Raw genomic sequence first — 72089 nt, 5'->3', positions numbered from 1 at the left:
AGACATGAACGATATGGAGGCAGGCAATGAATAGGAGGATCCCGAGGAGATTGAGCCAACTTCCAGTCTGGAGACGGCCTACTCCGGAGTACCCCCTACACCTGGGGCTAGTGTTGCCTCTGCCACTCAGGGTTAGATGGGTTAGAATTAAACATGTTAGGACAAATTGGAAAGACCATGTAAGCTTAGCTTTTGGCACCAACTTTTGAACTAGGTAGTAGGGTGGGTCTCCTAATATGTTGTAACCCGAAAAAACCTGTATGAACAATGCCATGAATGAATGATTATCTTCATTTGGTTCAATACAAATTTTTGTGTCACTATTCTCCTCATGATATGAAGTCACTACTTGAAATCTTGGGTCGAAGTAACAACAAAAGAATTTATGTTTTCATATGGCAGCTAGACCTCGTCGAGGAAAACGAGCAAGTTCCCCCACCACCTCCCCCAGCTCCAACAATGCAGGAACTAATGGCTCAGCAGAATGATATCCTGGAACAGCTGGTGCAACGCCAGCCCTACCCTCAGCAGTTTGGTGGAGGGCAGCAACAACGCCCACATGTTGCAGCTACTTATCAGGAATTCTTGAGCACTCAACCGCCGCTGTTCACCAAGGCGGAAGACCCACTGGACGCCGATGTGTGGCTCAGGGTCATGGAGTCTAAGTTTCCACTTCTAACAGGAGCTTGCCCTGATGCCGCAAAGACTCGCTTCGCTGCACAGCAGCTCCGTGGACCTGCAAGGACATGGTGGGACCATTTTCTCGCCATGCTGCCCGCTGACCACGTAGTGACGTGGGAGGAATTCAAGACTGCTTTCAGGGGACATCACATTCCCGAAGGAATATTGGATCGCAAGTTTAATGAATTCTTGGCACTAACTCAGGGGACGCGCATGGTACTACAATATGCCCAGGCTTTCAATGACATGTGCCAATATGTGGTTTATCATGCAGACTCTGACGAGAAGAAGAGGGAATGCTTCCGGAGAGGGCTCAACACCAAGCTCCGTGAGCGCCTTAATATTGTTCAGGTCGACAGCTACAATGAACTGGTCAACCTGGCGATTTCACAAGAAGATTGCATCTTAGCCCATAGGCCAGAGAAGAAGAGGAAGGCACCAATGACAAGGTCCTTGGCCCCACCTCAAAGATTCTGGATTGTTTCCAACAATCAAAGTAGGGGATCCCAACAACAAGCAGGGAGATGGGTCATCAGGCCGCCTTAGCAGCAGCAAGCACCCAACCATTTTCCCGCTCCCGCTCCCATCAATAATCAACCCCCACGATAGCAACAACAGCAGTAGTTTTGACAAGGAAACGGGAACAAATGCTTCACATGTGCCAACACAGGCCACTACGCCAAGGATTTCCCACAGAATCAACCAAGATAGATGCCAGTAGCTAACCAAGAAAAAGGGAAGAAGCAAAAGGTGCAAGTCAGGCAAGGGAGGCTCAATTTCACTACTCTGGAGGAGCTACCAGAAGGAGCACCTGTTGGGGGCCTTCTTCTCCACCAAAGGTCCTCTAAGCAAAAAAACACCTTCGGCAGGACGATATGCAAGCAGGCACATGAAGATAAATGCCGAAGCCACTATTGAAGGAGCTTCGGCATAGTGGCATGCCTAAGACAAAGGATGGCACCGACTTAAAGAGAAAAAGACTACATAGTCCCTGATAATTTGTATTATGATTGTAATTAGTTATTAGGGACATGAATGTAATTTTGTCTGGGCTCTGTCCCGTGCCTATAAATAGATGAACAGTATCCCCGTACTGTTCACGCTGAATTGCAATCACTCTTGCGTCACTTTCATTCTCTCGCCTTCTGTTGAGCCGAAGGTACAAATGTAATATAAATGTTATTGATATTTATTCATGTTTATAAAAATAAGAACATAAATAATCTAATGACTTGGTATGATTGTTTATGTTCTTTTCATGTTTTCATATATCTCTGTTTATATCCTTATTCACTGAAAATGATGAAGGTATGCCCTTCTCGACCTTCGTCTGAAGAACATTATATCCTAGGGGAAATAATGCTTTGAAGGATGAAGGCCTTTAATCATTAATAATTGTGTTGCTTTGTTCTTGGTGTATATCATCCGAGAACAAGGACCAACATTGGCGCCCACCTCCGGTGAACTCACTTCCACTGTTGTGACGATGGCTTCGTACAACAACCAAGTTGTAGCACCTTCGGTCACGAAGCTGGTGCTCCCAATCACAGGTGGTTCAAGCTCAGAGCCAGCCAACAAGAAGCAGAAGAAGGAAGCACAAAGAAGAGTGCAGCATGTTGGGGTGCATGGACCCTTCATCAGATCCAAGTGGTCTCACATCCCAATTACCTTCTCCTAGGCAGATCTTCAGCTTAAAGATTATCCTCATAATGATGCCATGGTTATATCTTGTGTCATCAAGAGATTTCTGGTCCATATTGTTCTGGTTGACACAAGCAGCGCATCGGACATCATCTTTGCAAAGGCTTTCAGACAGATGCAAGAGCCAAAAGTCAAGATACATGATGCAACACACCCTCTTTGCGGCTTTGGAGGAAGACAGATTGTGGCACTTGGCAAAATATCAATGTCAGTTACCTTCGGTTACGTCCACAACACAAGAACTAAAGAGGTTGTCTTTGACATTGTTGATATGGAGTATCCATACAATGCAATCATTGGTCGAGGGACGCTCAATGCCTTCGAAGCCATTCTTCATCCAGCATATTTATGCAAGAAGATACCTTCGGAATAAGGACCCATTGCTGTTCGCGGGAGTCAAGAAGCTGCCAGGAAGGTCGAAGGGAGCTGGACAGATTCAAAGGCTATCCAAAACATAGATGAAGCCGAAGCTTATCAGTAGTATAAGCACAAAAGAGAGAAGGCTGCTTCAACGAATCAGCCGAAGCCTATGCTCCTGTGTGAAGACATAGCAGACCAAAAGGTACTGCTGGGATCTCAGTTATCTGGTGAACAAGAAAAGACTCTGCTAAGGTTTCTGTTCAACAACAAAGATGTTTTCGCTTGGACAACCAACAATCTCTGTGGTGTTAATAGATATGTCATTGAGCATTCACTCAATGTGGATCCATCCTTCAGGCCAAGAAAGCAGAGACTTCGGAAAATGTCTGAGGATAAAGCCAAATGTGCACGAAATGAAGTAAAGAGACTTCTCAGTGCCAGTGTTATCAGAGAAGTAACATATCCAGAGTGTCTAGCTAACACTGTTATGGTGAAGAAGGCTAATGGAAAATGGAGAATGTGTATTGATTTCACAAACCTCAATAAGGCATGTCCGAAGGATGAGTTCCCCTTACCAAGAATAGACTCCCTTGTAGATGCAGCAGCTTCTTCGGAACTCATGAGCTTATTGGACTACTACTCGGGCTATCACCAAATTTGGATGAAGAAAGAGGATGAGCCAAAGACAAGCTTCATAACTCATAGTGGTACTTATTTCTACCTTCGGATGTCCGAGGGGCTCAAAAATGCTGGAGGAAGCTTCAGCAGAATGACTGCAAGGTTCTTCACTCTCAAATAGGCAGAAATGTGCTAACTTATGTTGATGACATTATAGTAAAAAGCACAAAACAAGAGAATCATGTTGCCGATTTGCAAGAGATGTTTGCCAATTTTAGGCAAGCTGGTCTCAAGTTGAATCCAGAAAAGTGTGTTTTCAGAGTGAAGAAGGGCAAGTTTCTTGGCTGTCTGGTATCAACAAAGGGTATCGAAGCTAATCCAAGCAAGATCGAAGTTATCCTTCGGATGGAATCGCCAAATTCAAAGAAGGGGGCTCAACGGTTGGCAGGAAGGCTGGCATCGTTGAATAGATTTATATCAAGATCAGTAGAGAGAAACTTACCATTCTTGGAAATATTAAAGTCAGCCAAAGACTTTCAGTGGGGTCCGGCTCAATAGAAAGCCTTCGAAGAGTTAAAACAATATCTGATAGATTTGACAACTCTAACTCCACCTTCATCAGGAACTCCGCTACTTCTGTATGTGGTGGCCTCCCATTCTGCAGTCAGTGTGGCACTTGTACAGGAGATGCAAGATGGCCAAGTAAAAAGACAAGCATCGGTATACTTCGTCTCCAAAGTACTCAGTTTATCAAAGAAAAATTACACAGAACTGGAGAAGGTATTGTATGCTGTGTTGATGGCCTCCAGGAAGCTTCGGCATTACTTTCAAGCATATCATATAATAGTGCCTTCATCACAACCTCTAAAGGACATAATGAGGAACAAAGAAGCTACAGGAAGGATTAGAAAATGGGTTGCAGAGCTTAATGAATTCACCATTGATTATGTACACAGATCCTCAATTCAATCTCAGGCGTTGGCAGATTTCATTGTTGATTGGACGCCAGGGGCTCAGGGAGAAGAAGCAACAAAAGATGTCGAAGCTTGGACAATATTCTGTGATGATTCTTGGGGAATCTTCGGCGTAGGATCAGCTGCTGTTCTAGTAGCGCCCTCTAAAGTCAGGACATATTATGCAGTAAAGTTAGACTTTAGCTGTACAAATAACATTGCCGAGTACGAAGCTCTCCTTTTAGGGCTTCGGAAGCTAAAGGCAATGGGAATAAGAAGGGCAATCCTCAAAACTGATTCCCAAGTTATTTCTGGCCACATGGACAAAAGTAGCAAGGCAAGGGATCCGAAGCTTGAAAAATATTTGGATGCAGTTCGAAGGTTGGAAGCTTCTTTTGAGGGATTTTCTGTAAAAACATATCCCAAGGGAGGAAATGAGCATGCGGATTTGCTAGCTAAGTCAGCGGCACAGGGGCTCCCTGTGCCTTCAGAAGTATTCTTTGAAACAATAAAAGCACCTTCAGACGAACTCATGGAGAGAGTAGTGCTTACAATATCACCTGTACATAGTGAAGATTGGAGGACTGAGATTATATCTTTCCTCCAAGGCAACTGTCTTTCAGATGACGAAGTTTACAATAAAAGAATGGAAGCGAGAACAAGACCATATGTAATCATAGAGGGGGAGTTATATAAATATGGAGTCTGCTCCCCATTACTCAAGTGCTTGTCCAGAGCCGAAGGTCAAGAATGGATGAAGGAAATACATGTAGGATTATGTGGGTCTCATATTGGGTCTAGGCCTTTGCTGGGGAAGGTTTTCCGACAAGGATTTTACTGGCCGATGGCAGCTTCGGATGCAGCAGACTTGGTTCAAAAATGTGAAAATTGCCAAAGATGCGCAAGAGACCGGAAACAACCTTCATCTTTAACCCAGTTAATACAGCCAACTTGGCCACTGCTAAGGTTTGGTCTAGATCTGTTAGGTCCACTTCCACCAGCACAAGGAAATTTGAAATATGTCGTCGTAGCAATAACTTCGGCCACAGTAACTTCGGCCACAAGGAATATATCTCTAAGTGGATCGAAGCAAAGCCCATAGCCACAATAACTTCGACCACAGTACAGAAATTCTTTTGTCAAAATATTGTTTGTCGCTTCGGCGTGTCGAAGGCAATAACCATTGACAATGGAACTCAATTTGATGCTGAAACGTTCAAAGATTTTTGTGACCGAATTGGTACAAAAATTAATTTTGTATCAGTAAGGCATCCAGAATCGAATGGGTTAGTAGAGAGAGCAAATGGAATTATAATGACAGGAATAATGAAGTTAATCTTCAATCAGCCTAGAGGAAAGTGGCCAGATGAGTTGATCAAAGTGGTGTGGATCCATAACACAACTATTTCAAGGTCAATAGGTTTTACACCTTTCAAGCTCATATTCAGTGACGAAGCAATAACACTAGAAGAAGCAAAGGCATGATCAATAAGAACAACAACTTTAGCGAAGGACGAAGCTGATTTTCAAATAACAAAAGACACTATAGAAGGGACCAAACTTCAGGCCATAGAACACATCAATAAGTATCAGGCCAAAACAATAAAATGGCGTGATAGAAAAGTTCGATTGAAAAATATCAAGCCATGTCATTTGGTGCTTCGGAGAGTAGCCAACCCAGATACAGTGGGCAAGCTACAACTGAAATTGGAAGGTCCTTTTCTGGTAGTATCTTCGTCAAGACCCGGTTCTTACAGATTGAAGGATATGGACGACAATAACATACCCAGATCTTGGAATTCAGATGAGCTTTGGCAGTATTATGTGTAATTGATGTAATCTTTTCCATTTTTACTATGGCAACCTTTTCCTTTCAGGAGGGGAGAAAGGTTTTTAACAGGGCCATAGTTTATAATTTTTTATTCTTATTTAGCCCTATGCAATACAAGGGCCAAAATTCCCCAAAAATGTAACATGTAATATCAGAGCCTACACCATCGAGTGCAAAAAGAGAACAGGGAAAAGCTCAAAAGTCGTCCCCAAGGGATGCAGAGCTGAAATCACTCCAAGAATGACAAAGCTACAAAAAGTCGTTCCTAAGGGAGCGCAGAGTAAGTTCCGAAGCTACAAAAAGTCGTTCCTAAGGGAGCGCAGAGTAAGTCCCGAAGCTCCAAAGTCGTTTCTAAGGGAATGCAGAGCCAAATACCACCGAAATAGAAGGTGAAGAAGCTCCAAAGTCATTCCTAAGGGGATGCAGAGCTTAAATGCCACCGAAATAGAAAGCGAAGAAGCTCCAAAGTCATTCCTAAGGGGATGTAGAGCTTAAATGTCACCAAAATATAAGGTGAAGAAGCTCCAAAGTCGTTCCTAAGGGAATGCAGAGCTTAAAGACTCCAAAGTCATTCCTAAGGGGATCCAGAGTCTGGGTGTGGCTTCGTGTGCGTTTGGGTCATACATTTGCATGTTACAATTACATCATTCATTGCATTCATACAGACATTCATTAGACATTCGTAGGATCATCAACATCATGACATAAAGCATGAACAGAAATAGTCCGGCTTCAGCGACAAAGTGCTTCGTTGAACATAAAGAAGCTTCGTTTCAAACATAAATACAGGCATTCTATGCAAGGAAATGCTTCGATGTGTACGAAAAGAAGGGAAGGTGTTTTTCGCCTTCGGCTCAAAAGATACACGAATTTCGTCCACAGCAAAGCAATACATACATGGATGGAAAAGGTAAAAATTATATTACAAGGTATGGACAGATATACACTGTATTGAGTTCAACTCCCGACTACAATTTTTTGCAAAAATAATACAAATATTCCCTAAGCTCTATACAGGAAGGCATAAAGGGAAGCTTCGAGCCAGCAACCTTCGGAATGAGCTGTGGGCTATTAACCTTCGGCACCACCATCCTACAGACAAACGATGGTATAAGGTAAAACTGATGATAAAAATCAAGGTAGACAATAGGTAAACATTTCTTACTAATTTAAGTAGATTCTGAGCTTCGTCTCCAGCCAACTCTCATCCGCCTTTAGCCCAAATTTGAGTGATGAATCTATTTCCGATACTTCGGGCTTCACTAGGAATATCAATCAAATCTGACGGTGATAGGTTGAAGGTTGGACTGTTTACTGTCTTCGCATGCGTGCACCCGACCTTCAAGAATGCAGCAGCTGTGTCGCAAGAAGCTAGCAGAGCATAGAAGTCACCATGCCTAGCTATCACTTCATCGAGTGCATCAACTTGATTTTCAATATGCTTGAAGGTATTTGATATATCTTCAGTCGAAGGGGCAATATCTTCAGAACTGGCCCCAACCGAGCTGAAGACCCCTTTTAACCGTTGCACGCAGCGACTGCCAAATTCCAAGCATGTATTCTGAAGGTCCTTCAGAGATTTCTGTAGCTTTGTATTTTTATCAGCTTCGGCTTCATATTTTGCTTGCAGATCCTTCTTCTCTTGTTTGAAGCTCTCTGATTTTCCTTTTAACGTTGTTTGAGTTTGGAGAAGCTCCTCGCTTAACCTATTATTTTCAGCTTGAATCTCTGAAAGCGAACCTTCTGTTGCTTGAAGCAGGAAGTCCTTCTTTTCAAGAAAAGCTTCGTAATCTTTAATCTTACTTTCCAAGCCCTCGATTATGATCTCATTTTTCTTGTCCTCGAGGTCTTGTTGCATCCTCAATGCTTTACTTAGCAGCATACTCTATGGAAATAGGCTGATTTCAGAAAATTCTAATATCACAAAGATAACAAAAGTTTAGGCAAAAAACATTAACCTTGAAATTGGATTAAAAGAGACTGCCAACGATATGTTGCCACCGGTAGCCGCTTATATCAGACTCAAGCTTCGGAAAACCGACACTCTTTAATAGAGTGCCGATTATTTTCGCACCGGCATGATCGCGAATACATCCTAAGGCTTCTTCGTCAATTCCACCAAAAAGCATAGCTCCTGTCTGGTAGCCACAGGATATCCCATATTCTTGTAGCTCCTTCTTCTCAGCCTCGGACAATTCTTGACCACCAGGTTCCGAAGGTCAAAATCTTTTTCTTCTGAAGTAGCATCAGCAATCTTTTTTCCTTTGTCAGGCACTGCGGCCATGACCTTCTCTGCAGTTGTAGCTGTCTCTTCTGCAGCCATATCCGAAAGAAGTTTGTCAATTCCTGACAGTGTACTTGCAAGATTGGTAGCTTCAGCATCAGCTGCAGCTTCGGAAGAGGTTTCAGCTTCGGCATTGGCCTCGACATTTGCAACAGATACTATTTTGGACGCCGAGGCCAGCGGTGGTGTTCGCTCAATAGCTTGCATAACATTAACGATTCTTCGTTTTTTCTGACCTTTAGCCTTCTCCTTTGTAGCCAAAGGTTCATCCTTCTTCTGTAAAAGTTTTGTCAGTTCTGGTCTCAGAGGACTTAGCAGCTGGATGGGCAAAGTTTCAGTCATTACCTTTAGAATTTCTGCTATTTGAGCAGCAGAGGGCGTTGGAGTTTCTTCTGTTACCTCAGCTACATTCGGCTCCGGTACCTCAGGCTTCCTCTTTTTTGACACTACCGCCTTCAGGTTAGGAGCAGTTTTTGTCTTCTTTGAAGCCTTCTCATCCTTCTTAACCATTCTGACAGCTTGTCTATTTAGAATACTAACGATTCTTTTTCTTTTCACCCCTTCGGCACCTTTGTCAAGCTTCTCATAATCGAGGTATTCAAAATTCAAGGCGTCCATAACCCGATTCAATCTTCGTTTCGGCCGGGTACCGAAGGCTATGGTCATCAGCTGAACTTCCTTTTTGGTATATTTCCCAAGTATTTCATTGCACATGGTCTCAATCATGTCTAGTCATTCTTTGCAAGGCTTCTTGAATTGTTTTTCAAACTTAAAACGGTAAGAAAGTCGAACAAGTTCATGCTTCTTCCCCACTTCTTTCCTCTTCAGCATTCCCCAGCCACTTGACATCGGATATGTCCTGTTTGCCAAGTATTCTTGCACCAAGTCCCTAGTACTGATCTGCTCAGCTACCACTCTAAATTCTACTTCAACCAGCTGACAGGGTGACCCCAGTTGCATATTGCACAAGGGCCTGGTCATTTCGAAGCTCAAAGCCAGCGGACTCATAACCATGGTCATCAACTTCTCCCTCTTTTTCTCATCAGCCTTCATATAGAACCGCTCACTCTTCCAACCAGTTGGCCACTTTGTGCGGTAGTTGAGAACTGGTGCCTATGTATCCTTTCGATACACAAAATTGTAACAGCCAAAATTTTCGTGAAGGCCATCTACCCTGGCTTTTGTCTGATAATGTAGCTCGTGCACTCGGCAGAAAGCTTCGGCATCTGGACTCATCCCTTGGCTTCGGAGGGCCCAGATATAGACGCTAAGTCTAACAATAGCGTTGGGAGTCAACTGATGAAGATATATATCAAAGTTCTTTAAAACTACGCCTATCATTTCATTCAGGGGGAATCGAGCCCTTCTCTGAAGAAGCTCTTGAAAACGACAACTTCATCCTTCTTCGGCTCTGGGATTACCTCTTCTCTAGCAAATCGAATAAGTTTGCTCTCAGCCTCTCCAAAATAGCCCAATTTCATCATCATAGGCATGTCATCTTCTGTCACAGTAGATTTTTCAAAATCAAGATGACTAGGCTTTGTTGAGATCAGAATGCTATAGTCTTCTTCACTCTCATCAACATTTTCACCTTCAACCACAGTTTGTTTAGCTTCGGCATTTGAAGCACCTTCGTCAGCCTCAATCAAATCTGATTGTTTCATTACTTCTGAAATCGGCATTGTTTCAGTGGCTTCGGTCTCATCCCCCTCACGAGACACTCTAGCAGTTGATCGCACTCGGGCCATTTCAATGATTTCACCGTTTGACAAAGCTAACCTTAAACGAAGAAGCGTTTGCTCGAGAGTGCAATGCAGAAAGCTTCGACTATGGTCAAATTTTTTAACAGCACAACAGTGCAATGGCAATGAATCTTGTGGTAACTCCTCATCACCCTGTTTGTTTATATAGTGTTGCAGGGGGGAAGGTGAACCCTAGGCTGCTCGCACTCGCTGAATGATGGACCGTCCGACGCCTGGAATATTATAATCGTTTCTCGGCAACGAGCTCAGGGAAGGTGTTTTTCGGACCTTCGGCATTCCGAAGCCTTCGAGTTTTTCGCGGATCAAGCTCGTTACGAAAAACGATCTAGCACCGTGAAGGGGCTACTGTTGGGGGCCTTCTTCTCCGCCGAAGGTCCTCTAAGCAAAAAAAACACCTTCGGTAGCACGATATGCATGCAGGCACATGAAGATATAGGGCGAAGCCACTATTGAAGAAGCTTCAACATAGTGGCATGCCTAAGACGAAGGATGGCACTGACTTAAAGAGGAAAAGACTACATAGTCCCTAATAATTTGTATTATGATTGTAATTAGTTATTAGGGACACGAATGTAATTTTGTCTGGGTTGTGTCCCATGCCTATAAATAGATGAACAGTATCCCCGTACTGTTCACGCTGAATTGCAATCACTCTTGCGTCACTTTCATTCTCTCGCCTTCTGTTGAGCCGAAGGTACGAATGTAATATAAATGTTATTGATATTTATTCATGTTTATAATAATAAGAACATAAATAATCTAATGACTTGGTATGACTGTTTATGTTCTTTTCATGTTTTCATATATCTCTGTTTATATCCTTATTCACTGAAAATGATGAAGGTATGCCCTTCTCGACCTTCGTCTGAAGAACATTATATCCAAGGGGAAATAATGCTTTGAAGGATGAAGGCCTTTAATCATTAACAATTGTGTTGCTTTGTTCTTGGTGTATAGCATCCGAGAACAAGGACCAACAACACCCATCATGACTGGTACCTTTTCAGTTTTTAATCAACCTGCGTTAATTCTTTTTGAGTTTGGTGCATCACATAGTTTCATTAGTCAAAAATTCAGTGTCAAATGCCAACTGTCCTTCTACCATACCCAAGGGGCTTTTATGATAGCAACGTCGGGAAGCAAAATTGCAACCAATCAATAAAATCAAAATGTGCATATCCAATTGGGGAGCAAAACTGTCAAAACCACCCTGCTCATTTTGGGGATGGATAATGTGGATACATTTTTGGAACTGATTTGATGACCCAACACCAAGTAATAGTACACGTCGCAAACCGCATTGTTGAAGTCCATTCCCCGACTTGCGGGAAATTTACCTTATATCTGCCCAGCCAAGAAACCACTCGGTCATGTGCCTTTTCCATGATAGAGCTACTCTTGGAGAAGATGCCAGTAGTCTGTGAGTATGCAAATGTCTTCCCAGACGAGTTGCCGGGTATGCCACCAGATCGGGATATTGAGTTCGCCATAGAATTGCAATCGGGAACTGCACCTATCTCCAAGAGGCCCTACAGAATGCCACCAGTCGAGCTTGCAGAATTGAAGAAACAATTACAAGAATTGTTAGACAGGATTTATCCGCCCAAGTACTTCACCTTAGGGATGTCCAGCCTTGTTCATAAAGAAGGACGAGAGCTTAAGGTTGTGCATAGATTACCACCCACTCAACGCGGTGACTATCAAAAACAAGTTTCCTTTGCCTCGTATTGATGTACTTTTTGACCAATTGGTTGGAGCTAAGGTGTTTTTCCAAAATAGATCTCAGCTCCGACTGTCACCAAATTAAGATACGTGCAAGTGATATTCCGAAGACGGCCTTCTCAACCAGATATGGGTTGTATGAGTATCTGGTGATGTCATTCGGGTTAACAAATGTGCCTCCATACTTCATGTATCTCATGAATTCAATCTTTATGCCCGAGCTGGTGTAATACTCAAATTGTATAAAAGGAGTATATAGATGTCCCCTCATTTTATGTGCCTTAATTGCATCATAAAAAGAGCACACATATAATAATTAGTGCATAATTAAAAACAAATTATATAAAAATAAAAGAAAGAGCATTTTGTTGGAGTTTTTATATGTTTGTGCATTAAATAAAATAATAAGGATAATGATAATAAAATAATAATTCTAAAAGTTGGATTAAACCCTAAAATGAAAGTAGGGTTTTAAAAATAAGAAAGAGAGAGAGAGGTGGTATAAATAATATATATTATTATATTCCTCAAATTGGTGCTTTTCATTTCGCAATGTGACTTGAGAATAAATTGCACAAATTCATATTTAAATTCAAACTCAAACAAAACTTAGAAAAGAAAAAATAGAAAGAAAAGATAAAAAAAGGATAAAAGCTTCATGGGCCTCGAGACTTCAATTCGGCCCAGCTTCACTTGCCCTCACCGCGCGCGCGTGGCCCAAGTTACCAGCTAAGGTGCCGACGGGCGGACCGCTTCGGTCAGCCGCGCCACTCGCTCTCCCGCACCTCGGCACTGGCGGGCAGGGCCCACTGCTCAACCTCACACCTCCGCGCCGCGCGTTCTCTGGTGTCGCTGTTGCTCCGGCCCGCACTGTCAGCTTCACCATAGCCGTCTTCCTCATCGCGTAATAGCCGCCGCGATTTTGCCGCCTGCAGGAGCTCAACCGATGCCACGTGCGCCGCGATATAAGACTCGTCTGGTCGTCCCTCCCCAGCCCGGTACCTTGGGGGTTAGTTGCGCGCTAGGACTGTTTCACCCAAAGCCGTGAGAAGAGAGAAAAGAAGAGCGCCGCCACCGTCGGGAAGTCCTCCGCGAGCCCTACGGTCAATGTCCCTCCCTAGTCACCGACCGACCAATTGCCAGCGTGGGTGAGTGCATCTGGGTGTTGCGGACGTGTTCGCGGGAGCGGAAGGAAGAAGGGACCCGTAGAGGACTCAGAATTGCTCGCCGGAACTAATCCTCCGTCGCGGTTCCGCTCTGTCACGTGGGCAGGACAGTCGCCGTCTCGATTTGAGGTAAATCGCCCCCCATAAGTTTCGCCTTGCTGTCACCAGCGTGTAGCACTATTTTCTTTCAGGTTTAGACCGCTTGCGCTAGGATTGGGCTAGGCTCCAGTGATGCTTCGCCGCGGCCAGGCGGGCGGCGCTGCCGTCCTGGGATGCCTGGGGCGGGTGAGCTCTTGGACCGTCGATTCGAACTGGGCGGTCCAGATCAATTCACAGAGTGGGCAGTCGCGTGAACAAATTAGGACCGTAGGATTGAGATCATAAAGCCCAGGTTAGATCGTATCTATTTAAATCCGTGCCGTTGATTTCTAATCCAGCGCTCGATATCGCGTATCGTTTCATCACGGCGCGGATGTAATCTGGACTGTAGGGTGTGGATCGAATGTCTCTGATTAAAAGATACCCCTTCGGCCTCAGCTTTTTATTAAAGAGCCCCGGGAGTTTTAAGAAATTAACCCGCAGTCCACCGCGGCAGTGTTATGAGTCTTAGGTCTAGTTAGGCAGAGGCCCCTGGACTTTCTGAAAATGGACGCCCAGTCCAGAGGATAATAAAAAAACCAAGAATTGATTATAGAATTTAGTTTTTAATACAAAAACAATTCTAGGAACTTGTAAAATGCATAGAAAATTCATTTTTGCTCCAAATTGAACCATTCCAATTCCTATAATTTTGTAATATTAATGTATATCATTTAGTGTCTCTGTTTTGTCATAAAATCAGTTAGAAAATTAATTTCTCATTTAATCCTATTTTAAGCACATTAAACCTAAGGAAATTCATATCTTAAAATCTATAACTCCAAATTTAATGACTCCTGTTCCTAGGTTCTTATTTTAATGTGTAGATTTTTATTGTGTATTTTATTCACATGTTTGGTGCAATGTTAATTTTTGCTATACTATGTATGTATTGTGTTGATGCGATTAGACGAGCAAGCCACTGTGGATTCTGAGGTTCAGCAAGTAGAAGTAGCTGAGCAGGAGCTCATTGAAGGCAAGTTGTGCCCTTGATCACTTACTTTTTCCCAGCCATGTTCTTGTTAATTATAATGATCTGCATAGGTTAATTTTGATGGGATCTAATAGGTTACCCCAGTTTTGGTGATCTTTATACCTTGTTTACCACTGAAATGTTTTTGGGTAGTACCTGCTATTGCTTTATGTGGATTTGGGTATGGAGATACACTATTCATAATTACACTTTTATTATCTTTTTATTATTACTGCTCATGTTTAGATCATTATGTTAATGGGAACATGGAGTGACCACCCGGGAAAACAGTGCTACCACAAGGGTATAATGGGACGCCCTTGGCTGATTAACTAGGAAAGCTAGTGGATGACTTCCTTACCTGAAAGGGGCAAGGACAGTAGGTGAGTGGTCAGTGTAGGGAGGTCCTTGGGTTGATTTTGCTGCGATGGCGGTCAGGCGAGGGATTCCTGCACTGGAGCTTCCTATAAACTGTAGCGGGATTTCTGAAGCTAGTGGAACTTTGTAAAGGCCTCGTAGTATTACCCTGCCTCGCCTCCTTGGTAGAGGTGTATGGGATTGGCCATCTCTTGGCAGATGGGTAACATGACTTGTGGGTAAAGATGTGCAACCTCTGCAGAGTGTAAAACTGGTATACTAGCCGTGCTCACGGTCATGAGCAGCTCGGACCCTCACATGATTAATTTATGGAACTTAAATTTAATTGGACATTTGCATCACATTTGGGATTATTTTACTATTACTTTTCTTTATTATTATTAAGGTGTGGTATTTACTTACACTTAGTAACTGCTAATAAAATTTTGACCAACTTATAAAAGCAATGCTCAGCCTCAGCCCTTACTTTGTTGATCACCCTTACACTTCACATGAACTCCCACCTTTGGTGAGTTCATGCACATTATTCCCCACGACTTGTTGAGCTATGAACGTATGTGAGCTCACTCTTGCTGTCTCACACCCCCCCACAGGAGAAGAACAGGTGGTTCAAGTGGAGCCATGTAACGAGGAGTTCGATTCGATCTAGGTGGCGTCTCCCAGTCAGCTTTCTGGCGCCAAGGATAGATTTTAGATCCTGCGATATTTATCTCTTATTTTGTAAGACTTCCGCTATGTAATAAAGTGCTCTGATTATATTGTGACATTTATCTCTATACACTCTGTTATTATATATGTTGTCTCCTTTGGCGCATGTATGAGATGCACACGGCTTTGTTCCTTAAACCGGGTGTGACAGAAGTGGTATCAGAGGAAATGTTGACTGTAGGACGAAACCTAGATAGAAATGGACAAACCCTTACCTACTTACCTTATTCTGAATCCTTCTATACTTACCTTCTTCTGATTCATTCTATACTTACACTTCACATGAACTCCCACCTTTGGTGAGTTCATGCACATTATTCCCCACGACTTGTTGAGCTATGAACGTATGTGAGCTCACTCTTGCTGTCTCACACCCCCCCACAGGAGAAGAACAGGTGGTTCAAGTGGAGCCAAGTAACGAGGAGTTCGATTCGATCTAGGTGGCGTCTCCCAGTCAGCTTTCTGGCGCCAAGGATAGATTTTAGATCCTGCGATATTTATCTCTTATTTTGTAAGACTTCCGCTATGTAATAAAGTGCTCTGATTATATTGTGACATTTATCTCTATACACTCTGTTATTATATATGTTGTCTCCTTTGGCGCATGTATGAGATGCACACGGCTTTGTTCCTTAAAACCGGGTGTGACAGAAGTGGTATCAGAGGAAATGTTGACTGTAGGACGAAACCTAGATAGAAATGGACAAACCCTTACCTACTTACCTTATTCTGAATCCTTCTATACTTACCTTCTTCTGATTCATTTTATACTTACCTTACTCTGATTCTCTCTATACTTATCTTGATCTTGTCTCACCTTCTACTCTTCTACTCTGATGATTCTTACCTTTTCTACTCTGAGACAAGATGGATTTCACACCTTGGAATCCTACATTTATGACCTTTTTAAAAGATAGGAGACCTAAGACAAAAATTAAAACTATTTTCTCTATTAAAAAAATGTTGGTTGATTGTTCCGATGATAAATGCTTGATTTGCTTCTTTGATTGATTGAAACATTATAGTCGGGCATCTTAGCATGTACCACCATAATGTAATGTATTAGCGTTAGTAGGTGACACACTAATCTACTTAGCTAATAAATCTCCCAAAGTAACATGCCTCGTAATTACATGCCTTGTCTACAATCCTTTCTTTCGTACCCTGTGTTTCTAACCTAGATGGGCTACCCCTATAGTGTTAGAAGAGAGCACTATAGACGTGATCCTTGGTATGTCATGGTTAAGAAAGGCAAAGGTAGTTTATACACTGTGCTAAAGAAACCATCGAACTCACCAGTTCCAAAGGAGAAAGATTTGAAGTTGGAATTGCAGCAACTACCACCATCAGACTACCGACATTCTTAGTAGATGGGAAGTTTGTTGGTGACAACATCCGTGTGGTTAGATATTTTCCGGATGTCTTTCCAGAGGAGTTACCAGGGATGCCACCAAATAGGGAAGTGGAGTTTGTTATAGATCTCATTACCTGGAACTGCTCCTATTTCTAAACGGCCATATAGGATGTCTGTAGAAGAGTTAAAAGAACTCAAGAAGCACTTAACGGAGTTGCAAGAGGCTAGGTACATTCGTCCGAGTCTTTACCTTGGAGAGCACCAGTTTTGTTTGTAAAGAAGAAAGATGGATTGCAAGGGATGTGCGTGGATTAAAGGTCACTTAATGGTGTCACTATGAAGAACAAGTATCCATTAATCCGCATTGAAGATTTATTTGATCAGATGAGAGGTGCAAGGGTATTCTCGAAGACTGATCTCCGATCGGGTTATCACCAAATGAAGATTAGGCCATCGGATATTCCCAAGACAACTTTCTCAACCCGATATGGATTATATGAGTTCACTGTTATGTCGTTTGGATTAACTAATGCACTAGCTTATTTTATGAATTTGATGAATAAAGGTGTTCATGGAGTATTTGGACAGATTTGTCGTAGTATTTATCGACGATATTCTTATCTATTCTAAGAGTGAAAGTGATCATGAACAACATCTAAGGTTGGTGCTACAGAAGCTACGAGATAATCAACTCTATGCCAAGTTTGACAAGTGTGAGTTTTGGATTGACAAGGTGCCATTCCTTGGTCACATTATTTCTAATGGAGGAATAGCAGTGGATCCTACTAAAGTGAAGGAGATAATGGAGTGGAGAGTGCCCACTACAGTTACTGAGATTCGGAGTTTCTTGGGACTCGCAGGATATTATCGGAGATTTATTGAAGGGTTCTCTAAGATTGCCTAGCCTATGACCTCGCTTTTGGAGAAAGGAAGAGAATTCAAGTGGGATGAGAAATGCCAAGACAGCTTTGATCAATTAAAGAAGAGATTGATGTCACCACCGGTGTTGGTTATGCCAGATCTATAGAAGGGATTTGATATTTATTGTGATGCATGTGGCCAAGGCTTGGGATGTGTGCTCATGCAAGAAGGACATGTGATCGCCTATGCTTCTCGACAATTGCGGAAACATGAATTGAACTACCCCACTCATGACTTAGAACTGGCAGCAGTTGTGCATGCACTTAAGATTTGGAGACACTACATTATGGGAACTAAGTGCCAAGTATACACAGATCATAAGAGTTTGAAGTACATATTCACTCAGAAGGATCTCAACCTTAGGCAACGCCGTTGGTTGGAGCTTATTAAGGATTATGATTTGGAGATTCACTATTACCCAGGCAAGGCAAATTTGGTTGCAGATGCCTTGAGTCGAAAGGAGCATGTTCATTCAGCTGTTGTTGTCCAGCTACCCGATGAGATTGTTGAGGATTTTAGGAGACTTAACCTGGGGATAGTTGCTCACACAGAAGGAGTTACTATTGATGTGGAACCTACCTTGGAGCAAGAAATCCGCAGAAGGACAGATTGGTGAGGCTAAAATACAAGAGATTAAGGATCTGATTACTGAAGGAAGAGGTCCAGAATTCACGGAGGATGAGCAAGGCACGGTATGGATCAAGGATCAGATATGTGTTCCTGAGATTGTTAACCTTCGTGAGACTATACTAAAGGAAGCCCATGACTCAGATTATTCTATTCATCCTGGGAGTACCAAGGTGTGTCAGGATTTGAAGCAGAAATACTGGTGGTATGGATTGAAGAGAGATGTGGCTGCACATGTGGCTATGTGCGATGTCTATCAAAGAGTTAAGGATGAACACTAGAGGCCAGCTGGACTATTATACCCATTAAAGATACCCGAATGGAAGTGGGAAAATATTGGTATGGACTTCATGACTGGATTGCCTCGCACCCCGAAAGGATATGAGTCTATATGGGTGATTGTAGAGAGATAGACTAAAGTTCACTTCATTCTGGTCAAGACTACTTATAAAGGTTCTCAGCTAGCAGAATTGTATATGGCTCGGATTGTGTCTCTACACGGTGTACCGAAGAAGATCGTTTTGGATAGAGGATCACAGTTTACCTCTAGATTTTGGAAAAGTTTTCATGAGAATATGGATACGAAGTCGAATTTTAGTTCGCCCTACCATCCTCAGACTGATGGACAGACTGAAAGGACTAATCAAGTATTGGAGGACGTGTTGAGATCTTGTGCCCATCAGCATGCTACTAGTTGGACAAGAGTCTATCTTATGCTGAATTCACATATAATAATAGCTATCAGGCCAGTCTGAAGATGTCACCTTTTGAAGCTTTATATGGGAGGAAGTGCAGGACTCCTCTATATTGGGATCAGACTGAAGAAAGACAGTTCTTTGGGCCTGAACTGATTCAACAAGCAGAAGAACAAGTCCGTATAATTCGAGAAAAATTGAGGGTAGCTCAAACCAGGCAAAAGAGTTACGCTGATAATAGAAGAAGACTGCTTGAGTTCAAGGACGGTGATCATGTCTATTTGAAGGTGTCGCCACTAAGGGGTATGAGAAGATTTAAAGTCAAGGGAAAGTTGCCCCCTCGCTTTATTGGACCCTTCTTAATCTTAAAGCGAGTTGGAGAGGTGGCATATCAATTGGAGTTACCGGATCATCTTGCGGATGTTCATGATGTCTTTCATGTATCTCAGCTGAAGAAATGTCTCAGGGTACCTGAAGAGCAGTTACCAATGGAGGACCTTAGTGTTGAAGATGATCTAACTTATGCTGAGTACCCCATAAAGATTCTTGATACACTAACCCGTGTCACGAGGAATAAGGTTATAAAGATGTGCAAAGTGCAATGGAGTCACCACAGAGAGGATGAAGCTACTTGGAAAAGAGAAGAAGAGCTTTGCATAGATTTTCCCCACCTTTTCTCTAGGTCTTCCTAAATCTCGAGGACAGGATTATTTTTAAGGGGGGTAGGATTTGTAATACTCAAATTGTATAAAAGGAGTATATAGAGGTCCCCTCATTTTATGTGCCTTAATTGCATCATAAAAAGAGCACACATATAATAATTAGTGCATAATTAAAAACAAATTATATAAAAATAAAAGAAAGAGCATTTTGTTGGAGTTTTTATATGTTTGTGCATTAAATAAAATAATAAGGATAATGATAATAAATTAATAATTCTAAAAGTTGGATTAAACCCTAAAACGAAAGTAGGGTTTTAAAAATAAGAAAGAGAGAGAGGTGGTATAAATAATATATATCATTATATTCCTCAAATTGGTGCTTTTCATTTCGCAATGTGATTTGAGAATAAATTGTACAAATTCATATTTAAATTCAAACTCAAACAAAACTTAGAAAAGAAAAAATAGAAAGAAAAGATAAAAAGAAAAAGGATAAAAGCTTCATGGGCCTCGAGACTTCAATTCGGCCCAGCTTCACTTGCCGTCACCGCGCGCGCGGCTTAAGTTACCAGCTGAGGTGCCGACGAGTGGACCGCTTCGGTCAGCCGCGCCACTCGCTCTCCCGCACCTCGGCACTGGCGGGCGGGGCCCACTGCTCAACCTCACACCTCTGCGCCGCGCGTTCTCTGGTGTCACTGTCGTTCCGGCCCGCACTGTCAGCTTCACCATATCCGTCTTCCTCATCACGTAACAGCCGCCGCGATTTTGCCGCCTGCGGGAGCTCAACCGAAGCCATGTGCGCCGCGATATAAGACTCGTCTGGTCGTCCCTCCCTAGCCCGGTACCTTGGGGGTTAGTTGCGCGCTAGGACTATTTCACCCGAAGCCGCGAGAAGAGAGAAAAGAAGAGCGCCGCCGCCGTCGGGAAGTCCTCCGCGAGCCCTACGGTCAATCTCCCTCCCTAGTCACCGACCGACCAATTGCCAGCGTGGGTGAGTGCATCTGGGTGTTGCGGACGTGTTCGCGGGAGCGGAAGGAAGAAGGGACCCGTAGAGGACTCAGAATTGCTCGCCAGAACTAATATTCCGCCGCGGTTGCGCACTGTCGCGTGGGCAGGACAGTCGCCGTCTCGATTTGAGGTAAATCGCCCCCCATAAGTTTCGCCTTGCTGTCACCAGCGTGTAGCACTATTTCCTTTCGGGTTTAGACCGCTTGCGCTAGGATTGGGCTCGGCTCCGGTGATGCTCCGCCGCGGCCAGGCGGGCGGCGCCGCCGTCCTGGGATGCCTGGGGCGGGTGAGCTCTTGGACCGTCGATTCGAACTAGGCGGTCCAGATCAATTCACAGAGTGGGCAGTCGCGTGAACAAATTAGGACCGTAGGATTGAGATCATAAAGCCCAGGTTAGATCGTATCTATTTAAATCCGTGCCGTTGATTTCTAATCCAGTGCTCGATATCGCGTACTGGTTCATCACGGCGCGGATGTAATCTTGACTGTAGGGTGTGGATCGGACGTCTCTGATTAAAAGATACCCCTTCGGCCTCGGCTTTGTATTAAAGAGCCCCTGGAGTTTTAAGCAATTAACCCGCAGTCCACCGCGGCAGTGTTCTGAGTCTTAGGTCTAGTTAGGCAGAGGCCCCTGGACTTTCTGAAAATGGACGCCCAGTCCAGAGGATAATAAAAAAATCGAGAAATGATTATAGAATTTAGTTTTTAATACAAAAACAATTCTAGGAACTTGTAAAATGCATAGAAAATTCATTTTTGCTCCAAATTGAACCATTCCAATTCCTATAATTTTGTAATATTAATGTCTATCATTTAGTATCTCTGTTTTATCATGAAATCAGTTAGATAATTAATTTCTCATTTAATCCTATTTTAAGCACAATAAACCTTAGGAAATTCATATCTTAAAATCTATAACTCCAAATTTAATGACTCCTGTTCCTAGGTTCTTATTTTAATGTGTAGATTTTTATTGTGTATTTTATTCACATGTTTGGTGCAATGTTAATTTTTGCTATATATGTATGTATTGTGTTGATGCGATTAGACGAGCAAGCCACTGTGGATTCTGAGGTTCAACAAGTAGAAGTAGCTGAGCAGGAGCTCATTGAAGGCAAGTTGTGCCCTTGATCACTTACTTTTTCCCAGCCATGTTCTTGTTAATTATAATGATCTGCATAGGTTAATTTTGATGGGATCCAATAGGTTACCCCAGTTTTGGTGATCTTTATACCTTGTTTACCACTGAAATGTTTTTGGGTAGTACCTGCTATTGCTTTATGTGGATTTGGGTATGGAGATACGCTATTCATAATTACACTTTTATTATCTTTTTATTATTATTGCTCATGTTAAGATCATTATGTTAATGGGAACATGGAGTGACCACCCGAGAAAACAGTGCTACCACAAGGGTATAATGGGACACCCTTGGCTGATTAACTAGGAAAGCTAGTGGATGACTTCCTTACCTGAAAGGGGCAAGGGCAGTAGGGGAGTGGTCAGTGTAGGGAGGTCCTTGGGTTGATTTTGCTGCGATGGCGGTCAGGCGAGGGATTCCTGCACTTGAGCTTCCTATAAACTGTAGCGGGATTTCTGAAGCTAGTGGAACTTTGTAAAGGCCTCGTAGTATTACCCTGCCTCGCCTCCTTGGTAGAGGTGTATGGGATTGGCCATCTCTTGGCAGATGGGTAACATGACTTGTGGGTAAAGATGTGCAACCTCTACAGAGTGTAAAATTGGTATACTAGCCGTGCTCACGGTCATGAGCAGCTCGGACCCTCACATGATTAATTTATGGAACTTAAATTTAATTGGACATTAGCATCGCATTTGGGATTATTTTACTATTACTTTTCTTTATTATTATTAAGGTGTGGTATTTACTTACAATTAGTAACTGCTAATAAAATTTTGACCAACTTATAAAAGCAATGCTCAGCCTTAGCCCTTACTTTGTTGATCAGCCTTACACTTCACATGAACTCCCACCTTTGGTGAGTTCATGCACATTATTCCCCACGACTTGTTGAGCTATGAACGTATGTGAGCTCACTCTTGCTGTCTCACACCCCCCCCCACAGGAGAAGAACAGGTGGTTCAAGTGGAGCCAAGTAACGTGGAGTTCGATTTGATCTAGGTGGCATCTCCCAGTCAGCTTTCTGGCGCCAAGGATAGATTTTAGATCCTGCGATATTTATCTCTTATTTTGTAAGACTTCCGCTATGTAATAAAGTACTCTGATTATATTGTGACATTTATCTCTATACATTCTGTTATTATATATGTTGTCTCCTTTAGCGCATGTATGAGATGCACCCAGCTTTGTTCCTTAAAACCGGGTGTGATAGCTGGACAAGTTCGTAGTGGTCTTCATTGACGATATTTTGGTGTACTCGAAGAATGAAGTAGAGCACGCCAAACATTTGCACACAGTACTCCAACATCTGAGAGAGCACCGCCTTTATGCCAAATTGTCTAAGTGTGATTTTTGGCTGAAGGAAATTAAATTCTTGGGTCACACAATCTCTCATGAAGGAATAGTCGTCGATCCGGATAAAGTGCAAGAGGTGATGAATTGGAAGCCTCCCACCACTGTCCGTCAGATTCGGAGTTTTTTTATGATTAGCAGGATATTATCAACGATTCATTCCGGATTTCTCCCGAATTGCTAAACCCATAACAAAACTATTGAAGAAAGGAGCAAAGTTTGAGTGGGTCAGAAATGTGAAGATGCTTTTCACACCTTGAGGCAGCATCTGACCACAGCACCTGTGTTGGCGCAACCTGACAACAGCAAGCCATTTGATGTGAATTGTGATGCCTTTGGCACTAGGCTAGGTTGTGTTTTAATGCAAGACAACCGAGTAATTGCCTATACATCAAGAGAACTCAGACCTCATGTGCAGAATTATCCTACTCATGATTTATAATTGGAAGCCATCATCCACGCCTTGAAAATTTGGAGACATTACTTGATAGGAGCTCGCTGCAATTTCTATACAGATCACAAAAGCCTCAAGTACATCTTCACTCAGGCCGACCTCAACATGAGACAGAGAAGATGGCTGGAACTAATCAAAGACTATGACTTGGAAGTGCATTGCCACCCTAGGAAAGCCAATGTGGTAGCAGATGCCCTAAGTCGGAAGTCAAAATGCAATTGTATGAAAATGGATCCTCGTATCAATACCCTATGTGACGAGTTGAGTAAGATGAGGATTGAAGTAGTTCCTTCTGGTGCCTTGAACTACAACTCCATCGAACCAACCTTGTTAGATCAGATTATTATAGCCCTACTCAGTGACAAGGGAGTGCAAATCATCAAGGAAAATCTTATCCAGAAAGTTGATAAGTATAAGTGCTTCCGCCAAGATAGTAAGGGAATATTACACTATAAGACATATAGCCTTCTATGACGAATACCTTGTGACAATAGATCAAAATGTCATAACTCTCTCCTATTTATGACGTTTTGTAGGGGTTGATTGGCTTTAGTGACGAAAAGGAAATGTTCGTCATTATGACCAACACAAAATCATCATAAACATGGAAGATGTCATATTTATGACGAACGTTCTTTCAATCTCGTGACAAATAGCTAGTGTCACAGTTTCATGACAATGTTGGTCGTCATAAATTCTCACATTAATTTCCAAAAAAGCAAAATTATAGGCCCCACTACAGAATAATGAAATGAATTGAAATGGTAATAAAACAAGTTTATATATGAAATCACATTTAAATAAAAATTTGTTAAAGTTAAATTTCCCACATATAATTTCCTATAAATATATTAGTAAAGATTTAAATCTAATATATTCATGAGAAATTGCTTAAATAATAATCAAACTGCAAAAAAATATAAACATTTTAAAACAAAAAATTGGACTTGGCTACAAAAAATTGACATCCCAATATAATTAAGTAATCGAGAGTTGAACCCAGTACCTCACTAAACCATTTTCAGGGCCACAACATTAGGCCAAGTGAAGGATTGTGCCTAAGATACCAAACAATTCTATTTTAACATTCCCTAGCCATTCTAAATAAAAACAATTATGAAATTTAATCAAAATAATTCAAAACATGGCATAGAGTCATATTTATGATTGTAAAATATTGGGATAAAAACTCATAAGGGGTGTCTCTTTTGGGATTACTTACTATTTTCTATGGTTTAAATGCCTTTTAAAACGAAATAAATAAATAAATAAATACTAAACTGTGTCAAAAATATTGAAACTTGGTATGTAGTCATATTTTGGTCCTAGGAGCCTATGATAAAAATATCAAGGCTTTACACAAAATTTTATGTATACGTTGTTTACAAATGACCATATCTTTTATAAAGTTTCTTAGCATTGAGTTAGTACTTCGTAGTTTGAGCAATATTTCTTACTTTTTTATTGTTTTTGGTTCAAAATTGTATCATTTATTTATCTAACCGTTACAAACTTAATTCATGTAAAGATGTCCCATTTTGGTATTACTTACTATTTTATATGGTTTTCAAATGCCTTTTGAAGCAAAAAAAATAAATAAATATAAAATGGAGTGAGAAAATATTGAAACTTGGTATGTAGTCATATTTTGGTCATAGATGCTTGATATAAAAAAATTCAGAGGATTATAAAAAAGTATTCTTGCATGGCAGTGATAGGAATCAAACCTAGCACACCATTGCACTACATAAAGGTTAGAATCTCTATCTTCTTTTATCTGTTATCAAAAGATACACAGGTTTGCTCGCATCCTAGCATTCTAGGTAGGGATTAAAGTGGTGATGTGAACTGTTAGAACAAATTATATATATTGATTATGATTTTTTCTTATGTTATTAAGCACGTTATTACAAATAAAAATAAAGTTTTACATAAATTATGTTATGCTTTATTTGCTCCCTACAACAAAAATTGAAAAATTACCGAATTTGTTTATGAATCCATACCGAATTATATATATTATTTGAGAAAATATAGGATAAATTTGAGGTTTATCTTTTATGAATTTTTACAAACTCAATGCTCAAAACAAGAATACAAATTTGTATAGCAGATTCTATATACTATTTATTCGTAATAAAAGACAACCAAAACACTGATTACTGAATGACCGTTTTCATCCCTAATTCTGGGCGACGTGCTCGTCAGACTCGCGACAACGTCGCCCCTATACCAAGAACGACGACGCATTTGGCCTTCCCGCTTTCATTTCCCGCTGCAAGGAGGAGCATCCCTCGACCTCGTCCCCAACCTCGCTCCCCATCTCTACCCTGCCCCTGCCCCAGCCCTTGCATCTACCCCTAGCTACGATCTCCCTCCCTCCTTCCCCTGAGTCGCTAAAGTTTTCATCGCTTCTCCTCCACCCCACCTCGGATCCAGTCCAAGCTGCCAGGTCAATCTGGTGACCCAGCCCCGAAATCCCCAATCGATATCGACCAGAGCCCGTCGGTTCCGCCGGATTCGACCTCCCGTCGGCTAGGCAATTTGCCTGAATCGACTTATTGGACTCGAACTCGGGTGTTCTAGATGCGCAGAGTGGAGGCTTCCAGATCATGGGTTTCGACGGGCATAGGGTTGCTACCAGTGACCTGGTGATGGTGGCGCAATGCGGTGCTAGAGCTTGGCGTGGAGGCACGACATCTGGCCGACGTCAGATATGGCGCGACCAAGATCAAGCCGGAGATGACCCGATGCCTCTTCCCACCATCAAATTCGTAGCCTCTCAGTTGCTAGGTTACTAGGATGTGCTCGTGAACACTTTCCATTACATTGAATCAGAGGTGAGATCACACAGACCATGCTTTGCGCTTGTTTGTTGTTTCGCTCAAGTGAATCTTCAGTGCAACTTTTTCTATATTTTGCTTTGGTGTACATGCGATTATATGAACGTTGGGGTTAAATTATCTTAACAATTCCCCTTCATAATTTTCTACTAAAAAATCTATGGTTATTCATAGTATAGTGATTCTTAGGATCCTCTATCCTGATCACACGTTTCAGAATACTAATGTATCTTCGATACAACTCATACATTTTTACTAATTTTTATTTCATGGGTGCTTTAGTTTTTTAGTTTTTATGTATACTTCTAGATTGATAGAAGCTATACTTCTAAGAGTTATGAAAGCTCATCACAAAGAATCAAGGTGCAAGCTAACTGAACATGCTAGTTCTGTAGGCTGCAGCTCTGCAAATATTAAAGGTGTGGAGTGACCAAGGTAAAATGGTCGAAATAGAGGGTCAGGTCGAAACAGAGGGTAAGATCTTTGCCTTGTGTGACTCCATGCTTGACAGAAGAGATAGAGATGGGGGTATCTTAATCTTGCTTAATTCCCTATATATAGATGGCCAGATACTGTAATAGTTGCCGACATACATATTAAAATTTACAAAGGCCCTGGAAGCACCCAATTTTTAAGAAACCGGTTTATAGAAATTGAGCTGGTTCCAAACATAACAGTTTATGAATCAGTTTATAGAAATTAGGTTTTCAGTTTCTTAAAAACCAAGAAGCTGGCCTCTCCTAGATAAAAGATAAAAACTGGTTTCTTAAAAACTAGGTTGCTTCCAAACAAGTTCAAGCAAAATAGTTCACATCACTTCCATGCCAATAACTAAATTCTTATCACCCTTTTGCTTCTAATGCCATCTTTAATTTATTAGATCCGCTTTTTCCCAGAATTATGAATTGCATAGTCCTTTTTTCTTGCTTTTGGATAGAAAATGCATGTCTCGCTAGGCACTCTACTTATGTCTTTTCTTTTTAAAAAAAGATAAAACAACGTTACTGCATTAGAAAACAATAGGTGACATTGGACATCACCATATGTCAATGGTGTGAAGTTCCAAGCGAACACCGGACATTTCCTTTTTAAAAAAGATAAAACAACGTTACTGCATTTGAAGCTGTCCCTTTTCATGTTGTAGGTGTTTGTTCAGCCTCCAGGAGTACCTCTAGAGGTGCAATTTCGTCACAGGTACAATTGTTTTACATACCAATTATGTTCCTTGCTTTCTCTGGATAAGTTGTACTTGCAACCTGTACCTTTTCTAAAGGACTTGAAATAGAGAAAGTATCCAGAAAAAACTAAAAAAACTATGGAAACAACGTGTGGTATATTTTGATGCAATTGAAAAAATAATAATACAATTAGAGGTTGTAGCTGGAGCAGGTTGTTGACTGTAGAGCACCTCTATTGCAGTACCTAGACTTCTCTACGTAACTATATGTCTATATTGATAGCCCATTTTTGTTGAGCTCATGGTAAGTGTATAAACCTAACTAAAAACTCCATAGAGAAAGGATTGTTGTTAATATTCAATATTTAGCTGAGAACACAATACATTGCTCACTATAGTTGAATGCATAATATATAAATGGATGCAATCCATAGATTAATATGCTGATAGCCACATAAACAGATTGTCCATGCACAAACATAGAAATTACATATTTAAATTCCACAACCAGATCATATTGCATTCTAGACAAAACTAGCAGCTCAAAAGATATGTAAATAAAAGATTACTTGGTTTATCTCTAATTTTCTGAGTTTATGTTCGCACTAATGAAGTAAAAGCACATGTACTATAGCAAAATGCAACATTTTCTATAAAATTACAACTCATTTGTTCCCAAATTAACCATATATGTAGACCATTTAATGATTTAATGTCTTATTATGTATTTATATACTTAATCCTTAACTTTGTTTTTATTCTTGATTGACTATGTGTGCATGGCTACATATGAAGTAAATAAGTTATGTTTATTTATAGGTCAAAGATCTTCAGGTTGAGCTTGAGAATGACAAGCAAGAAAAAGCAGAACTTCGACAAGAGTAGGATAACTTGAAGATGGAATAAGAAACTTCAAGTATAAAACATTCTGAGAAAATAGGAGGTTTAAAGAAGACATAACAAGAAACACACAGCCTCCTGCACCAACTCCTAAGCTCCAACCAGGGGCAGCGCAATCCCGGACCATAAAGTTCCTAATCCACCAACAATGAATTATTGTAGGATGTTTCTGCTTTGAAAATTGGTTGTTGGTTGAACGTTGGTTTATCGATAATTGGTTGCTAGTTATTTACAAGTAGGACTTAGTGGGTCTAAGTTTGTTGATTTTTGTTACTAGTAGCTCCAAGTTTTGTTGAACAATGTTGTTTCTTGTAAGACATATTGTGACACATGAATTGGAACTTGTCTGCTATAATTTTTGTCATTGGATATGTATTTTTGGTGAAATATGTCATGTGAACATCTATATGGTTGAATGAGATTGCTCAAGAAATAGGCTATAATTTTTTGATAATATGAAAGGTACGGTATTAATAGAAAATTACAAATTAGATTTGATGAGGCCACAAATTTGTCCTAGCACTAGCATAGGACATTTTATAAATTATGACAACAAAATTCGTCACTGAAAAGTGCCATGTCATATCGATAAACGTCATAACTATTTGCCACATCAACTCCACATCACTAGTACGCATGATTTTATGACAAAATTTGGTCAACATGGCAAGGCTTTAGTTGATTATTAGTGATGTTTTTCTTTGGAGTAATGACAATATGTAAATGTCATAAAATCTATGACGAAATAGAATCGTCACAATTTTAATGACAGAAAAACTTAGATTCGTCATAGAACATGTTTAGCCACGTCACATATGTGACGAACCAGAAAACGTCACACAAGCGTCATAGATTTCAATCTATGACATATATTCACTTATCAATGACCAAAGCTGAATGTCATAGAAGGTAAGGTGTGTTGTAGTGTTATGGTTTGAAGATCTACTGGTAGTTCCTAAAAGTGGGGACCTCAAGAAGAAAGTTGTAAACCAAAAAGAAACTCAGTGAAAAGACCAAGTAAACCACAATGTCATGACTTGGGCCAATTATAAAAGTGGTAACACAATTGTCGGGGACCATAATTAGGGGTACCCCCAAGACTCCTAATCTCAGCTGGTAACCCCCATCAGTACAAAGCTGCAAAGGCCTGATGGGTGCGATTAAGTCAAGGCTCGGTCCACTCAAGGGACACGATCTCGCCTCGCTCGAGCCCAGCCTCGGGCAAGGGCAGCCGAACCCGGAGGATTCACGTCTCGCCCGAGGGCCCCCTACACACCTTCGGCTCGCCCGAGGCCCAGTCTTCGCCGAGAAGCAACCTTGGCCAGATCGCCACACCGACCGACCGTATCGCAGAAGCATTTAATGCAAGGATGGCCTGACACCTTATCCTGACGCACGCCCTTCAGTCGACAGAGCCGAAGTGACCGCAGTCACTTCGCCGCTCCACTGACCGGCCTGACAAGAAGACAGCGTCACCTGCGTCGCTCCGACTGCTGTGCCACTCGACAGAGTGAGGCTGACAGCAGCCAAGTCCGGCCTCGGGCGCCATAGGAAGCTTTGCCTCGCCCGACCCCAGGGCTCAGCCCCCGTCTTGGCCTCGGACGACGAACTCCGCTTCGCTCGACCCCAGGGCTCGGACTCAGCCTCGGCTCCGGAAGACGACGAACTCCGCCTCGCCCGACCCCAGGGCTCGGACTTAGCCTTGGCCTCAGATGATGGTCTCCGCCTCGCTCGACCCGGGGCACGGACTCGACCTCGACCTCGGAAGACAGACTCGACCTCGACCTCAGAGGAGCCTCCGCCTCGCCCGACCTAGGGCTTGGACCGACCACGTTACAGGGGGGCCATCATTACCCTACCCCTAGCTAGCTCAGGCTACGAGGAACAAGACCGGCGTCCCATCTGGCTCGCCCCGGTAAAACAAATAATGATGGCGCCCCGCGTGCTCCATGACGACGGCGGCTCTCAGGCCCTTACGGAAGCAAGGAGACGTCAGCAAGGACTCGACAGCCCCGACTGTCCTTCCGCAAGGCTCCAGCGCTCCTCCGACGGCCACGACATCACATGAACAGGGTGCCAAAACCTCTCCGGCTGCCACGATGGCATGTACTTAGGGCACTAGCTCCTCTCTACTAGACACGTTAGCACACTGCTACATCTCCTATTGTACACCTGGACCCTCTCCTTACGCCTATAAAAGGAAGGTCCAGGGCTCTTGTACGAGAAGGTTGGCCGCGCGGAGAGGACGGGACGACGCGTAAAGTCCCTCGATCTCTCCCACGCGGACGCTTGTAACCCCCTACTGCAAGCACACCCGACCTGGGCGCAGGACAACACGAAGGCCGCGGGTTTCCCCTTTTGCCTGTCTCCCTTTTTTCCCCCTTCGTGCTCCGTCTCGCGCCGACCCATCTGGGCTGGGACACGCGGCGACAATTTACTCGTCGGTCCAGGGACCCCCCCGGGGTCTTAACACCGCAGTTGGCGCGCCAGGTAGGGGCCTGCTGCGTGTTGACGAACAGCTTCCCGTCAAGCTCCAGATGGGTAGTCTCCAGCAACCTTTCCAGCCCAGGACGGTGCCCCGTTTCGGGAGTCTTGAGTTCATGTCCCTCGACGGCAGCTACGACATGACACTCCTTCCTCTACCGCGCGACAGAGACAATGGCGGCCGACAACCCGCCCGCCGGCGGTGGAATCAACGACGTCTTCCCCACGTGGCGGAAGAACAACATTCGGGTTTGTCCCGTCGCCTCCCCCGCCGACGGAGGAGGAGGCGGGGCAACCAAGGCCAAGCAGGAGGCGGCACCTCGTCGGCTGTCGAGCGAGTTGACGACGCCGGCGCCCCAACGGGGGACACGTCGGGCGTTGACCTCGCGTCTGAGATGAAGACGAGCGTTGTTTCCCCGCAACACGCCAACTCCAAGCGGACGGACGACGCCAGCACGCTCGCAAGGGACTTGCTGGGCGTCACTCTCGTACCTGAGACGACGGTACAGTCCGCCCCTGATGCGACTTCGCCACCGCCCGTCGACCAAGAGGTACCGACCGATTCCCATCTTGTGCCTTTTGGATTCACCCTCGACCCACCAAGCGACCTCGCTTCGGTGGAAGCCTTCATAGAGGCGTGTACCAACCCTCCAGGGTATCATATGTGGTCACCCTGGGACCGGCTGACGGCTGTCTCGACCTACGGATCCTCGGGTTCCGAGGAAGATGACGAGCCCGACTTTGGTTGGGATTTCTCCGGACTCGGTAACCCCAGTGCCATGCGGGACTTCATGACCGCATGCGACTACTGCCTTTCCGATTGTTCCGACGGTAGCCGCAGCTTCGGCGACGAGGACTGTGGCCCAAGTCGTGAATGTTTCCACGTCGATCTAGGGGGTCCCGGCGAAGGCAACCATCTTGGTATACCGGAAAACGGTGATCCCCCTAGGCCAGCGCCTCGCGTTGACATCCTTCGGGAGCTAGCTGTGGTCCTAGTCCCTGCGGGGGGTCAGGACGCACAGCTCGAGCAAATCCGCGAGATGCAGGCCAGGCTCGACGAGGGAGCAGGAACACTTGAGCCGTTCCGGCGGAACATCGGGCAGGAATGGGCAGACCAAGCTCCGGCCGGAGAAGCACGTCATCTACCCCAGGGCATCCAGCACCGCATTGCCGACGACGTCAGGGCAAGGCCACCACCGGCTTCTAGTGGGGTCGGCCAGAACCTGGCTGCAGCAGCAATACTTCTCCGCGCGATGTCGGAGCCATCAACCACCGAAGGGCGGCGTATCCAGGGAGAGCTCAAGAATCTCCTGGAGGATGCCACGGTCCGACGGGTCGAAAGCTCTGCCTCCCGAAGGTAGGGGTACCCCTCGGAGCATCGCGCCGCGACTTCCTGATTCATGCGGGAAGCCTCGGTCCACACCGGGCGCACGCGCAACACAGCGCCTGCGGCCCTGGGTTGCCTCGGCAATGAGCACCACCGCCGCAACCGTCGAACCCACCTCGACAAGAGGGTGCACCGAGGCTACCACCCAGGCGTGCGGGACGCTACGACAGCGGGGAGGATCGGAGTCCCTCGCCTGAACCACCCAGTCCGCAGGCTTTCAGTCGGGCCATACGACGGGCGCCGTTCCCGACCCGGTTCCGAACCCCGACTACTATCACAAAGTACTCGGGGGAGACGAGGCCGGAACTGTGGCTCACGGACTACCGGCTGGCCTGCCAACTAGGTGGAACGGACGATGACAACCTCATCATCCGCAACCTCCCCCTGTTCCTCTCCGACACCGCTCGAGCCTGGCTGGAGCACCTGCCTTCGGGGCAGATCTCCAACTGGGACGACCTGGTCCAAGCCTTCGCCGGCAACTTCCAGGGCACATACGTGCGCCCTGGGAACTCCTGGGATCTCCGAAGCTGCCGCCAGCAGTCGGGAGAGTCTCTCCGGGACTACATCCGGTGATTCTCGAAGCAGCGCACCGAGCTACCCAACGTCACCGACTCGGATGTCATCGGCGCGTTCCTCGTCGGCACCACCTGCCGCAACCTGGTGAGCAAGCTGGGTCGCAAGACCCCCACTAGGGCGAGCGAGCTGATGGACATCGCCACCAAGTTCGCCTCTGGCCAGGAGGCGGTTGAGGCCATCTTCTGGAAGGACAAGCAGCCCCAGGGCCGCCAGCCAGAAGATGTCCCCGAGGCGTCCACTCAGCGCGGCACCAAGAAGAAAGGCAACAAGAAGTCGCAAGCGAAACGCGACACCACCGACGCGGACCTTGTCGCCGCCGCTGAGTACAAGAACCCTTGGAAACCTCCCGCAGGCGCCAATCTCTTCGACAAGATGCTCAAGGAGCCGTGCCCCTATCATCAGGGGCCCGTCAAGCACACCCTTGAGGAGTGCGTCATGCTTCGGCGCCACTTTCACATGGCCGGGCCACCTGCGGAAGGTGGCAGGGCCCACAACAACGACAAGAGGGAGGATCACAAGGCAGAGGAGTTCCCTGAGGTCCACGACTGCTTCATGATCTATGGTGGGCCAGTGGCGAACGCCTCGGCTCGGCACCGCAAGCAAGAGCGTCGAGAGGTTTGCTCGGTAAAGGTGGCGGCGCCAGTCTACCTAGACTGGTCCGACAAGCCCATCACCTTCGACCAGGGCGACCGCCCCGATAGTGTGCCGAGCCCGGGGAAATATCCGCTCGTTGTCGACCCCGTCATCGTCAACGTCAGGCTCACCAAGGTCCTCATGGACGGAGGCAGCAGCCTCAACATCATCTACGCCGAAACCCTCGGGCTCCTGCGGATCGATCTGTCCTCGGTCCGGGCAGGCGCGGCGCCTTTTCACAGGATCATTCCCTGGAAACGCGTCCAGCCCCTTGGACAACTCGATCTGCCCGTCTGCTTCGGGACTCCCTCCAACTTCCAAAGGGAAACCCTCACGTTCGAGGTGGTCGGGTTCCGAGGAACCTACCACGCAGTGCTGGGGAGGCCATGCTACGCCAAGTTCATGGCCGTCCCCAACTACACCTACCTCAAGCTCAAGATGCCGGGCCCCAACGGGGTCATCACCGTCGGCCCCACGTACAGACACGCCTACGAATGCGACGTGGAGTGCATGGAGTACACCGAGGCCCTCGCTGAATCCGAGGCCCTCATCGCCGACCTGGAGAGCCTCTCCAAGGAGGCGCCAGACATGAAGCGCCATGCCGGCAATTTCGAGCCAACAGAAACGGTCAAATCTGTCCCTCTCGGCCCCAGCAACGACGCCTCCAAGTAGATCCGGATCAGCTCCGAGCTCGACCCCAAATAGGAAGCAGTGCTCGTCGACTTTCTCCGCGCAAACGCCGAAGTCTTTGCGTGGAGTCCCTCGGACATGCCTGGCATACCGAGGGAGGTCGCCGAGCACTCACTGGATATCCGAGCTGGAGCCCGACCCGTGAAGCAGCCTCTGCGCCGATTCGACGAAGAAAAGCGCAGAGCCATAGGCGAGGAGATCCACAAGCTGATGGCTGCAGGGTTCATCAAAGAGGTATTCCATCCCGAATGGCTTGCCAACCCTGTGCTTGTGAGAAAGAAAGGGGGGAAATGGCGGATGTGTGTAGACTACACTGGTCTAAACAAAGCATGTCCGAAGGTTCCCTATCCTCTGCCTCGCATCGATCAAATCGTGGATTCCACTGCTGGGTGTGAAACCCTGTCTTTCCTCGATGCCTACTCAGGGTATCACCAAATCAGGATGAAAGAGTCCGACCAGCTCACGACTTCTTTCATCACACCTTTTGGCATGTACTGCTACGTTACTATACCATTTGGTTTGAGGAATGCGGGTGCGACGTACCAAAGGTGCATGAACCACGTGTTCGGCGAACACATTGGTCGAACGGTCGAGGCTTACGTCGATGACATCGTAGTCAAGACGAGGAAAGCCTCCGACCTCCTTTCTGACCTTGAAATGACATTCCGGTGTCTCAAGGCGAAGGGCGTAAAACTCAACCCCGAGAAGTGTGTCTTCGGAGTCCCCCGAGGCATGCTCTTGGGGTTCATCGTCTCCGAGCGGGGCATCGAGGCCAACCCGGAGAAAATCGCGGCCATCACCAACATGGGGCCCATCAAGGACTTGAAAGGCGTACAGAGGGTCATGGGATGCCTTGCGGCTCTGAGCCGTTTCATCTCGAGCCTCGGCGAAAGAGGCCTACCTCTGTACCGCCTCTTGAGGAAGGCCGAGTGCTTCACTTGGACCCCAGAGGCCGAGGAAGCCCTCGGGAACATGAAGGCGCTCCTCACGAATGCGCCCATCTTGGCGCCCCCCGCTGCCGGAGAAGCCCTCTTGATCTATATCGTCGCTACCACTCAGGTGGTCAGCGTCGCGATCGTGGTTGAGAGACAAGAGGAAGGGCATGCATTGCCCGTCCAGAGGCCGGTCTACTTCATCAGTGAGGTACTGTCCGAGACCAAGATCCGCTACCCACAAATTCAGAAGCTGCTGTACGCAGTGATTCTGACACGGCGGAAGTTGCGACACTACTTCGAGTCTCATCCGGTGACTGTGGTGTCATCCTTCCCCCTGGGTGAGATCATCCAGTGCCGAGAGGCCTCGGGTAGGATTGCAAAGTGGGCGGTGGAAATCATGGGCGAGACAATCTCGTTCGCCCCTCGGAAGGCCATCAAGTCCCAAGTCTTGGCGGATGTTGGGGGCCTTCGGCTTCCGAAGGTCCTCAAAAACATGATTTAACAATGTTTCTGGAGTAAAGTACATTAACAGGTATCTTCGGACTCGGATCAGAGCTACGGTATGAAGAAGCACAAAGAACACGAAGGTTGGCGCAGAGCCGAAGCTGTATGTAGAAGAGCTTCGGAATAGCTGCGGAAAAGGAAACCGACTTAAAGATGAAAAACCAGATTAGACCTCGAAGAATTATCATAGAGTTATTGATAAATGTAAAGGGCATTGATGTAATTTTGCGTGGGCTACGACCCATGCCTATAAATAGGTGAACAGTATCCCCGTACTGTTCACGTTGATTTGGCATTGGCTTTTGCGTCACACTTGTACTTTTACCTTCTCACGAGCTGAAGGTACATTTGTAATTTGATATCATTTCTATTTTTCCATCATAATAAAATGGAAATGAGTCGACAATAATACACAACTGTTTATGTTATCTTTTATGTTTCATATGATTCCTTCTTCATTATTATATTTTATGCTTATGAAGGTATGTCCTTCATAACCTTCGTCCGAAAATCATTATATCCTTAGGGAAATAATGCTCCGAAGGACGAAGGATATTAACATTTAACATTTTGTGTTGCCTTGTTCTTGATTCATAGCATTTGAGAACAAGTCCCCAACATTGGCGCCCACCATGGGTGAACTCACTTCCATTTTTTGAGTCTTGAACACTTTCGGCAAGCATCACCTTCGTCATGCCGCCGAAAAAAGCTTCAGCGACAGGGGCTGGTACTTTACAGCCGCTGGATCCCAATCAGGACGTCCTTTCTCTTAGAGAGGCCCGAAGCCAGAAGAGGAAGGCTGTTAGTCCGACACCTCCGGAGGATGACCTGGATCAGGAGATCCAAAACCTGGAGATCCTTCAGCAACAGGTGCAGCGCAAGAAGGAGAAGATGGCTCGTCTAGCTGATCTTCAGAGACAGATAGACGAAGCTTCTGAAGAGGTTCGTCATCTTGTTCAAGATGATCAGAGCCAAAGGCTTCCACGCAGAGAGCCCCATCAGGAAGGCTTCCACAATGAGGACGACTGGTATGAAGATTTCCATCATGGAAACTTTGCTTTTGATGATGCTTCTCCTCTCTCAACAGAATTGCAGGCTACACCATGGCCCCAGTCCTACAAGCCACCCCAGCTCCCCATGTATGACGGTCATACAGACCCCAAGCAATTCCTGATGAGTTACGAAGCAACCATATCTTCGTATGGTGGCAATACGGCAGTCATGGCAAAATCTTTTGTCATGGCCGTCAAGAGTGTTGCTCAGACCTAGTACTCTTCTCTTCGGCCAGGGACAATTACTTCTTGGCAGAAGTTGAAGGATATGCTGATAACTAGCTTCCAAGGGTTTCAGACGAAGCCAGTTACTGCTCAAGCTTTATTTCAGTGTACCCAGGACCACGAAGAATACCTCCAGGCGTACGTCCGAAGGTTTCTACGTCTGAGGGCACAAGCGCCAACAGTGCCCAATGAAATTGTCATTGAGGCCATGATTAAGGGGCTTCGGCCGGGACCTTCAGCGCAGTACTTTGCCAGGAAGCCACCACAAACGTTGGAGAAGCTGCTCCAAAAGATGGACGAATACATTCGAGCTGATAATGACTTCCGCCAAAGAAGGGAGGAAGCATTCAGGTTCTCTGAAATGACCAGGGGCTTCGGAGGAAGATTTCACCCGAGGCACGTCAGGTCAATTCATAACTCTGCTCAAACTGATGATCGAGGGAGCCAGCAGCAAAGGCCACAATATTCTTCACAAGCTTCGGGTCAGCAGCAAAGTTCTTTTCGGCCGCCAGCGCCAAGAGGCAGAGGCGCTAGGGGCTTCGGGGGAAGGTTTGGAGATCAGCCAAGGAAAATTTATTGCCTATTCTGTGGTGAAGATAAGGGCCATACCACCAGGATGTGTCACGTTACCATCCAAAAGCAGAAGGAGATAGCAGAAGCAGCTGCGCAACAAAGTCAGCCGAAGCTGGTCATGCATACTGCTTCGTATCATTCGCCTTATATTCCAGAATATGTAGGCAATCACCCTACAGCTTCTGTCGCTTCGGCAAGCCAACCCCAAGCATCCTGGCAGAATCCTCCACCACCGCCACCGACGCAGCGAGGACAGGAACCAGAAGGGAGCCAGCACAATCACCTTCAGAGGGATTTCAGAGAGGAGTCCGAAGCTCGCACAGTCAACAGTACTGTGCCAGAGTCGAATCACATTTATTGATGAATATCCTACTTCAACATCAGCTCTTTCGCATTCTTACATTCAGTATTACCTTTTTGTTAGTAAGGAACAATTATGAGGAGTTTAAGTGTCTTTTATCGTTTTTCGATTTCTTGTAACACTTTTGTCTAGTACCATAATAAAAATATGTCTTTTCCATAGGCTTGATTTGCCGAAGCATACAAATTTATGGTGGCATGAAGGACCTTTGTATTACCAAACATTTGTCTTAATGGACAAAGTACAAATTCCTCGAAACAGTAAAAAGTCACTCCTAAGGGAATGCAGAGTAAGTTTTCTGAAACTACAGCGAAAAATAAGCGCTGATTCCGCCGAAAGTAAAAGGCGAAGAAGCTCCTAAGGGAGGCTTACAGCGAAAAATAAGCGTTGATTCCGCCGAAAGTAAAAGGCGAAGAAGCTCCTAAGGGAGGCTTACAGCGAAAAATAAACGCTGATTCCGCTGAAAGTAAAAGGCGAAGAAGCTCCTAAGGGAGGCTTACAGCGAAAAGTTAGCGCTGAGATAAAAAGTGTGTGTGCTCTATTACAGGGATATGAATCTGCGGCACAAATATCATTTTTGCATAACATAACATCATCACATCATTCTGCATAACATAAGCATCATACATCATATTGCATGTGGAACAAGAAGGGGATACAGTGTTGGTCTTCGGAGAATATTTTGGAAAAGAGAAAATCGTGCTAAGACAAAATCAAGATGAAGTGTAGCCTCATCGGAAACGCAACACAAAACTTTTTTATAGCTTCGGAAAATATTTCATGAAGCTTGGACATTTTTCATCACAAAAGTAAGCGAATTCTTGTGATATAGAAAGGATTTTCTTCACGAAGCATGAAAAGAAGGGAAGGTGTTTTTTCGCCGAAGGCTAAAAAATGGTATGTATGCAAAGTTTCATGCATCGTAAAGAATTAAATTATAAATAGATTATATATTACATTTAAAGTTACAATATATTACACATTTTTACGTTTCAAATGTTTCTACAATAGCATTCAATCCTCTTTAAGCACTATCTCTGCAGCTTCGTTCAATAGTTGGTTGACAACCTTGTCCATAATGGCTTCGGCCATTTTTCTAATTTCATCGTCCCCCTTCGGGTGGGGGCCCGAAGATGCCTCAGCAGGTTCTGAGGGAAGAAAAGATACGACTATATTACTATTACAAACCGAGAACAGAGTCTGGAATTAAAAATTACAGCATGATAAAAACCACTAATTAATACCTATGTGCCCTTCGGGCTCTGTACTTTTCTCGGCAGCTTCCGCTACTTTTCTAGCATCGTGGATGCCTTTTTCACTCCTTTGAATAATTTCTTGCTCCAATTCTCGGCCGCCGTTATCCTAGATATCGGTGAAGAATTTCCCGCCGACCATGCTTGCTTCAGGTGAGGGGTCTTTAATGTCTTCAGTGGACAAGGTAGCTTCGGACTGCGCTAAGGATTTTACATGCTCGCAGCCTTTCTTCTCCAAAACAGTAGCAATCCCTCTAGCACCTGAAAAAGCGCAGATGTCGCCGCGGCTGTTCAGAATTTCCTCGAAGGCCTCTGCTTCGTGACTGATCCATTCCATTGGACCTTCAGGATTGCCTCTTGAAAAATTCTCTTCGCTAGAGAATGCGCCAACGCTGGCGAAGCTGGATTTTATTTTCTTGACGCATTCTATGGATTTAACATAGCATTTTCTCTGGGATGCACGAAGCTCCTTAACACTTATCTCTAAATGATTGGCCAATTGATCACTAAGCTCTCGTTTTGTCTCTTCAAGTATACGTTCTTCTTTAGCTCTAGCTAGCTGTTTCTGAAGATCTTTAATTTCACGTTTTTGAGCTTCAACCTGGGCTTTTGAAGCAGCTTCGTCCTTTTTTACCTTGTCTACTAATGTAAGCAGAATTTTATCTTTTTCCAGAGCTTCGTTTCTCAGTTTAATAACTTCTGATCGTAGATTGTTGAACGCGATTTCATAGCTCTCGTCTTCGGAACTCTTTTGTGCTCTCAATGCGTTGCTTAGAATTAAACCCTATATGAAAAAGAGTTCGTATAAGAATAAAAGAATGAGTTACGAATTATAAAATTTCCAAACATCTAATTCCCATACCTTCAGGCTATTGTACGCAAGACTATCCGCGAGATCTTCTTTCGTCATAGCACATAAGCCAGCTCCGAGCTTCGGAAACCCCATACTTCTAGCCATCTCCCGGCAGACGGACAATTCTTTGTTGTCTGGGAGGCAGTATAGGAAATCTTCTTCGTTCGTCCCATTGAACACTAGTGCCCCCTTCGGATATTTCAATTCTTTGGCATAGTGATTAGCTTCAAAAACTTCTTCTTCCGATAACTTTTTCCCCGAAGCATGTCGCACGATATAATCGTATATTTTGGAAGATGCTTCGGGGGCAGCGCTATCAATTTCTTCGACCAAAGTTGGCTCTGACATTTTCACTTCTTCGGTTGCCTTTGCAATTTTTGCTTCTTTTGCTTCCAAAGATATTATCTTGGTTGGTTCTGAAGGCCCGGTTTCAATTCCAGTCTGTTGCTTCGGAGCTTTAGCAACGGATACTTCAACAAGCGCCTCAGAATTCTTAGCAGTCTTCTTTGGGATTGTGCTTGGAAGTTTAATTGTTTCCAAAACATCCAATACATTAACCATTTTTTTTCTTTTTGGGGTCACTGTTGGCCCCTTTTTAATTTTCGCTGCTTCAATTTCTTCTGAAGGACTTAAAATTTCTGATATTTTCGCTCCCTCAGATGATGCTTTTGCTTCTTCCATCTTTTCTGTCAATGGCACTTCGGCCAGCTCTTTGGTTTCTGGTAACAGAATTTTTGGTTCCTCCAATTCTTTTGTTGTTGGTTCTTCGGCCAGCTCTTTGGCTCCTGGCAGCGGAGTTGATTCCTTAGCTTTGGGGGCCGAAGACGTCTCACTACCGAGTTCAGGTACTGTTGGGGGCCTTCGTCCTCCGAAGGTCCTCAAAAACATGATTTGACAATGTTTTCCAAGTGGATTATGTGAACAGGTACCTTCGGACTCAGAATTACGAACATGAAGTGCGGTCAGGACGAAGCATGAACCAGACGAAGGACGGGCTGATTACCAAGCTCCACGAAGGATGGTGCACAGCCGAAGCTGTGCGCAGGGAAGCTTCGTCGCGATAGCAGAGAGGGGAACCGACTTAAAGATGAAAAGACTACGTGGACCTTGTCAGATTTCCATAAGTCATTGACAAATGTAATGGACATAAATGTAATTTTACGTGGGCTGCGTCCCGCGTCTATAAATAGATGAACAGTACTCCCGTACTGTTCACGCTGACTTGGCATTTGCTTTTGCGTCACGCTGACTTGGCATTTGCTTTTGCGTCACGCTTGTACTTTTTATCTTCTCTCAGGACCGAAGGTACATTTGTAATTTGAAATCATTTCTATTTTTCCATGTTAATAAAATAGAAATGATTCTATGATGATGCTTATATTATATTTCATGCTTTATATGAATCCTTCGTCATTACTTGTTATGTTTACGAAGGTATGTCTCTTATGACCTTCGTCCGAAACTCATTATTTCCCGAAGGGACATAATGCTTCGAAGGACGAAGGACTTTAACACTTAACACTTTTTATGTTGCCTTGTTCTTAACTCTTAGCATTTGAGAACAAGTCCCCAACATTGGCGCCCACCTCCGGTGAACTCACTTCCATTTCTTGAGCTTTGAATACCTTCGGCGAGCGTCACCTTCGTCATGCCGCCGAAGAAGGCTTCAACAACAGGAGCTGGCACACTGCAGTCGCTGGATCCCAATCAGGATGTTATTTCTCTTAGAGAAGCCCGAAGCCAGAAAAGGAAGGCTGTCAGTCCAACACCTCCGGATGATGATCTTGATCAGGAAATTCAAAATTTGGAGATCCTTCAGCAACAAGTTCAGCGCAGGAAGGAAAAGATGGCTCGTCTAGCTGATCTTCAGAGACAGATAGATGAAGCTTCGGAAGAGGTCCGTCATTTCGTTCAAGGAGATCAAACCCGAAGGCCTCCACGCAGAGAGCTTCATCAGGAAGATTTCCGCAATGAAGACGACTGGTATGAAGATCTCCATCATGGAAACTTTGCTTTTGATGATGCTTCTCCTCTTTCAACAGAATTGCAGGCTACACCTTGGCCACAGACTTACAAGCCACCCCAGCTTCCCATATATGACGGTCACTCAGACCCGAAGCAATTCCTAATGAGCTACGAGGCAACAATATCTTCATACGGTGGCAATACGGCAGTCATGGCAAAATCCTTCGTCATGGCCGTCAGAAGTGTTGCTCAGACCTGGTACTCTTCTCTTCGGCCAGGGACAATCACTTCTTGGCAGAAACTGAAGGATATGCTCATAACTAGTTTCCAAGGGTTTCAAACAAAGCCGGTCACTGCTCAGGCCCTTTTCCAGTGCACCCAGGACCACGAAGAATACCTTCAGGCATATGTCCGAAGGTTTCTGCGTCTAAGGGCACAGGCGCCGACAGTGCCCAATGAGATTGTCATTGAGGCCATGATCAAGGGGCTTCGGCCAGGGCCATCAGCGCAGTATTTTGCCAGGAAGCCACCACAAACGCTGGAGAAGCTGCTCCAGAAGATGGATGAATATATTCGAGCTGACAATGATTTTCGCCAAAGAAGGGAGGAGGCCTTCAGATTTTCTGAGATGACCAGGGGCTTCGGAGGAAGATTCTATCCGAGGCATGTCAGATCAATTCATAATTCCAATCAAAATGATGATAAGGGGAGCCAGCAGCAAAGGCCACAGTACTCCTCACAGGCTTCGGGGCAACAGCAAAGCTCCTTCCGACCACCAGCTCCAAGAGGCAGAGGCGCCAGGGGCTTCGGCGGAAGATTCGGGGATCAACCCAGAAGAATATTTTGCTTATTCTGTGGTGAAAACAAAGGTCATACTACCAGGATGTGTCATGTTACCATTCAGAAGCAAAAAGAGATAGCCGAAGCTGCCGCGCAACAGGCTCAGCCGAAGCAGGTCATGCACACTGCTTCGTATCATTCGCCCTACATCCCAGAATATGTGGGCAACCATCCTGCAGTCTCTGCTGCTTCGGCAAGTCAGCCTTCAGCTTCCTGGCAACAGCCCCCGCCTCCACCTCCGTTGCAACAAGGCCAGCAGCCAGAAGGGAGCCAATATGCTCCACATCAAAGGGACTTCAGAGAACAGTCCGAAGCTCGCACGGTCAACAGCACCGTGCCAGAGTCAAAACACATCTATTGACAAATATCCTACCTTAATAGCAATCTTTTTCATTCAGTTTTATTTTTTCTAATAAAGGACATTGTTTAGGTTTCATGTAATTAGTTTCGTTGATTCCTACAAGAAAAATATGTTTTCTTCACAGGTTTGTGATAATAAAAAGGACCTTCGGACTATCGAAAATCCTTCGAAGCAACAAAAAGTCGTTCTAAGGAACGCAGAGTAAGTCTGACGAAGTCACAAAAAGTCGTTCCGAAGGGAGCGCAGTGTAAGTTTTCTGCTCCAAAGTTGTTCCAAAAGGAATGCAGAGCATACAGCGAAAAGTCAACGCTGATACCGCCTAAGTAAAAGGCGAAGAAGCTCCAAAGACGTTCCTAAGGGAATGCAGAGCTTATACCGCCTAAGTAAAAGGCGAAGAAGTTCCAAAGACGTTCCTAAGGGGATGCAGAACTTACAGCGAAAAATAAACGCTGATTCCGCTGAAGTAAAAGGCGAAGAAGCTCCTAAGGGAGGCTTATAATGAAAAAGTCAGTATTGATACAAAAGATTGTGCCCCATTGCAGGAATGTGCGTATCTTCGGCACAAAATATCATTTTGCATAACATAACATCATCACATCATTTTGCATAGCATAATCATCATACATCATGCTGCATGTGGCACAAGAAGGGGGCATGTTATCGATCTTCGGAAAATGCTTTGAAAAAGGGCAAATCATGCCAAGTTACAGGGAGAAACAATATTGATTTTCGAGGTATAGCTTCGGAGATTATTTTTACGAAGCTTGGATATTTCTTATCAGAACACTATGGATATTGTCGTGATAAATGATAAATTCTTCTTCACGAAGCATGAAAAGAAGGGAAGGTGTTTTTTCGTCGAAGACTCAAAAATGGTACGTGTTTAAAGTTTCATGCATCGTAAAGAATTGAATCATAAAACAAGTATATTACATACAGGATTACAGAATATTACACAAATCATATATCAAATGTTTTTTGCAATAGCACTTAGTCTTCCCTAAGTACTATCTCTGCAGCTTCGTTCAGCAGTCGATCGACAACCTGATCCATGATAGCTTCGGCCATCTTTTTAATTTCGTCGTCATCTTTAGGCTGAGGGCCCGAAGATGCTTTAGTAGGATCTGAGTGAGGACGGGATACTATTACATCATTATTACAGATCGCGAACGAGCTATAAAATTAAAAGTTATAATGCAATGAAAACTATTCGTTAGTACCTATTTGCCCTTCGGGCTCTGCGTTTTTCTCAGCAGCCTCGGCTACTTTTCTAGCCTCATGAATCCCTTTCTCGCTTTTCTGAATGATTTCTTGGGCCATTTCTCTACCACCGTTGTCCCAGATGTCGGTGAAAAATTTTCCCCCAACCGCGCTAGCTTCGGCTGAAGGATCTTTTATATCTTCAGTGGACAAGGTGGCTTCGGACTGCGATAAAATCTTTACATGTTCACATCCTTTCCCCTCCAAAATAGTGGCAATCCCTCTGGCACCAGAAAAAGCGCAGATGTCTCCGCGACTATTTAAAATTTCTTCAAAGGCCTCCGCCTCATGATTGATCCATTCCAGGGGACCTTCGGGGTTACCTCTTATAAAGTTTTCTTCTTGCGAAAATGCGCCAACGCTGGCGAAGCTAGTTTTTATTTTCTTGACACACTCTATAGATTTGTCGAAGCATTTCTTCTTGGCTGACCGAAGCTCTTTAACAGTTTCTTCTAAATGATTTGCCCATTGGTCGCTGAGTTCTCGCCTTGTTTCTTCAAGTATGCATTCCTCTTTAGCTCTGGCTAATTGTTTACGAAGGTTTTCAATTTCACACTTCTGAGCTTCGGCCTGACCTTTGAAAATAGCTTCGTCTTCTTTTATTTTATTTATTAAGGAATGCAATATTTTGTCTTTTTCGAGACCTTCGTTCCTCAGTTCAATTACTTCGGAACGAAGGTTGCTCAGGGCTATAGTACATCCTTCGTCCTCAGCATCTTTCTGTGCTCTGAGGGCATTGCTGAGTATCAGGCCCTGCAGACAGGAATATGTCTGTGTTAATAGTTTTAAACAAACGAAAAATCTTGAACTCAACAAAAATATAAGAATTCCATTTGTCGCACCTTTAAACTGTTGTAAGCTAGGCTGTCAGCCAGATCGTTCTTTGACAGCACCGAAAGTCCGTCTTCTAAAGTTGGGAATCCGAAGCTTCTGCTTATCTCCCGACAGACAGAAATTTCCTTGCTGTCGGGGAGGCAATACAAGAAATCTTCTTCTCCACTGCCATTAAATATCAACGCCCCCTTTGGATATTTCAACTTTTGGGCATAGTGTTGGGCCTCTTGTTCTTCTTTTTCTGATAATTTTTTCCCCGAAGCATGACGAAAAATATAATCACGAATTTTGGGGGATGCTTCGGGGGTAACAACACCAGTTCCTTCAGCAAAAGTTGGCTTTGTTATTTTTTCTGCCTCACTTTCCAAGGTTTTTGCCTTTGTGGACTCTGAGGGCCCAGCTTCGGCTTCAATTTCTTGCTCTGGAGCTGCAGAACCAGAAATTTCAGCTGTTGTTTCAAAAGTAACAGCAGCCTTCTTCGGAGGTGTGCTTGAAGTCTTAATTGTTTCTAGTACATCTAGCACATTCGCCATTCTTCTTCTTTTTGGAGTCATTGCTGGCGCTTTTTGATTTTTTGTTGTCTCAACATTTGCTGCAGGACTCACAATTTCTGGTACTTTTTCTTCAGTTGGTTTTTCCACTTCTGCAATTTTTTCTGTGGATAGTGCTTCGACCATTTCTTTGGTTTCTGGCAGCGAAACCTTTGGTTCTTCTAGTTCTATCTTTTTCGCCGTTTCGGTCATCCCTGCAGCTGCAGGTGGCGTGACTGGTCTGATTGGCTTTTCAGCTTCGGTGACCGAAGAAGATTTTTCGGTAAACTCCGGCACCGAAGCTGGTTCGATATAACGCGGCCGGTGAGTGAGGATTTTTATTTTCTTTCTTTCAGGCTCTGGCTCGCTAGGAGCAGTTCCAGCTTCTTCTTTTGCAGAGGTTATGTTCTTTCTTTTCTGCCTTCGGATGGGGTAGCAATAGTCAGGGTAAACAAACCCAATTGCATCAAATACCCGATTCAGCCTCTTCTTTTTTCGGCCTCCGAAGGCTGCTGACATCGCGGTATCTTCGGCCTTCGAATAAGCACCAAGTAATTCGTCACTTAAATTTTCAATACTCTTTAGCCAGTCGTCATCTGGCTCAGTAAATTTATCTCCAAACTTGAAGGTGTACTTCAGTCTCACAAGCCCACCTTCGTCGGTCTCTTTTGTGGTTTCTTGAGGCATTTCCCATTTCTCCGCAAGAGGCCACACCCGGAAGGCAATATGTTCTTGTACTAAATCTCTTGTTCCAATAAAAGAGCAGATGACGCCGAAGGCCCTCTGGCATTCTTCGGCAGCTTCATTCATTTCCACCTTCGGCCTCCGAAGGCCGAAGCTTTGCCAAATAGGACGCATAATTATACCTTTGATGTCTTCTCGTGCTGATAGGTCATTCTTCACATAAAACCATTCTGTCATCCAATCCCTGGGCCATCTCTTCCGAAAGGTTGGTACGGGACAGCTTGCCCCGGAGCGAGAGACGAAACTGTAGCAGCCAAAGTTATTGTGGTACTGTTCTTTGCCCCAAGGCTTTGTTTCATATAATAATTCATGTATATTACAGAAGCTTCTTGCGTCAGGCTTCAGACCTTGGCTTCTCGTGGCCCACACGAAGATATTTAGCCTTATAATAGCCTCTGGAGTAAGTTGATGAAGATAGACTTCGAAGATTTTCAACACCTCCACGACGAAGCTGCTCAAGGGGAATCGCAATCCGGCTTTCAAAAAGCTTCGGTACACCACAACTTCATTTTCTTCAGGGTGTGGACAAGTTTTTTCCCCTTCGTCCGCCCTCACAATGGACAGATCCCGGAAATACCTTCCTCTCATATTAACAAGATGATTCTCTTTGATAATTGATTTACCATAAACTGAATGGCTTGGTCGCCAGGGGCGATCTTCGGAGTCTTCGCCATCGCTGTCCACATCATAACTTTCACTGTCACCAGTATCTTCAGACAGCCCTTCCAGAATTTCCCTGGTGATCTTTTCTGTGTTGGTCTTCGACATTGCTATAAGAAACCCTAAGTTCTTCTCTTCATCAAGACTCAGCTTCATTTCAGCAGCAGCCTTCTTAGCAGCTTCAGACATCTTCGGAAACACTAAAAAACTGTTTTCAAAGCCGAAGCTTCAAAGCTAAAAGCTTAGCAGATCACAGTGCACAAGAGCTAAAAAATGAGTGAGCAAGAGTGGTTGGCCAGAAAGCGTGCAAAATAAGTTTGCGGTATGGCCGTATTTATACGCTTGATGCGTTGAAAGTTGAAAGACCCCACTTGTCATTGAATGTTGCTATTCTAGCAAAGGGAAGGTGTTTTTTCGGACCTTCGGCATAAAGCCTTCGTTCATATCGCAATCTGAATTTATTATTTCAAACAAATTAATATTGCGAGGGGCTACTGTTGGGGGCCTTCGTCCTCCGAAGGTCCTCAAAAACATGATTTGACAATGTTTTCCAAGTGGATTATGTGAACAGGTACCTTCGGACTCAGAATTACGAACATGAAGTGCGGTCAGGACGAAGCATGAACCAGACGAAGGACGGGCTGATTACCAAGCTCCACGAAGGATGGTGCACAGCCGAAGCTGTGCGCAGGGAAGCTTCGTCGCGATAGCAGAGAGGGGAACCGACTTAAAGATGAAAAGACTACGTGGACCTTGTCAGATTTCCATAAGTCATTGACAAATGTAATGGACATAAATGTAATTTTACGTGGGCTGCGTCCCGCGTCTATAAATAGATGAACAGTACTCCCGTACTGTTCACGCTGACTTGGCATTTGCTTTTGCGTCACGCTGACTTGGCATTTGCTTTTGCGTCACGCTTGTACTTTTTATCTTCTCTCAGGACCGAAGGTACATTTGTAATTTGAAATCATTTCTATTTTTCCATGTTAATAAAATAGAAATGATTCTATGATGATGCTTATATTATATTTCATGCTTTATATGAATCCTTCGTCATTACTTGTTATGTTTACGAAGGTATGTCTCTTATGACCTTCGTCCGAAACTCATTATTTCCCGAAGGGACATAATGCTTCGAAGGACGAAGGACTTTAACACTTAACACTTTTTATGTTGCCTTGTTCTTAACTCTTAGCATTTGAGAACAAGTCCCCAACAGGTACTGTGGCTAGTTCAATGTAACGTGGCCGGTGTGTGAGAACTTTCACCCTTTTTCTCTTCGGCGCCGGCTCGCTAGGAGCAGCTGAAGCAGTTTCTTTCGCAGAAGCCGTACCTTTCCTTTTCTGCCCCCGCACTGGATAATGGTAGTCGGGGTACACGAATCCAATTGCATCAAAAACTCGGTTCAGTCTTTTCTTTTTTCAGCCTCCGAAGGCCGCTGATAATGCAGTGTCTTCGGCTTTCGAATATATCCCAAGCAATTCATCACTTACAGTCTCAATGCTCTTTAACCAATCATCATCTGGTTCAACGAACTTGTTTCCATACTTGAATGTATACTTCAGCCTGACTAGCCCACCTTCGTCATTTTCTTTAACAGTTTCTTTCAGCATTTCCCAATTATCTGCATGAGGCCATACTCTGAAGGCAATGTGTTCTTGTATTAAATCCCTTGTCCCAATAAAAGAGCAAACTACGCCGAAGGCCCGTTGGCATTCTTCGGCTGCTTCATCCATTTCTACCTTCGGTTTCCGGAGTCCGAAGCGCTGCCAGATGGGGCACATGATGACATCCTTAATATCCTCTCGAACCTTCAGATCATTTTTTACATAGAACCATTCTTTCATCCATTCTCCTGGCCATCTCTTACGAAAGGTGGGCACGGGACAGCTTGATCCAGAGCGAGCGCCGAAGCTGTAGCAACCAAAGTTGTTATGATATTGCTCTTTACCCCAGGGCTTCGTTTCATATAACAATTCATGTATATTGCAAAAGCTTTTCGCACTTGGCTCTAGACCCTGACTCTTCGCAGCCCAGACGAAGATTCCCATTCTTATTATTGCTTCAGGGGTAAGTTGATGAAGGTAAACCTGATATATTTTCAGAACTTCTACCACGAATCTGCTTAAAGGGAATCGTAGCCCAGCTTTTAAAAAGCTTCGGAAGATAACGACTTCATCATCTTCGGGAGTCGGCACAGTTCTTTCTCCGGCATCTGCTCTCACAATGGACATATCTCGAAAGTATCTCCCCTTCATGTTTTCAAGGTGACTTTGACCAATAGTTGATTTTCCGAAGACTGAATGGCTTGGTCGCCATGGCCGATCTTCGGAATCTTCACCCCCACTGTCTGCATCGTAACTGTCACTGTCACTAGTATCTTCAGATAAACCTTCTAAAATCTCCCTTGTAATCTTCTCCGTATTCGTCTTTGCCATTGACTCAAGAAAACCCAGATGCATCTCTTCAGAAAGGCTCAGCTTCATTTCGGCAGCAACCTTCTTCTCCTCAGACATTCCTTCGGAATTCTTGCCTCTCGCTTCCGAAGCTTAAAACTAGGGAGGCAACCAAATATTTGTAGGCAGAAAACTATTTGAGCAGGTAAAACAGTTGGCAAGAGAGCGTGCCGAATAAATTGTGGCGAGCCCGTATTTATAAACCCATTATGTCGGAGACTGGAGGGTCCCATTTGCCAATGACTGTTGCTATTCTAGCAAAAGGAAGGTGTTTTTTCGGACCTTCGGCTCATAGCCTTCGTCCATTTCGCAATCTGAATTTATCATTCTAACAAATTAATATTGCGAGGGGATACTGTTGGGGGCCTTCGGCTTCCGAAGGTCCTCAAAAACATGATTTAACAATGTTTCTGGAGTAAAGTACATTAACAGGTATCTTCGGACTCGGATCAGAGCTACGGTATGAAGAAGCACAAAGAACACGAAGGTTGGCGCAGAGCCGAAGCTGTATGTAGAAGAGCTTTGGAATAGCGGCGGAAAAGGAAACCGACTTAAAGATGAAAAACCAGATTAGACCTCGAAGAATTATCATAGAGTTATTGATAAATGTAAAGGGCATTGATGTAATTTTGCGTGGGCTGCGACCCATGCCTATAAATAGGTGAACAGTATCCCCGTACTGTTCATGTTGATTTGGCATTGGCTTTTGTGTCACACTTGTACTTTTACCTTCTCACGAGCTGAAGGTACATTTGTAATTTGATATCATTTCTATTTTTCCATCATAATAAAATGGAAATGAGTCGACAATAATACACAACTGTTTATGTTATCTTTTATGTTTCATATGATTCCTTCTTCATTATTATATTTTATGCTTATGAAGGTATGTCCTTCATAACCTTCGTCCGAAAATCATTATATCCTTAGGGAAATAATGCTCCGAAGGACAAAGGATATTAACATTTAACATTTTGTGTTGCCTTGTTCTTGATTCATAGCATTTGAGAACAAGTCCCCAACATTGGCGCCCACCGTGGGTGAACGCACTTCCATTTTTTGAGTCTTGAACACTTTCGGCAAGCATCACCTTCGTCATGCCGCCGAAAAAAGCTTCAGCGACAGGGGCTGGTACTTTACAGCCGCTGGATCCCAATCAGGACATCCTTTCTCTTAGAGAGACCCGAAGCCAGAAGAGGAAGGCTGTTAGTCCGACACCTCCGGAGGATGACCTGGATCAGGAGATCCAAAACCTGGAGATCCTTCAGCAACAGGTGCAGCGCAAGAAGGAGAAGATGGCTCGTCTAGCTGATCTTCAGAGACAGATAGACGAAGCTTCTGAAGAGGTTCGTCATCTTGTTCAAGATGATCAGAGCCGAAGGCTTCCACGCAGAGAGCCCCATCAGGAAGGCTTCCACAATGAGGACGACTGGTATGAAGATTTCCATCATGGAAACTTTGCTTTTGATGATGCTTCTCCTCTCTCAACAGAATTGCAGGCTACACCATGGCCCCAGTCCTACAAGCCACCCCAGCTCTCCATGTATGACGGTCATACAGACCCCAAGCAATTCCTGATGAGTTACGAAGCAACCATATCTTCGTGTGGTGGCAATACGGCAGTCATGGCAAAATCTTTTGTCATGGCCGTCAAGAGTGTTGCTCAGACCTGGTACTCTTCTGTAATACTCAAAAGTGTATAAAAGAATTATATGGTGATACCCTTATTTTATGTGTCATATTTGCATCATGAAAAGAGCATACATGTAATTAAGAGGATTTAACCCAAACAAATGATTCAAAAATAAAAATAATACATGCATCATGTTGGAGTTTCTATGTTTGTGCATTAAATAGAATAATAATGTTAATGATAATAAATTAATAAACACTAGAAGTTAAATTAAACCCTAGATTGAAATTAGGGTTTTGAAAATGGAAGAAGAGAAATGATATAAAAATATGAATAATATAATTATATTTATAAAATTGGTATTACTAAACTTCACAAAGGTAATAAGAGAATGATTTGGGTACAAGTTTGAATTCAAAATTCAAAGTCCAAATTTAACTTGGAAGTGGAGAAAAGAAATTGGAGCATGAATATAAAAGAAAAGAATAAAGCCAAAACTGCTCTAACTGGGCTCGCAATGCGCTTTTCGGCCCACCTGGGAAACCCTCTGCGCGGCCGACTTCCCCAACCTCCCCTGCAGCCCATTCACCGCGCCAGCCGTCGCCGTTCACTTCACGCGCGGCCACTTATAGGTGGGACCCACTTGTCGGGTTCGTCTCCTTCGCGTAACAGAACCCGCGCGGGAGCTTCGGCTGCCGTTGCGGACCTCACAGACCAAGCGCGACCGGGGTATAAAACCCAAATCACGCCTCGCCTCCTCCATCAATCAACCGCGCGCGCACCCCGCCGCCATAGTCGGGACCTTCCTAACGACTCGGCCGCCTATCCCTCCGTGCATGTCGTATCAGCTGCGCCCCTCTTGAGTGCTGGGTGGCGGTTGGGAGTCGGCAACAGACTATAAACGACAGAGTAGACTCGCCCAGTTGTTTCCTTTGCGCCATTACCGTAAATCCGAGCACCTTCGCCGAGCAGAGAAAGGAAGAGAGAGGGGAGCGTCGGGGGAAATTGCCCTCCCGTCACCGTTGAACCTCAGTGCCCGGACCCAGGGGTTCGGTTTCGTCCACTGATCGAGTGCAACCGCTCAATTGCGGGCGTGGGAGGTCGGTGGATCGTGGATTCGTCGTCGGAGATAGCACACCGTCGCAGCAACGCCCCACACCGCGGACTGACCCCGCCGCCGCTCGGAAACCCGGTAACGACCAATCCCTTTAGTTTACCCTACTTTTCGTCGGGTGTAGCACTTGCCGCAGTAGGGTTATAGCTCCGGGGCACCGAAATCGATGACTCCGGCGATGGTCCGCCGTGCGTTCCCTGGGCAGTGCCGCCGTGACTTGGGCGTGGGGTTGATGATGCGCGCGCGCCATCGGATCAGTGTGGACGGCTCAGATTAGGCTAGCGTACCCATTCAGACAGACATGATCCAAACCGTTGATCCATCGGTGGGCGACTAGGATTCAAGTTTCCATTCATTAAATCCGGACCGTATGATTTAAATCGGACGTGTTGGAGCAGGCCCGTGAGTCACCCTCTCAGATCGATTTCTGGCCGTGGATTGTTGATCCTAGGGTCACGATCGTGTACCGGTTCGGGCGGGGGAAAGATTTAATTTGCGCCCTAGGTTTCTAATCGGACGGCCCGAACTTCTCCATACCTCTTCGGCCTGGCCATCTTGCTAAAGAGCCCCTGGGAAATCTGTAAATGGAACCCGCCGTCCAGGGGGTATTGTACACTGAGTCTAGGAATAATTACCCGTGAGCCCCTGCACTTCTCAGTAAATGATGCCCAGTCCAGATAATTAATAAAACAGGGAAAATCATTTAGAAAATAGTTTTAGCACATATTTAAATGTAGAAACTTGTTTAAATTGTAGAAAATTCATATGAACCCCAAATTGAACCATTTCAGTTCCTAAAATTTTGTAATTTTATTCTCTACCATTTAGTGTCTCTGTTTTGACATGAAAACAGTTAGAAAATTAATTTCTCATCTAATCCTATTTTAATCACATTAAACCTTAGGAAATTCATAACTTGAATTCTATAACTCCAAATTTAGTGATTCCAGTCCCTATGATTTCATGTTAATGTTTAGATTTTTACTGTATATTTTATTTGCATGCTTGATGTGATGTTAATTTATGTTATACTATGTATGTATTGTGTTGATGCGAGTAGACGAGCAAGCCACTGTGGATTCTGAGGTTCATCAAGTAGAAGTAGCTGAGCAGGAGCTCATTGAAGGCAAGTTGTGCCCTTGATCACTTACTTTTTCCCAGCCATGTTCTTATTAATTATAATGATCTGCATAGGATAATTTTGATGGGACCCAATAGGTTACCCTAGTTTTGGCTATCTTTATACCTTGTTTACCACTGAAATATTTTTGGGTAGTACCTGCTATTGCTTTATGTGGATTTGGGTATGAAGATACTTTATTCATAATTACTCTTTTATTCTCTTTTATTATTACTGTTCATGTTAAGATCATTATTGTTAATGGGAACATGGAGCGACCACCCGGGAAAACAGTGCTACCACAAGGGTATAATGGGACGCCCTTGGCTGATTAACTAGGAAAGCTAGTGGAGGTCTTCCTTACCCGAAAGGGGCAAGGGCAGTAGGGGAGTGGTCAGTGTAGGGAGGTCCTTGGTTGATTTTGCTGCGATGGCAGTCAGGCAAGAACCCTGCATTGGAGCTTCCTATAAACTGTAGCGGGATTTCTGAAGCTAGTGGAACTTTGTAAAGGCCTCGTAGTGTTACCCTGCCTCGCCTCCTCGGTAGAGGTGTATGGGATTGGCCATCTCTTGGCAGATGGGTAACATGACTTGTGGGTAAAGATGCGCAACCTCTGCAGAGTGTAAAACTGGTATACTAGCCGTGCTCACGGTCATGAGCAGCTCGGACCCTCACATGATTAATTTATGGAACTTAAATTTAATTTGACATTTGCATCGCATTTGGGATTATTTTACTTTTACTTTCTTTATTATTATTAAGGTTTGGTATTTACTTACACTTAGTAATTGCTAATAAAATTTTGACCAACTTATAAAAGCAATGCTCAGCTTCAGCCTTTATTTCATTGATCAGCCTTACACTTCATGAACTCCCACCTTTGGTGAGTTCATGCCACATTATTCCCCACGACTTGTTGAGCTATGAACGTATTTGAGCTCACTCTTGCTGTCTCACACCCCCCCACAGGAGAAGAACAGGTGGTCGACGAGGAGCCGCCTAACACCGAGGCATTCGACTTGATCTAGGTGGCGTTTCTCAGTCGACATTAGCGCCGACGATCCTTAGTTCGTTTTACATTTATTCCTTTATTTTGTAATAAGTCTTCCGCTATGTAATAATTACTCTGATGTTTTATGACATTTATCTCTATACACTCTGTTATTATATATGTTGTCTTCTTTGGCGCATGTATGAGATGCACCCGGCTTTGTCCTTTAAAACCGGGTGTGACAGAAGTGGTATCAGAGCAAATGTTGACTGTAGGATGAAACCTAGATAGAAATGGACAAACCCTTACCTACTTATCTTACTCTGATTCATTCTACACTTACCTTACTTTGATTCTTTCTATACTTATCTTGATCCTGTCTCACCTTCTACTGCTCTACTCTGATCATTCTTACCTTTTCTACTCTAAGACAAGAAGGATTTCACACCTTGGAATCCTACATTTATGACCTTTTTAAGAGATAGGAGACCTAAGACAAAAATTAAAATTATTTTCTCTATTAAAAATGTTGGTTGATTGTTCTGATGATCAATGCCTGATTTGCTTCTTTGATTGATTGAAATAGTATAGACGGGCATCTTAGCATGTACCACCATAAGTAATGTATTAGCTTTAGTAGGTGACACACTAATCTACTAGCTAATAAATCCCCCATAGTAACATTCCTCGTAGTTACTCGCCTTGTCTACAATTCTTCCTTTCTTACCCAGCGTTTCTAACCCAAATGGGCTACCCCTATAGTGTTAGAAGAGAAGCAGTATAGACTTGATCCTTGGTATGTCATGGTTAAGAAAGGCAAAGACAGTTTATACACTATGCTAAAGGAACTATAGAACTCACCAGTTCCAAAGGAGAAAGATTTGAAGTCGGAATTGCAGTAACTACCGCTACTAGACTAGCGGCATTCTTAGTCGATGGGAAGTTTGTTGGTGACAACATCCGTTTGGTTAAGGATTTTCCGGATGTCTTTAGAGAGGATTTACCAGGGATGTCACCAGATACGGAAGTTGAGTTTGTCATAGATCTCTTACCTAGAACTGCTTCTATTTCTAAACGGCCATATAGGATGTCTGTAGAAGAGTTAAAAGAACTCAAGAAGCACTTAACGGAATTACAAGAGGCTGGGTACATTCATTCGAATTCTTCACCTTGTGGAGCGCCGGTTCTATTTGTACAGAAGAAAGAAGGATCACAAGGGATGTGCGTGGATTATAGGACCCTTAATGATGTCATTGTGAAGCACAAGTATCCATTACCCCGCATTAAGGATTTATTCAGATGAGAGGTGCAAGGGAATTCTCGAAGATTGATCTCCGATCGGGTTACCATCAAATGAAGATTAGGCCACTGGATATTCCCAAGACGGATTTCTTGACCCGATATGATTTATATGAGTTCACAGTTATGTCATTTGGACTAACTAATGCACTAGCTACTTTATGAATCTGAAGAATAAGGTGTTTATGGAGTATTTGGATAGATTCATCGTGGTACTCATCGACGATATTCTTATCTATTCCAAGAGTGATAGTGATCATGAGGAACATCTGAGATTGGTGCTACAAAAGCTAAGGGATAATCAACTCTACGCCAAGTACAGTAAATGCGAGTTCTGGATTGACGAGGTGCCATTCCTTGGACATATTCTTTCTAATGGAGGAATAGCAGTAGATCCTGCTAAAGTGAAGGAGATAATGGAGTGGAGAGTGCCCACTACAGTTACTGAGATTCGGAGTTTCTTGGGGCTTGCAGGATATTATCAGAGATTCATTGAAGGGTTCTCTAAAATTGCCAAGCCTATGACATCGCTTTTGGAGAAAGGAAGAGAATTCAAGTGGGAACTAAGTGCCAAGTATACACGGATCATAAGAGCTTGAAGTACATATTCACTCAGAAGGATCTCAACCTTAGGCAACGCCGTTGGTTGGAGCTTATTAAGGATTATGATTTGGAGATTCATTACCACCCAGGCAAGGCAAATTTGGTTGCAGATGCCTTGAGTCGGAAGGAGCATGTTCACTCTGTTTTCGTTGTCCAGCTACCTGATGAATTAGCAAAAGATTTTGAGAGGCTCAACCTAGGAATTGTTACACATACGGAAGGAGTGACTATTGAATTGGAACCTACCTTGGAGCAAGAAATTCGTAAAGGTCAGATTGGTGATGCTAAGATTCAGGAGATCAAGCATCTAATAACAGAGGGTAGAAGCCCGGAGTTCACAGAGGATGAGCAAGGCACGATATGGTTCAAGAATCGGATTTGTGTTCCTGATATTGATAGTCTTCGGAAAACCATATTGGAGGAGGCACATGACTCAGTTTATTCTATCCACCCTGGGAGCACTAAGATGTATCAGGATTTGAAGCAAAAATACTGGTGGTATGGATTGAAGAGAGATGTGGCTGCACATGTGGCTATGTGCGATGTATGCCAAAGAGTTAAGGCTGAACACCATAGGCCAGCTGGACTACTGCACCCACTGAAGATACCTGAGTGGAAATGGGAAGAGATTGGCATGGACTTCATTGTTGGATTACCCCGTACGTCTGCTGGATATGATTCTATATGGGTGATTGTGGACAGGCTAACTAAAGTAGCCCACTTTATTCCAGTGAAGACCACGTATTCAGGAGCCAAGTTAGCAGAGTTGTACATGGCACGGATTGTTTGCCTACATGGTGTGCCAAAGAAGATTGTGTCAGATCGGGGATCACAGTTTACCTCTCGGTATTGGAAGAAGTTGCACGAATCATTGGATACGAGATTGAATTTTAGTTCGGCTTACCATCCACAGACTGATGGGCAGACTGAGAGGACCAACCAAGTGCTAGAGGATATGTTAAGAGCTTGTGCTCTTAAACATGGTGGAAGTTGGGATAAGAGTTTGCCTTATGCGGAGTTCTCTTATAATAATAGCTATCAGGCCAGTTTGAAGATGTCACCGTTTGAGGCTTTATATGGCAGAAAGTGCAGGACTCCATTATATTGGGATCAAACTGGTGAAAGGCAGTTGTTTGGGCCTGAGATTATACAAGAAGCAGAGGAACAAGTTCAGCAAATAAGGGAGAATTTGAGAACTGCACAGTCCAGGTAGAAAAGTTATTCTGATACCCGGAGAAGACTGCTTGAGTTTAAAGAGGGAGATTATGTCTATTTGAAGGTGTCACCACTCCGGGGTATGAGAAGATTCAAAGTCAAAGGAAAGTTGTCCCCTCGCTTTATTGGACCCTTCTTAATCTTAAAGCGAGTGGGAGAAGTTGCATATCAATTGGAGTTACCGGACCATCTTGCGGAGGTTCATGATGTATTTCATGTATCTCAGCTGAAGAAATGTCTCAGGGTACCTGAGGAACAATTACCAATGGAGGACCTTAGTGTTCAAGAGGATCTAACTTATACTGACTACCCCATCAAGATTTTGGATACTTTGACTCGAGTCACTAGGAATAAGGTTATAAAGATGTGCAAAGTGCAATGGAGTCACCACGGTGAAGATGAAGCAACTTGGGAAAGAGAAGAAGAGCTTCGCATAGATTTTCCCCACCTTTTCCCTAGATCTTCTTAAATCTCGAGGACGAGATTATTTTTAAGGGGGGTAGGATTTGTAATACTCAAAAGTGTATAAAAGAATTATATGGTGATACCCTTATTTTATGTGTCATATTTGCATCATGAAAAGAGCATACATGTAATTAAGAGGATTTAACCCAAACAAATGATTCAAAAATAAAAATAATACATGCATCATGTTGGAGTTTCTATGTTTGTGCATTAAATAGAATAATAATGTTAATGATAATAAATTAATAAACACTAGAAGTTAAATTAAACCCTAGATTGAAATTAGGGTTTTGAAAATGGAAGAAGAGAAATGATATAAAAATATGAATAATATAATTATATTTATAAAATTGGTATTACTAAACTTCACAAAGGTAATAAGAGAATGATTTGGGTACAAGTTTGAATTCAAAATTCAAAGTCCAAATTTAACTTGGAAATGGAGAAAAGAAATTGGAGCATGAATATAAAAGAAAAGAAAAGAATAAAGCCAAAACTGCTCTAACTGGGCTCGCAACGCGCTTTTCGGCCCACCTGGGAAACCCTCTGCGCGGCCCACTTCCCCAACCTCCCCTGCAGCCCATTCACCGCGCCATCCGTCGTCGTTCACTTCACGCGCGGCCACTTACAGGTGGGACCCACTTGTCGGGTTCGTCTCCTTCGCGTAACAGAACCCGCGCGGGAGCTTCGGCTGCCGTTGCGGACCTCGCTGACCGAGCGCGACCGGGGTATAAAACCCAAATCACGCCTCGCCTCCTCCATCAATCAACCGCGCGCGCACCCCGCCGCCATAGTCAGGACCTTCCTAACGATTCGGCCGCCTATCCCTCCGTGCATGTCGTATCAGCTGCGCCCCTCTTGAGTGCTGGGTGGCGGTTGGGAGTCGGCAACAGACTATAAACGACAGAGTAGACTCGCCCCATTGTTTCCTTTGCGCCATTACCGTAAATCCGAGCACCTTCGCCGAGCAGAGAAAGGAAGAGAGAGGGGAGCGTCGGGGGAAATTGCCCTCCCGTCACCGTTGAACCTCAGTGCCCGGACCCGGGGGTTCGGTTCCGTCCACTGATCGAGTGCAACCGCTCAATTGCGGGCGTGGGAGGTCGGTGGATCGTGGATTCGTCGTCGGAGATAGCACATCGTCGCAGCAACGCCCCACACCGCGGACTGACCCCGCCGCCGCTCGGAAACCCGGTAACGACCAATCCCTTTAGTTTACCCTACTTTTCGTCGGGTGTAGCACTTGCCGCAGTAGGGTTATAGCTCCGGGGCACCGAAATCGATGACTCCGGCGATGGTCCGCCGTGCGTTCCCTGGGCAGTGCCGCCGTGACTTGGGCGTGGGGTTGATGATGCGCGCGCGCCGTCGGATCAGTGTGGACGGCTCAGATTAGGCTAGCGTACCCATTCAGACAGACATGATCCAAACCGTTGATCCATCGGCGGGCGACTAGGATTCAAGTTTCCATTCATTAAATCCGGACCGTATGATTTAAATCGGACGTGTTGGAGCAGGCCCGTGAGTCACCCTCTCAGATCGATTTCTGGCCGTGGATTGTTGATCCTAGGGTCACGATCGTGTACCGGTTCGGGCGGGGGAAAGATTTAATCTGCGCCCTAGGTTTCTAATCGGACGGCCCGAACTTCTCCATACCCCTTCGGCCTCGCCATCTTGCTAAAGAGCCCCTGGGAAATCTGTAAATGGAACCCGCCGTCCAGGGGGTATTGTACACTGAGTCTAGGAATAATTACCCGCGAGCCCCTGCACTTCTCAGTAAATGATGCCCAGTCCAGATAATTAATAAAACAGGGAAAATCATTTAGAAAATAGTTTTAGCACATATTTAAATGCAGAAACTTGTTTAAATTGTAGAAAATTCATATGAACTCCAAATTGAACCATTTCAGTTCCTAAAATTTTGTAATTTTATTCTCTACCATTTAGTGTCTCTGTTTTGACATGAAAACAGTTAGAAAATTAATTTCTCATCTAATCCTATTTTAATCACATTAAACCTTAGGAAATTCATAACTTGAATTCTATAACTCCAAATTTAGTGATTCCAGTCCCTATGATTTCATGTTAATGTTTAGATTTTTATTGTATATTTTATTTGCATGCTTGATGTGATGTTATTTATGTTATACTATGTATGTATTGTGTTGATGCGAGTAGACGAGCAAGCCACTGTGGATTCTGAGGTTCATCAAGTAGAAGTAGCTGAGCAGGAGCTCATTGAAGGCAAGTTGTGCCCTTGATCACTTACTTTTTCCCAGCCATGTTCTTATTAATTATAATGATCTGCATAGGATAATTTTGATGGGACCCAATAGGTTACCCTAGTTTTGGCTATCTTTATACCTTGTTTACCACTGAAATATTTTTGGGTAGTACCTGCTATTGCTTTAGGGCTTGTTCGTTTTGATGCTAAACCATGTGGATTGGGTGGGATTGAGTCGTTTTAAATCCATAACAAGTCAAAATATATCTCAATACCACTCAATCCACTCCAATCCACATGGAATTAAAATAACCGAACAAGGCCTTATGTGGATTTGGGTATGAAGATACTTTATTCATAATTACTCTTTTATTCTCTTTTATTATTACTGTTCATGTTAAGATCATTATTGTTAATGGGAACATGGAGCGACCACCCGGAAAAACAGTGCTACCACAAGGGTATAATGGGACGCCCTTGGCTGATTAACTAGGAAAGCTAGTGGAGGTCTTCCTTACCCAAAGGGGCAAGGGCAGTAGGGGAGTGGTCAGTGTAGGGAGGTCCTTGGTTGATTTTGCTGCGATGGCGGTCAGGCAAGAACCCTGCATTGGACCTTCCTATAAACTGTAGCGGGATTTCTGAAGCTAGTGGAACTTTGTAAAGGCCTCGTAGTGTTACCCTTCCTCGCCTCCTCGGTAGAGGTGTATGGGATTGGCCATCTCTTGGCAGATGGGTAACATGACTTGTGGGTAAAGATGCGCAACCTCTGCAGAGTGTAAAACTGGTATACTAGCCATGCTCAAGGTCATGAGCAGCTCGGACCCTCACATGATTAATTTATGGAACTTAAATTTAATTTGACATTTGCATCGCATTTGGGATTATTTTACTTTTACTTTCTTTATTATTATTAAGGTTTGGTATTTACTTACACTTAGTAATTGCTAATAAAATTTTGACCAACTTATAAAAGCAATGCTCAGCTTCAGCCTTTATTTCATTGATCAGCCTTACACTTCATGAACTCCCACCTTTGGTGAGTTCATGCCACATTATTCCCCACGACTTGTTGAGATATGAACGTATGTGAGCTCACTCTTGCTGTCTCACACCCCCCCACAGGAGAAGAATAGGTGGTCGAAGAGGAGCCGCCTAACATAGAGGCATTCGACTTGATCTAGGTGGCGTTTCTCAGTCGACATTAGCGCCGACGATCCTTAGTTCGTTTTACATTTATTCCTTTATTTTGTAATAAGTCTTCCGCTATGTAATAATTACTCTGATGTTTTATGACATTTATCTCTATACACTCTGTTATTATATATGTTGTCTTCTTTGGCGCATGTATGAGATGCACCCGGCTTTGTCCTTTAAAACCGGGTGTGACATCTTCTCTTCGGCCATGGACAATTACTTCTTGGCAGAAGTTGAAGGATATGCTGATAACTAGCTTCCAAGGGTTTTAGACGAAGCCAGTTACTGCTCAAGCTTTATTTCAGTGTACCCAGGACCACGAAGAATACCTCCAGGCGTACGTCCGAAGGTTTCTACGTCTGAGGGCACAAGCGCCAACAGTGCCCAATGAAATTGTCATTGAGGCCATGATTAAGGGGCTTCGGCCGGGACCTTCAGCGCAGTACTTTGCCAGGAAGCCACCACAAACGTTGGAGAAGCTGCTCCAAAAGATGGACGAATACATTCGAGCTGACAATGACTTCCGCCAAAGAAGGGAGGAAGCATTCAGGTTCTCTGAAATGACCAGGGGCTTCGGAGGAAGATTTCACCCGAGGCACATCAGGTCAATTCATAACTCTGCTCAAACTGATGATCGAGGGAGCCAGCAGCAAAGGCCACAATATTCTTCACAAGCTTCGGGTCAGCAGCAAAGTTCTTTTCGGCCTCCAGCGCCAAGAGGCAGAGGCGCTAGGGGCTTCGGGGGAAGGTTTGGAGATCAGCCAAGGAAAATTTATTGCCTATTCTGTGGTGAAGATAAGGGACATACCACCAGGATGTGTCACGTTACCATCCAAAAGCAGAAGGAGATAGTAGAAGCAGCTGCGCAACAAAGTCATCCGAAGCAGGTCATGCATACTGCTTCGTATCATTCGCCTTATATTCCAGAATATGTAGGCAATCACCCTGCAGCTTCTGTCGCTTCGGCAAGCCAACCCCAAGCATCCTGGCAGAATCCTCCACCACCGCCGCCGACGCAGCGAGGACAGCAACCAGAAGGGAGCCAGCACAATCACCTTCAGAGGGATTTCAGAGAGGAGTCTGAAGCCTACTGCGACGAGGTTCGGCGCCTGGAGGACAAGTTCTACGGGCTCGAGCTCAACCACGTCGCCCGACGATACAACGAGACTGCGGACGAGCTGGCTAAGATAGCCTCGGGGTGGACAACGGTTCCCCCGGATGTCTTCTCTCGAGACCTACATCAACCCTCAGTCAAGACCGACGACACGCCCGAGCCTGAGAAGGCCTCGGCCCAGCCCGAGGCACCCTCGACTCAGCCCGAGGCGCCCTCGGCTCAGCCTGAGGCACCCTCGATCCCCGAAGGTGAGGCACTGCGCGTCGAGGAAGAGCGGAATGGGGTCCCGCCTAATTGAGACTGGCAGAACCCATACCTGCAATATCTCCACCGAGGAGAGCTGCCCCTCGACCGAGCCGAATCTCGGCGACTGGCGCGGCGCGCCAAGTCGTTCATCTTGCTAGGGGACGGGAAGGAGCTCTACCACCGCAGCCCCTCGGGCATCCTCCAGCGATGCATATCCATCGCCGAAGGCCAGAAGCTCTTACAAGAAATACACTCGGGGGCTTGCGGTCACCACGCAGCGCCTCGAGCCCTTGTTGGAGACGCTTTCCGACAAGGTTTCTACTGGCCGACCGTGGTGGCCGATGCCACTAGAATTGTCCGCACCTGCCAAGGGTGTCAATTCTACGCGAGGCAGACCCACCTGCCCGCTCAGGCTCTACAGACAATACCCATCACCTGGTCGTTTGCTGTGTGGGGTCTGGACCTCGTTGGTCCCTTGCAGAAGGCACCCGGAGGCTACACGCACCTGCTGGTCGCCATCGACAAATTCTCCAAGTGGATCGAAGTCCGACCCCTAAACAGCATCAGGTCCGAACAGGCGGTGGCGTTCTTCGCCAACATCATCCATCGCTTTGGGGTCCCGAACTCCATCATCACCGACAACGGCACCCAGTTCACCGGCAGAAAGTTCCTGGACTTCTGCGAGGATCACCACATCCGGGTGGACTGGGCTGCCGTGGCTCACCCCATGACGAATGGGCAAGTGGAGCGTGCCAACAGCATGATTCTGCAAGGACTCAAGCCGAGGATCTACAACGACCTCAACAAGTTTGGCAAGTGATGGATGAAGGAGCTCCCCTCGGTGGTCTGGAGTCTGAGGACAACGCCGAGTCGAGCCACGGGCTTCACACCGTTCTTTCTAGTCTATGGGGCCGAGGCCATCTCGCCCACATACTTAGAATACGGTTCCCCGAGGGCGAGGGCCTACGACGACCAAAGCAATCGAACAAACCGAGAAGACTCACTAGACTAGCTGGAAGAGTCTCGGGACATGGCATTACTACACTCGGCGCGGTATCAGCAGTCCCTGCGACGCTACCATGCCCGAGGGGTTCGGTCACGAGACCTCCAGGTGGGCGACCTGGTGCTTCGGCTGCGACAAGACGCCCGAGGACGGCACAAGCTCACGCCTCCTTGTGAAGGGCCATTCGTCATCGCCAAGGTTCTGAAGCCCGGGACATACAAGCTGGCCAACAGCCAAGGCGAGGTCTACAGTAATGCTTGGAACATCCGACAGCTACGTCGCTTCTACCCTTAAGATGCTTTCAAGTCGTTCGTACACCTCGTTCACACACAAAGTCTAACCATCAAGGAAGGGTTAGCCTTGCCTCGGCAAAGCCCGACCCTCCCTCAGGGGCTAGAAGGGGGAACCCCCTCTGCGTCAAAATTTTCCTCGAAAAAAAGTCTTCAATCAAAAAGACTTTTGCGTCTCCCGGCTATATCAGTAACGGGACCCCAAGAAACGAATAAGGGTGCATGTAAGTGGCAAGGCCGACCGAGCCGAGGGATTCCTACGCCTCTGGGATACGGATACCTCACTCGTCGCCTACCACGAAAAATAACTCTTACTTGGGTAAGCGATCCTGCTACTGACGAACGAGTCCGGATACGCAAAACAGGAGGAAGAGAGACACAACCTTATATTACGATAATAAAGTGTTTGGGCCTCGGCGGCCGCAAAAGGCACATATGCATTCAAAATAAACTGCTCCGGCAGAATCAGGCGTCGCTTGGAGAAGGGGCCGCGCCCTCGGCTTCGTCCCCACCCTCGGCGAGATCCGCCCCGGCCTCGGACGACGGCATGAGCGGGAGGATCTCGGCTTCGAAGGTGGTCGCCAGCACCGCGCTTGGGCCCGCGGCGGCCGCGTCAAGCCTCTGGACTTCGGCCAAGGCAGCTTCATCTTCGTTGGGAAGGCAATACCCCTCGCTGACCCGCTCCAGATCCACATCATAGTGGGAAGCGAGCACGACGAAGGCCCGCCTGACGCCATGATGCAGTGCCTCGCGGAGTCTGTCGGGCGCGTGGTCACCCAAGGCCTGCAGGCGACTCTGAGGGGAGCTTCCCGAGGGGACGTCGTCGGAACCAAAGACCCGGCAGAAGGCAGAGATGGCCTCGGACATGGCCGCACGGTCGACCTCCCTCTGCTTGGCCGCTTGGGCAAGTGCCTTGGTGGACTCATCGAGGGCAGACTCGAGCTCTGCAAATAGCCAAAGTAGAAGACCTCAAACACGAGTTGAGGAATGGAGCGGAAACAAAATCTTAAAACAGCCAAGACATACCTTCGGCTCGGGCACGCTGCTCCAAGGATGCGGCTTGGGCCACGGCTAGGTCTGCTGTAAGGGCCCTGGCCCGAGCAGATGCCTCGGCTAACTGGACTCCAAGAGCCTCAGCCCGGCTTTCAGCCTCGGCGGCCCGGCCCCGGGATTGGTCCCGCTCGTCGATGACCTGGCCAAGCTCCAACTGCTGCCGCCGCGCCTCTGTGCGTGCCGCCGCTGCCTCTGCTCCCAGATCAACACAGAGCAACCGAAGGTCCGCCACCTCGGCGCTCCGTTGGGAGAGGCGCTCGGTAGCCCCGGCAAGCGTGGTCCTCAGGGACCGCAGTGAACCCCAAACATCGGCCTTACGGCGGATGAACGACGACTTGGCGGCGCTCACATCCGTTAGATCCTGAGGAAAGAAAGCGGGGCGTCACAAAGAGTGCCTTGATCACGTGAAAGGTATGCTCGAAATCATTACCTAGAGGATCTTGGGGACGTCCCTGCAAAAGACCTTCAAGGTCGACCGAAGCGACCCCACCGTTGCCTCGGCACACTCACGAAGCCCGTCCCAAGTCTGCTCCTCTCGCTCATCGTCAAGAACGAAGAAGGGATCCGAAGCCCCCTGGGTCCAGAACCGGACTGCGCCGCGCGGGGACGAGGCCGCCACTCCTCAGGACGGGTCGCGGTTCCGCGCCCTCCTCCTCCGAGGCGCCCAGCGGCAACGCCTCGACCATCTCAGCGTCGGCGGCGATGGGTGGCTCCACGGCCGGAACGACAACCACCTCGGCAGAAGCTGATGCCAGCGCCGACAACGCGTCTAGTGGGCTCAAGGCCACGGCCGCGCCAGCAGTCTCCCTCGGCACGACGACCGCCTTGACAGAGGAGTCGCCCTCGGGAGCTCGCCCCACGGCAACTTGTGCCGCCTGGGCCCCCCGCTTTGGGGCATCTTGTAAGGAGGCCAGCTCGCCGCCAAGGCCCGGTGCGGCACTGGCTGCAGAAGCCGGCGCGGTCTTGAGGGCCTTCTGGGGAGCCAGACCAGTCGAACCATGCCACCGTTTGCTGGGAAGTAAAGGAAGAGCTGGATTAGGACGTACGAAGAAGGAGCCAGGACGAAGATATCCTAGGATACTTACCCACTCCGGGCCATGATCAATCGTGCCTGTGGGGAGGTTTCTCGAGCCCCGATCCCCGAAGGTACCACCGAGGTTGGCCCCGATGCCGGCTTCGGCACCATCCTTACCTCGGGCACCCGAGGCACCAGAGGGATGGATTGCCCAGGTGCAGCCACGACGACCCGAGGATCGCCCTCCCACGCAGTCGGCACGGGCAACGTTTCTTGGGGAACAGGCGCCTCGGTCTGACTCGCCGGGGTCACCTCAACTACCTCGGCCAAGGGGTCAAGTACCCCCTCGGCCTGCCCCTGTTCTTCGAACCGGGCCCCTGGCGTCCCAGCGCCGGCCCGCTCAGGGGCTGGCTTGACGACCCCTGGCCCAGCCTCAGATCCGGGCTGAGGCCGAGGCGGGCAGCCATGTCGTCGTCTTCATCATCATCGTCGTCATCAGGCGTCTCCGGCGACGGCCCCCTTGGGAGCCCCACCCTCTCCTGCCGACGATGAAGCCTTTCCAAGGCGTCCCGAGCCCGCGTCTGCTCGCGGGCCTGAGCCTTCTTCGCGTCCTTCTTCTCCTTCCTCTTCTCCGCGGCGACCCTCCGCGCAGCTCGGTCCACCGCGTCCTCCGGGACCGGTGGCAGGGAAGGCTTGTGATGCCCTACCTCCTGGGGACAGACGAAAAGTCTCGGCTGTGAGAACCGAGGGCAATCCGACGCAAGAAGGAAGAAGGAGCGAATACTCACCAGAGACACACACCCGCGATCGGGACGCATCAAGGGCTGGGAAAAGGTGCCGGCCTCTAACTTCGCTACCTTGCCGGCCACCCGCCTATGGAGGTCGTCGGTGGGAAGGGGGTCCGAGGACATCTGCAAACCCATCAAGTCGACCCCAGGCGTCATCTCCCAAAGCGGCAGCCGCCGCTCCGTCAAGGGGAGCACCCTCCGGCGATGAATGGCGGCAACCACCCCCGCGACGGTGAGCCCTTTTTCTCGCAGCTCCTCCAGGGCCTTCAAAAGGGGCTGGAGGTTCTTCTGTCTATCGCGCGGGGCCCCGTAGCGCCAGTTCTCGCTGGCGGCGGTCACCACTTGTTGAGAAAACGACGGGAGCCTCCCGTCGTCATTTCAGAGATAGAACCACCGGCGCTGCCACCCTTTGTTCGAAGACGCGACGATGGCAGGGATGTACTGCGGCGCCCGCGCCTGCCTCAACTGGAAGATGCAGCCACCAGCCTGCACCGCCATGCAAACCCTTATTTCCCCCGTTGGCGAGGCAAAAATCTCCGCGGAGAAGAGATGGGTCCACAGGTCCCAGTGGGGGGCAATCCCCAAATATCCTTCACAAACCGCCGCGAAGATGGCTGCTTGCGAGATGGAGTTGGGGCTGAGATTGTGCAGCTCCACCCCATAGACGTGCAGAATCGCCTGCATAAAACAGCTTTCCGGCACTCCGAACCCCCGCTCGTGAAAGGAGACGAAGCTCACCACATACCCCGGCGGCGGGGACGGGGCGGCTCCGCTCGAAGGGTGCATCCACTCCGGCTGCGAGTCACCGGAGAGAGGGCGAAGCAAACCATCCGCAACAAGGGCCTCCAGGTCGTCCGCCGTGACGGTGGAGAAAGGCCACGGGTCGCGCGGCGAAATAACGGTCACCCGGTCGGCCATCACCAAGCAGAAGAGGTGGTGGCGGAGAGGACGAGGTGCGCGGTTTCCTTTCTCTGGCTATTCCCTCGGGTTGCAAAAACCTAAGTGGGAGGCGAGCAGCAGAGTAGAGAACCGCCACCGGTCCCTCTCTCGGATATATAAAGGCCCAGGCGAGACCCGTTCAACACTTCGCCTGAACCCGCCGCGAGATTCAAAACTCAAAGCGAGACGCCCGTTCCTCGAACAGCTCGCGCACGCACAACAGCTTCCCCGCGAACCACTCGTTCCATCGCATTAACTCTGCGGGAGGATAGGTGGCACCCTTGGCAGGCGAAGCAGGCGATGCTTCACCTCTGCCATAATGACCGCGTCAAAAAAGGTGTGCCACGTCGTTCGATTTCGTATCCTTTTCCGCTTCCTCTTTCTCTCTCTTGCCACAGGGACCGGGAAAGGGGATACTCCGAAAGGGATCCTTCTCCGCGAAGGAAACGGGCCCCGAGCCCCCCTACTGATCAGAGGTTCGAAGGTTGGCCCCTCGGAAGGGTTCAACAGCCAGAGCACTCGGGCTCCACGCCCACTACTGGTCAGAGGTTCGAAGGCTGGCCCCTCGGAAGAGTTCAACGGCCACCTCAGGCCACTTGGGCTCCGCGCCCACTACTGATCAGGGGTTCGTAGGCTGGCCCCCGAAGGGTTCGACAGCCGCCTCAGACGCAGAGCGAGGGATGACCCTGGGTACGTTCGATACATAACCAAGGCTCGGGCTACGCTCCCGAGGTACCCTAGGACATTTCCGAGACCAACGGGAACAATCTTGTAACGGAATCCCACCAGAGGGAGGCATCGAGCCCTCGGACCCCGTCAAAAGGGGACCGGGTCCGGCAAATCACCCGCAGGTACTTTTGGAGCGCGCCTCCGGGCCACTAGCCGACCCCTAACGAATGGGGCACGGGCGTCCACTCGGATTACCCGTTAGCAACTCACTGGAGACACCATGTTCGGCGCACTCCGAGGGCAACATGGCGCTTTCCCCCCTCCTCCTTGCGGAAAGGCGACGTAGGGGCGTATGTAAAAAAGCCGAGTCTGACCTTGAACGTCCTCTCGCTCTGTGCGGAGGCTCGGGGGCTGCTCTCGCAAACCCGGCTCCGGCCAAACCGTTGATAGCATCAACATACCAGCCCGAGAACTTGGGACTCGACTGTGCACCTGGGCTACGGCCAGTTCGCATGAGGGAACAACCAGACTGGCCGAAGCATTACGAAACACACTAAGACCTCAAAGGAGTCAAACCACTCCTCCGAGGCCTCGAGGGCTACACTCGGTGGGTGCGCTCGCGCGCACCCACCGCAACGAAACGTAACCGAGAAAGGCCGGTCTCCTTGCAAAAAAGTGCGACAAAAGCCTCCAAGCGAGTATCAACACTCCATTCGAGGCTCGGGGCTACTATCGGGGACCATAATTAGGGGTACCCCCAAGACTCCTAATCTCAGCTGGTAACCCCCATCAGCACAAAGCTGCAAAGGCCTGATGGGTGCGATTAAGTCAAGGCTCGGTCCACTCAAGGAACACGATCTCGCCTTGCCCGAGCCCAGCCTCGGGCAAGGGAAGCTGACCCCGGAGGATTCACGTCTCGCCCGAGGGCCCCCTTAAGCAACAGACACACCTTCGGCTCGCCCGAGGCCCAGTCTTCGCCGAGAAGCAACCTTGGCCAGATCGCCACACCGACCGACCGTATTGCAGAAGCATTTAATGCAAGGATGGCCTGACACCTTATCCTGATGCACGCCCTTCAGTCGACAGAGCCAAAGTGACCACAGTCACTTCGCCGCTCCACTGACCGGCCTGACAAGAAGACAGCGCCGCCTGCGTCGCTCCAACTGCTGTTCCACTCGATAGAGTGAGGCTGACAGCAGCCAAGTCCGGCCTCGGGTGCCATAGGAAGCTCCGCCTCGCCCGACCCTAGGGCTCGGCCCTCGTCTCGGCCTCGGACGATGAACTCCGCTTCGCCCGACCCCAGGGCTCGGACTCAGCCTCGGCTCCGGAAGACGACGAACTCTGCCTCGCCCGACCCCAGGGCTCGGACTAGGCCTCGGCTCCGGAAGACGACGAACTCCGCCTCGCCCGACCCCAGGGCTCGGACTCGGCCTCGGCTCCGGAAGATGACGAACTCCGCCTCGCCCGACCCTAGGGCTCGGACTCAGCCTTGGCCTCAGACGATGGTCTTCGCCTCGCCCGACCCGGGGCACGGACTCGACCTCGACCTCAGAAGACAGACTCGACCTCGACCTCGGAGGAGCCTCCGCCTCGCCCGACCTAGGGCTCGGACCGACCACGTTACAGGGGGGCATCATTACCCTACCCCTAGCTAGCTCAGGCTACGGGGAACAAGACCGGCGTCCCATCTGGCTCGCCCCGGTAAAACAAATAATGATGGCGCCCCGCGTGCTCCATGACGACGGCGGCTCTCAGCCCCTTACGGAAGCAAGGAGACGTCAGCAAGGACTCGACAGCCCCGACAGCTGTCCTTCCTCAAGGCTCCAGCCCTCCTCCGACGGCCACGACATCACATGAACAGGGTGCCAAAACCTCTCCGGCTGCCACGACGGCATGTACTTAGGGCACTAGCTCCTCTCTGCTAGACACGTTAGCACACTGCTACATCTCCTATTGTACACCTGGACCCTCTCCTTACGCCTATAAAAGGAAGGTCCAGGGCTCTCGTACGAGAAGGTTGGCCGCGCGGAGAGGACGGGACGACGCGTAAAGTCCCTCGCTCTCTCCCACGCGGACGCTTGTAACCCCCTACTGCAAGCGCACCCGACCTGGGTGCAGGACAACACGAAGGCCGCGGGTTTCCCCTTTTGCCTGTCTCCCTTTTCCCCCCTTCGTGCTCCGTCTCGCGCCGACCCATCTGGGCTGGGACACGCGGCGACAATTTACTCGTCGGTCCAGGGACCCCCCGGGGTTGAAACGTCGACAACAATTAATAACCTACAAAAGATAGTAAGAAAGTTGGCTCAAAAAGATTTTGCAAAATCCCTAAATAAGCCAATCAAGTCGAGGGCCCCAAAGAAAATCAGGATTGTCTTAACTCAAATTCAGCCCCTCTTGCAAAGATCACCCGCGTTCATGAAGATTTTGAATTCAAAACTGTGGTCTCCCATTGAAAAAATTGTATTAAACTAACCCCTCTAGAACATATCTAGAGATGGCATCGAGATTCAGAATTTTGATGCAACAAAACCCAAGATTTGCCTCGGGTTCGGGCTGTGAGATAGATCCGACTTGAGTGCACCATATCTCTAGATCCAGTCGACAAAATCCCTTGACCACCACACAAGATCAGTAGTTTGAGGGAAGGGGAAGAGGTACCAAGGCAAGAGCAGGCTCGGACGAGTGACTACATGTCACACCCGGTTCTGGGGGCAAAATCGATTGCATAGCATATGTGTGCCAAGATCCATTTTCCACACATATGTTGACGTCACAAGTGTAGTATATCAAAATACAATGCAATACAGGCGTAAAGAGAGTAGAATAGTCTTTATTACAACATCCAGATAATAGTATCTTAAACAGTATTATCAAAGTATAGCAGAAATAACATGGGTAACTTCCCACAAGAAGATGACGGACGCATCGTTAGACTCAGTATTTGTAATACTCAAATTTGTATACAAAGGATATAGTAGATCTCCTTATTTTATGTGCCACATTGCATCATAAAAAGAGCACACATATAATTGAGAGTGATTAATTAAAACAATGATACTAAAATAAAAAAAAATACATCATGTTGTGTTTTATGTGTGTGCATTTGTTAGTAATAAGATTTTCTTTTTAATACATTGATGTCCAAAATAAAATTTAGACTTAAGAGTTAACTTTTAGAATTGGAGAAAGAAAAGAAAATATATACAAAATAAATATTATGAATAAGGTAATAACAGCATGTCAAAATTATACTCTGAATTCGAGGAAGAATTAACACATGGTTGAATTTGAATTTGAATTCAAATAAAAAGGAAAAACAGAAAATATAAATAAAAGAAAAGAGAAATTGTGCGCATGGGCCAAAAAATCCTCAATCCGGCCCAGTTCTTCTTTAACTCCACGCGGCCCAACTCTGAGTCTTCCACGCGCGCGCGTTGGACACCCACCGACACCCGGGGCCCACGTGCCATCCTCTGCGCTCCGCCTGTGACTCTGTCGCGCGGGCCCGCGTTGTCGTCACCCGAACTCCGCGC

Source organism: Zea mays, chromosome 6, assembly GCF_902167145.1.
Source record: "Zea mays cultivar B73 chromosome 6, Zm-B73-REFERENCE-NAM-5.0, whole genome shotgun sequence".
Taxonomy (NCBI): domain Eukaryota; kingdom Viridiplantae; phylum Streptophyta; class Magnoliopsida; order Poales; family Poaceae; genus Zea; species Zea mays.
The sequence above is the reverse complement of the archived record's forward strand: the minus strand, read 5'-3'. Positions refer to the sequence as shown.